The sequence below is a fragment of the Balaenoptera acutorostrata genome, chromosome 12, assembly GCF_949987535.1.
Source record: "Balaenoptera acutorostrata chromosome 12, mBalAcu1.1, whole genome shotgun sequence".
Classification (NCBI taxonomy): Eukaryota; Metazoa; Chordata; class Mammalia; order Artiodactyla; family Balaenopteridae; genus Balaenoptera; species Balaenoptera acutorostrata.
This window is the reverse complement of record NC_080075.1, coordinates 5,756,109-5,827,005: the sequence shown is the minus strand read 5'-3', so window position 1 is coordinate 5,827,005 and position 70,897 is coordinate 5,756,109. Positions and strand designations below refer to the sequence as shown.

Here is a 70,897-nt window from a genome sequence, read left to right as displayed (position 1 = left end):
GTTGGGTAATCGTGGTGTGCAATCAGAGGTGAGAACGGCGAGGTTCCCTCCGAGCTTTTGGGTAGCACCGGGACGGAGGGGGCACCTTTGCAGCCTGTGAATGGGAGGACAGGACGGAGGCAGGAGATGGGTGTGCGGGGCCCCCTTCCTTTCTGTAGCTTGCTTTATCCCCCCAACCCTGCAGCGACAACGTGGCTTTTAGAACAGTAACACCTTTCCCTTTCCCTCACCTTTCTGCTCTAGATATCTGAGCAGTTTGCATCTGCAGGGTGGACCCCATTGCCCAGGATAGCTTTCTGGCACCTAACTAGGGTGAGAAGGTAGGGACATAGATTTCCGGTGCTCAAACCCATTTCTCAGATTCTCTCTCCCCAGCGAGGGCTGTAAGCCCATGGGAGCCTCACTCCCCATCACCTCCTCCTCTGTGTGGGTGGAGGGTGGGTGGTAGGGATGTTTCTGGAGCAGGAGTCCTTGACCTGGAAACTTGAGGTCGGGGAAGGAGATTGCTATGTCCCCCACCCCCAGCATTACAGTTTTACTTTAATGAATATACGAATATTTATAAGGACTATATTTGGTTCCTTCCGACGTAAATCCCATAAACTGATCTTTTCATAAGCCACGACAGTCTCCAAGAACTGCTCAAAGGTTTACTGTACACAAGAGAGCATGTGTGTAGATGCACACTCGCCTCATACACACTCACACAGCCTCATAAGGTAACACAAAGCAGACAGCTGCCGAGAGGTAAGGCCTCCCATGATTTACTCACCCTGCCCGTTGCCAGGCCTAGTGGCCTTTTTAACCAGGAAAGAGCTGAGGTTTGCAAGGAAAGGGGAATTTGGAAGATGATCCCAACGCCCTTCCCACAGACTCCACCAGCCACTTACTTCCTCTCGTAAGTGGAGCTGCTGCGGGGCTGGCGGCGGGTGGAGATGGGAGGCGGGCCAGGTCTTGGTTCTGCAGGATTTTGCCCCATTGGGCAGGGTAACCCTAACCCTAACCCAAACCCTGCCCCCGCTGTCCCACCTGCAACGGATTAGACATTTGAGACCCCTCTGCCCCCGGGCTTGTAGAGTAAGAGGATTTGCAGCTGAAAACTCCTCGTTCTACATGTTACTCTAACTGTGGTCTGGGGACTGTCATAAGCACTTTTATCAGTTGTCACCACAACCTTATGAAGTTGGGTCTATTATGATTCCATTTTACAAAGGAGGGAAGTAAGGGACAGAGAGGTTCAGTGATTTGCCCAAGGTCACACAGCTAGCACGTGGCAGAGGGGGACCCCCAAATCAGGGAGTTTGGCTTCTAACCACCGTGCCATGTTGTCCTTCTGGGTTTCTTTGTGATTTACAATTTATTACCACCAGCCACTGATCGAAAGAAAAGAAGGTTAGACTTCTTCCTTACTCCACATGCAAAAAAGAAACTCCAGATAAGTTAAATGCTAAATGTAAAAATAAGTAAATCAAAAGTCATGAAAGAGAATTTAAGCAATTATGTTTTACCCTTAGGATGGAGGAGAATTTTTAAGTCAAGACAATAAACCTGGAAGGTGTATTAGAAAAGACAGATGTGTTTGATTATATAAAATTTCCCTAGTGACAAATTATAAGTTAATTCAACAGGGTAATGATAAAATCGTGTGTGGGGGGTGGGGGGATGTGTGTGGAAATTTTCAATATACACTGAAAGATCGCTTTTAAAAAAAGCTTTTAAATTTATGAAAAAATTAGCAAACAAGTAGAAAGATGGGAAAGATATGTGAATAGGCAATTCAAAGGAAAGCAAGTCAAAAGACTCATAAATATATAGAAAGATGTAGGACTTCATTAGTAATTAGTTAAATGCAAATTAGAATAATGTGATTATCAAAAATTAAGAAGAGCGACACCCATTATTGACAAGAATTAAGGGAAAGATCTCAGATACTAGTGGTGGAAAAGTGAATTGTGTAGGCTTTTGGGAAAGCAATCTAGCAATAACTACGAAAATAAAAAATATGACATACACTTCTCAGTGATCTTACCCTTGGGACTCTACCTTATGGAAATAAATGCACCAACATGTAAGGATTTATGTAAATAAATTGTGTGCCAAACACTGGACACAAGATCATGCCCATGGGTTGGAGAATGCTTGAATAAACTTTGTGTATTCAGATAAAGAAGTATTGTGCAGCCATTGAAAACATGAGTTAGATCTGTACTAGTCACTAGGAAAGATTGTCATGATGTATTCTTTTTTATTTTTCCATTTCTCTTTGGAAATAATCACAGACCTTTTGGAAAGTTGCAAAAGTAATACAAAGAATTCCTGTATTCCCCTTCACTCAGATTCCCCAGTTGTTAACTTTTTACCACATTTACTCTCTCTCTCTTTCTATGGGTAGATATGGATAATTTTTCATGATTTTTTCTTTTTGCCTAAATATTTCAGTATGTGTTTCTTAAAAATGAGGACATTCTCTTATGTAATCACAGTGCAAGTAGCAAAGTCAGCAAGGGAACATTGGTATAATACTATTACTTATTCTGCAGCCCTTTGTACCACTGCTGTTCTTTATCATAACAACAATAAAAAATTCAGTGTCTAGAATACAATCCAGGATCAACATGAATCAGGATCCACATTGCATGTACTTGTCATGTCTCTTTAATCTTCAACCTGGGACACTTCCTCAGCCTTTCACTGTCTCTCTTGACTTTGACATTTTTGAAGAGTACAGGCCAGTAGAATGCCCTCAGTTTGACTCGTCTGATGTTTTCTCATGATTAGATGTGGGTCATGCATCTTTGGCAGGAGTATCATAAACAAGATGTTAACCTTTCTGAATGCCATGATATATTAATTTCATATTTTTAAGTAGATTCACAAAGCTGTACAACCATTGTTACTACCTAATTTGAAAACATTTTCATCAAATGTTTCCTAGTAAGAAACCCCATACTCTTTAGCTTTCACCCCCAAATCACCCACGCCTCCAGCTCCGGGCAACCGCTAATCTACTTTCTGTCACTATATATTTGCTTATCCTGGACATTTCATGTAAACAAAATCATGCATGTGGTCCTTTGTGTGTCTGGCTTCTTTCACTTAGCATAATATTTTCAAGAATCATCCATGTTGTCACGTGTGTCAATACTTTCTTCCTTTTTTTTTGAATAATATTTCGTTATATGGCCATGTCACATCTTATTTATCCATTCATCTACTGATGGACATTTATTTCCACCTTTTGGCTAATATCAGTAATACTGCTATGAAAGTTTGTACAAGTTTTTGTGTAGGCATATGTTTTCATTTATCTTGGGTGTATACCTAAAAGTGGAATTGCTCTATCATATGGAAAGTCTATGTTTAAAAAGATTGTATTAGTCAGGATTCTCCAGAGAAGCAGAACCAATAGGATGGGCATATACAGAGAAAAAGATTTATTATAAGGAGTTGGCTCATGTGATTATGGAGACCAGCATATCTAAATCTGCAATGTGGGCCAGTGATAGAAGGCTGGATACCCAGGAGAGCCAGTGATGCAGGTGAAGTCTGAAGGCATCACCTGGAGGATTCTCTCCTGCTTGGGTAGGCTGGTCTTTTTGTTCCGTGAAGTTGTCTGTCTCTTTTTGTTCCTCTCTTTCATGTTGGGCACTTTCCTGAGATGTCTGATGATTCATCATTATCCATTCATGTTTAAGAAGGAGGCGTGAGATGGCAATTAGAAGTCTCGTGTCTTATGCAGGCCTCATGGGCTGGGGTTTCGTTAGGGTGACTAGATTGTTGGCTGGACTTTCCACAGGAGGATACTGAAATCTGGAGGTGTTTTCTCTGGCGATTCGAGATGTGCTGAATTTCTCACAAACCCTCTGACTTCTGGTGGTGGAGGTGGTATAGACTTGGCTAAGGGAATTCTGGAGATAGAATTTTGTCTGGCTCAGATTAAGATTTATTTCTCTTGCCTTTGGCTTGTCACATAGTTGGATCTGGGAATTGGGAAGCTGCCTCTGCCCCCACTGCAACTTTTTACTGCTCTTAGTTTCCCAGAGTCTGGTACCTCCATGGTTCAATTTGCTCAGTGAATATACCTGTTTCTATGATGGGCTGGGTTGAGGGTGGGGCTAGGAGTGTGGAGGTAGAGGAGTGACTTTGCTGCTTGGGATGGAGGAGGGACCTGCCATTCTTGGTTGGTGGCACTCAATTCAGCCCTTTCATGTCCTGCCATGGGATCCTCTCCAGTACTTTTAGTCTGTCTTCTCTCCTCAATGAGTATAATTCAGTCAAAGGGTTTATTGGGAATATTCCAGGTATCAAACATTAGGTCAAGTGCTGGGAGAGACCAAAAAGAAAAGACAAAGTCTCTGTTTTCAAGGAGCTTAGCATCTTAAGAGAAGAACTGCATGCAAATAGCTACAACGGCAGGGGTATATCCTACCTGCTATGAGAGAGAAAGCAATGTGAAGCTGTAGGAATCACAGAGGAGAGAGTGCGTCCAGCATGTCACCGGGCAAGGTTTCCTGGAGGAGGTAAGACCTGGCTGAGTTTTGAAGGGTGAGTAGGATTTCAATAGGCAGGGATGGGCATGGGGCAGGGAGTGAGGAGTGAAGGGAGAGGAGGCCCACCCGTCTCTTTCCATGTATTTCTCCACCTGGGTTAGCAGCTCCTTTCTTTGTTGCCATGGCGTCAGCTCAGTCATTGGCACAGGCTGGGCGCCTACAGTAGAAGGACTGGAGCAAGCTCCGGGGGAGGCCTCCAGCTCTGACTGCCAGAACAACTCTGCAGAACTGGCCTGCCAGGGGAGCTGCTGCCTCTGCCATGGTCAGGCAGGTGGGAAATCAGGAGACCAGCCCTGGAACCCTTGAGTTGATGGCTTGTCACATCGTTTGATCTGGGAATTAGGCAGCTGCCCCTGCCCCCAGTGCAATTAGCTCTCAATGTCCATAAAGCTGGTGAGTGGCCCCTGGAATGCTTTTCAGAAAAACCCAACGTCTCTATGGTCATGCTTGCCAGAAGCAATAGCAGAGCTACAGGACAATGGCTACACCACTCTTAGGCCTCCAGAACCACGAGGAAATGCATCTAATTGACGGCACCTAGTTTGCCTCTAGAACCCTAGCAGCAAAGGCTTTTAGATTTGCAGTACAGGAAGGCAAGAGTGGCTACCAAATGCTGTCCAGCCATATCTTTCACATATCTCGAAAATAATGTGATTGGTCCTGGGCCTCTGCGAGTCCGTTAACAGTGTTTCTTGCAATACCCACTTCAGCTTCTAAAGCATGTTTATGATGATAAACCAGATGATGATGGTTATTCATCTTGGTTGATCCCTAAGCAGGATGCCAAGGCTCTCCTCTTACCTCTTTGGTACTGAAGGGGACTTGAACAACGGATTATTCTGTTCTTTGTAGAGAGTAAAAATCTTGTCTGAAAGTTTTGCTCAAGGACAGGGAGGTGGTGCCTCTGGAATTTGTGGCAACTGTATTGGGGGCCAACTCTGGGGTGGGAGGGTCACACGTGCTGGTGTTTAGTCAGCGTATAGCTTTGGGGGCACTTGTTCAGGACAGTGAACCAACTATATGTCAGAGTTTCCTCCAACATGTCACGCTACTCCTTCTGCCTAGACCAGCAGCCCTCTCCTCTTTGCACCTAACACCTCTTTAAAACTCAACTTCCCTGGAAGGACCTAGCATCCCCTCAGAGAGGCAAACCAAACAGGAGTTGGGGTTTGCTCGGTGCAGCGACCCCTTGCTATTTTCCTCCTTTGCCCACCTTGAAGGGCTAGAGATCAGTATTACCAGGGGCAATGGTGGGTGCCCATCGAGGGGGTTGTTCTTCCGGACATGGTGACCAGTTGGCTCAGCCACTGGGGAAAGGACGGGGGGCCGGGGGGGAAACTGGGGTGATGAGGTTGGCCCTTCTGCCGTCAGTCCAGCCCAGGCCGGAGGTTGCTTGAGAGTTGGCTTCCTTGAGGCAGGCAGGCCAGCAGGGTGGCGGGGCCTCCTGGGATCTTGGAGAAATGGAGAGCCATCTTCAAGGTCATCTCAGAGGTGATCTCTCCCATGCCCTTCACTTGACAGAGGGAGAATCTGAGGCACAGAGAGGCTGCGACTTATGTCCAAAGGTGATTACTGAGTTCCGCAGAGCAAGAGCTAGGATCCAAGGCTTCTGATTCTCCGTACTTCCCCTACAAAGCCAGAACTAGCAGCATCTTGCTTGTAGCTGATGAGGTTGTAAGGGAGATGCCTTTCTTTTTTGAGCCCGTTTGTAAAAGTGGATGCTGTGGTCTTGGGCTTTGTATGCCTCGGGGTAGAACGGATTCACCCAGACACTCCCGAGGGTGCTGGCACCTTGACAGCTATAGGGAGGCAGGAGTTGCTGGCTGTGCCTTTTGGAGGTGAGAAGGCGAGAACCCAGGGAGGCTAAGTGATTCGCCCAAGGACAGACAGTAAATCAGGACGCCTCCTCACCACGGTCAGGGTCACGGTGTCTGCCCATTCATCCTCGGAACACACAGCTTCCCGAAAGACAGCTAATGCTTTCTTTGGAAACCCCCCACCCCCCGGCCATGGCCCTATGTCTCAGTGTCCTGGGCGGCCTGTGAGCTGACCTTAGAGGCTACGGAATTTAGGGGCCTCTGGGCCAACGCTCATGCAACGGCTTGTCCTAAAGCAACATTTCCCAGGACCCATCCTGTAGCCTCTTCCCTGGAGCTGGGAACTAATGGTGGCCACCTGGGCTCTGGCTGTTGAATTTCATAATGTGCTTCTGTTTTGCACAGAGTAAACCGCATGCTGTTTCTCAACCGGGCAGAGAAGTTCTGGGTTCGCTTCTTTGTAAGTGATGCTGTTAGGCAAGCCCTGTGTTGAAACACAGCACAGCTTCTAAAGCTGTTTTGGCTTTTGGCTTTTGTCCAGAAGCCTCAACCCTTCGCCTGCAGTCAGCACAGACCAGCCCCATCCCGAAGGCCCAGAGATGTCGAGGAGAGAGAACTGATAGGCCAGGCTGCTTCCTGGTGGTGGCTCTGTCAAGTCACCACACACCCTCTGAGTCTCAGTCTCCACATCTTTAAAATGGGACTCAAAGCACGCTCCCCAGTGAATGCTAGAAAATGAACTGAATCATGTCTTTGGTGTACTTCACTCTGCCAGCTCCCTTTCCAACTTCCCTCCCCCAAGCAACTGAGTCCCCAGGTCCCTGCCCAGGGACCCCCTGAGAGGTTGAGGAGAGTCACTCCAAGGTGTCTGGTGCTGGGTGGCGGGTAGGGAGGATGCATCACACAGAGCAAAGGAGGAGAAGCGTTCATGCTGCCGCTTCCCTTCCTGCTGTGAACAGCTGTAGAATGAAGGCATCCACCTGGGCAGTGAGATGCCAACGGCTGGGTCTGGGAAGCAGAGGCGGGGCTTATTTCCGGTCAGGGAGCATGGCCAGGCCCCTGGTGTCAGCCAGCATCCCAGGGGAGGCAGATCTACCCCTGGTGTTTCTACAGGAGAGTTGTTGTTCAGCGTGTGGCCAGGGCTGGGGAGCCATGGGGGTGCTGGGGCAGCCAGAGCTGCTAACCCACCCTGCGGGGGGCAAGGAGAGGGAAGCAGGGCAGGGAGCAGGGATTTGCCCAGTCTCCTCTCACCTTCCCGTCTCCCGCCGGGCCCCCTGAGGGATGGAGAGAAAGCCTGCACACGTGGAGGGCGGGCTCAGCCCCCGAGCCAGAGCCATGCGTGTGTGTGTGTGTGTGTGTGTGTGTGTGCGCGCGCGCGCGCATATGCGCGTGCGGGACGGAAACACCCAGTTCATCCTTGAACCGCTCTGAGCCCCACGCGTAAAACTGGGCCCACAATCCCTGCCCCGCCTGCCTCTAGGGGTGGTCCTGTCAGCAAACTCCTCAAACCTGTGGGCGAAGGCACCTCTGCCAGGGGCGGGGTGCGGAGGGGGAGGGCAGAGGGGCGCCCTGAGGACGAAGCCGAGCTGTAACTTTTTCTCCCCTGTTCGCTTAGAAATCAGCGTGACATTTTTGAGTCCAACTGCATCATATTCTCCCCACTTGTTTTCATTACAGAGAAGATTTTAAATTACTTACCAGTGGAGTCCTTTTGACTCTGGGAAAACAAAGCAGGTTTAGCTTGTGGCTTTGTGTCCCCCTCGACGCCCCCCCCCACCCTAGGGCTTCTCCGGGAGCAGCAGCCCCGCCCAGAAGGAGCCACGGTCCGAAAGTCCTCATGCCAGTTCTCTCCCAGGAGGCAACTACTTGCCCTGCTGGGTCACACAGGCCAGCACGAGCAAGGCTGTCTCCTCTTCCGTGGTCAAGGTGAGAAGGCGGGCAGCAGCTCTCAGGGGCCCTGCAGGCGTCAACTTCAAGTGCTTCCTTCCCAGAGGCGTGAAACAGGGAAGGGGCAATGGCTGGACTAAATCCCTGGTGGGTGGGTGGTGGTCCAGGTTTTGGGGGGAAGATGGAGGTGAGGCTAGTTGGACCTACTGGGGAAATCGAATTGAAAACAAAAGCTCCCAACCCAGAAAATCTCTCCACAAAGGAAGGAGAGAAAGAAAAGAAGTTTATCATCAAATAAGCATTAACCAGAATGTGATGCGCGTCACCGGCCGTCTGCTGAGAGATGGCAGAGGCGGGAAGGAACCTCACCGCTCCTGCAGCTGAACGGCTACAGCCATCGCATCCTTGTTCTCAAGGTAAACGACACCTAGTCCTCGTGTCAAGGGGACTCATCAGCACCTCCTTCCACAGAGCTCACCTTAAATTCACCTGGTGATTAGACTCACCATCTGGGTTAGTTCATTGATTTTATGCCCAGGAAAGGTAAACGTCTGTCTTTCTGCTAGGAAGGAGTTTTGCAGCTTGGAGCCTGGCACCTGCTGAAGGGCACCTCCTGCCCACCCACAGAAACTGGGAGGCAGGCCTGTTTCCCTCTATGTTTCCATCTCAAAGATCTGGCTCCCAGGTCCTCGAGAAAGACACACCTAGACCTGGCAAGAGGCTTACTTAGGTTCTAAGAAAGATGGACATACATTTCAGAGAGACAGAGAAAGAACGTACACGTTTTCTAAAGTAAATCATGCTCTTAGAAAAGGGAGACAGAAAAGTCTCTTCCCTTGTTTTCAATAAGGAAGTCAGCCTCTTGCTTTTAATTTGTAATTACCCTTCCAGCCCCTGCGCGGGAAACGAACAGCAAGTTCCAAGGTGAGGGTCACCCCATCCGGCTAGCTGGGTCTCCCCTCACAGGCTGGGGGGATGTGGGGTGTGGTTCAGGCGGGGCGTGGGCACCCTGCGCGAGGGCTGTGCAGAGGGGGCCGGCGGGGTGGGCGCAGGTCTCCCTGGGTCTCTGCGCAGGTGAAGTCGAGGCTCAGGAGGTGTGGGGCTAGGACAAAACCAGACAGCCAACCGGGTTTCTGAAAACTCGGTGTCAACGTTCCTCCCAGCAGAGAACTCACGTCGTGGAGCTCAGACAACCCTTGCTCCCTGCCGTGTCCACATGTCAGGAAACCCCTTAGCAGGAGGGGTCTGGGCAAAGCTGAGGACTGACCTGGTGCCCAGTGGGTAATATTCTCGGATCCGCTGGGCAGCCGGGGAATCTGGCTCCCACCAGCCTGAGCCTTTCACGGAAAGAGAGACGCCAGCACACCCTGGCCTGGCCCTGGCCCAGCTCAGCAGGCTCAGGCCGAGCGTGGCAGGTGCCGAGGGCCCGGCTGGAAGCTGGGAGGGGCCGGAGGAAGGTTCTCTAACCCCCTCTTCCCTGTTGTTTTCTCTTCCTCTGCCCTCAGGTGACACCTCTGCTTACTCCTAGAAAAGACACACTTACCATTTAGATTGTTTTCGCAGCTCCTTTCACATGGGTTTCTGTGTTCCTTCTCCTCCTAGATGAGAGAGACAGAGAGGGACACACGCACGCACACACGCACGCACACGCACACGCACGCACAGAATGGGAGGGTGACAGAGCGAGATAGACTCATCTGATGGTTTGCCTGGGGATCCAGGACAGTCTTATACTTTCTTCTCACATATGGTCCAAGATCTACTTCAGACTCAAGTGGGCAGATTACAAATGCAGATTCTTGGGCCGTGTGCACGTCCAGCACTGGACACTGGGAGCGGTCCTGGAATCTGCATTCCTATCCAGCCTCCCCTGTGCTCCTCACCCTGGCAGGAGCTTGGCAAAGGGGTTCCTCCAGACATGGCCTGCCTGGGGAAGGGGTTCTGTCCTCTGAATCTGCCACTTTCTGCGCAGGTGCCCTTGGGCAAACCACCTAACCTCCCTCTGTCAAAGAGAGAGAACCCTGCACAGCAGTTTGGGGAGGGGTTACATGAGAAAACGTATTCACAAACGTCATAAAACTGCAGAGGGCCAAGGAGAGAAGTATAGTACTGTTGCTACCTGGGAATCTTCCGGGCCTTTAAGCATCCTGATGTTTGGAAGATACTGAGTCCCCTAAAGCATCAAGCTCTCTTGTCCTACTGGCTGGGTCCACTGCTTTGAAAGATGTTCAGAGGAGACTCCAAAGGGAACTCCAGAACCAACCTGCTCCGTTTGGGGAAGTGCACGAAGCCCCTCTTCCCAAGTCTGCGCATGCTCGCACCAGGGACCAGTGACGTCATCTACATCTTGTCCAGGTAGGAGGAAGCCGCGTCCGCCTGCTCCACTAGGGGCGCCATCGAGGTCGCAGTGCCCCGGCTCCTCCTGCAGGACCCATGTTCCTCCGGGTCTCATTTGAGGCCCAAATGAGCGCCTTACACGACGTGCGGAAGTAAAATATACGACCGGTACCCATGGGTCCTGCCTTCAAGGGTGTGCTGATCCCCGCAGTGGGATTACAGTCTTGTTGAGGCCAGTGGGCTGCGTTGAATATTTGCATTTCTATATAATCTTGGCACAATGCTAATCTGACAGTCAATAGATTCTTGTGGAATTGAAGACTTTTTGGCGCCCTGGTTTTCTCAGATCTGGCCCTATGGGAATCTAATAAAAAATAAAAAAATAAAATAATAATAATAAAGAACTTCCTGTAACTCAGACACCAGAGCTAACTGGGTTATCTATGAATTATCTCCTTTAACCCTCCCAACAATTTATAAGCAGGTACTGTCACCTGTTAACCTACTGATGAGGAAATGGACGCTCATAGCAGTTAAATCAAGGGCCCAAAGTCATACAACTGCAGGTAATGGGGCTGGAACCAAACCCGTTGTTAGTTCCTTCCTGGATTCTTTTTCCCCTGAATTAATAAATAGCCCTTTATAAAAATGCAGACGCTGTAGTAATGGCTGCTGCCCTCACGCCCAAGCTCACCCAGAAGAATTATGGTAAGAAGGAAAATGGTATTTCATAAGTAATAGTGTCTTCTAGTGTATGACTTAGGTTTCATTTATTTATTTATTCATGTGTTTTGGGGGTGATTTTTTTAAACCATTTCGAAGGACATTCACAAACTCCATGCTATTTGATCCTCACATCAGCCTGGTGAGCCAGCTGGTCAGGGAAGGTATTGCTGTGTTTTCTTTGAGGAAGGAGACTCAGAGAGGCTGTGATTTGCTCAAGGACCACGCACGGGGAAGTGACAGGGTTTTGCCTGAAACAGCAGACTGGTCACTCCCATCCCAGAAAAGCCCAGGGGGCACTTGCAGGGCTGGGGGGTCTCCAGATCTTGGGTTCAGGGCTCAAAGGCTGCGAGTAGCTTTAAGTCAGTCAAAAAAGCTTCAGTGTCCTACTTGATAAGAGTCATGGTGTTTGGACCATTTGTTAATTGAGAAAATATACGCATATCGATACAAAAAGCTCCGATGGATTCACCAATGCTCTCAATGAATTTTTTAATTTTATGGGTCAATAACAGAATCTCTATATCCTTGGTAAGTGGTAAATTATGCACGTGAGAATATAATGAATTTACTCTCCTGATAAGTCCCCGGGGGTGGAGGCATGGGGGAGGGAAAGGATTTCAGGACCTCTTGCAATTCCTGTTTTCTCCATTCTCCATCCTTGCCCACCTCTGCCCCTGCCCCTCACCACCACCCCAGGTTTGTAAGAAAAGCTGCAGAGGATGATTCGTTTCAGGGCCACCTGCCAAAGTGTTGGAAATGAGGGTCTTCTGGGGTCTAAGGAGAGAGGTGGACCACCCTGAAGAAAGGCCTCTTGGAATAGAGTCTCCGTTGCTGGCTATCTGACCCAAGGGGCAAGGTCAGCAATGGGACTGGCATTAGACAGCTGCAGCGGTGACCCAGAGTGGGATTGGGATGGGGTTTGGATAGGTGGTCTTGTGATGAGTTGCCAGGAGGGAAGGCTCAGACAGTGGGATTCTGCATAGGGTGCAGGTAGGTTTTCGAGGCACTGAGGTATTCAGATGCTTTTTATTTTTATGGGTATGCTATTTTATTGACATTTAAATTTCACCAACAATGAGCTCAAATGTATGCTGGCCATACGTTCAGAGTTTTGAAATCAAGATAAATGCACAGACAGCTCTAAGGGTGCGGTGTATTTAACACTGCACGATATATGCGACAATTAGACAATCTAAGGGGTGGTAGAACTATACACTTAGGAACACTTAGGAGCACAGGTATAGGGACAAGCCCTGGAATTGGAGGAAAAAAACCCGCCATTCGGGATGGAACAGAGCTCCTTGGTTGCTGACAGAAGCTCCCCTTAACTTCAGGCTCGAGACAAACCGAGGGAGTCTGTCAGTATACAAAAACCACTGAATTCAGGACAAACAGCCACAGGACAGATTGGCCAGAGCCAGTTCGGTTTGTGGGGACCTGTCTGAAGCGAGCAGCGTTGGCTGGAGGCTGGAAATGTTGCAGCTGAAGTCCAGGATCTGTAGATTCGAGCAACCGTCTGCTAAAAACTGCTTGTTTCCGAACAGGTTCCCAAGATGCTTTTCCCAAACAGGGCAGGTGCTTCTTACAGGAGTGTCGTGTCAGCTCTGCTGCAGCACTCAGAGGCTAGGAAGGGGTGGGGACTCAATGCTGACCACCTGTGTCCTTGCACTCTTCCTGGGGGGCAGGAAGATGGGTGAAGTATAGCTCTCTTATTCTTGCCTCTGTAGAGAATGAACAAGGTAAGTTTTCTCTTCTCTCTAGTACGTGTTGGCAGGCTGAGCCTTTGGATTTTGATTTCTGGCCTCTCTTGTTATAGGGGGTAAACAAGTACTTTATATGCTGTTGGACAGAGTATGCCCTTGTGAAAATAAATGAAAACTACCCATGTGAGAAAAGCAAAGACTATTTATGCAGAGCTGGTGAGAGCGAGGGAGTCAACCATCATCGTTTGTGTTTTGACAGAGACTCAAAGGCAGGCGGAGGAGTGGGAAAGCTTGATAGTGGAAGAGGGAAGGTTTCAGGGGTGCCCTGATTGGAGGTGGTTGACACGAGGAAGCTGGGGGGCAGCTCACTAGAAGCCGGGTGTCATATGAGATAGGCTAGGGGTGTGTATTTGGCTTTCTCTGGCTGGTCCTAAGTTAGAAGTGCTCAGGAGATGGGGACAAATATTAAGGCAGCTGTCGGTTACTAACCAAGTCCTGGCTATTTGGGGCCAATTGTTACAGGGATTATCGTTTGGCTTTCCTGGTTGCCGGGCAGGCTAGAGCAATACTCTAATTTCCTGGGCTGGTTACTATAGAAAATGGGTGGGCTTCCTGGCCTGGTTGCTGCAGATTGTGGGTCAGAATTCTGTTTGTGTATATGGTCTGGCCATCGTCTGTCTGTCTATTCAGCCTCTCAGCCCTTCCCCCTCCAGCAGATCTGAGCCCATTAAGCGGATTCGCCTGGGTTGACCCAGGTGAGGGAGGAATGGGAAAGCAAGGGTGGAGTTTGGTGAGATTTGGTTGAATAAAAACAAGTTGTGATTCAATGGAAAACTATGCATCATCTATAGTACACCCTTTGGGGTTGGGTTATCAGAGTCTAGCTCTGTTCATTACCTGGAGCTATTCTGCAACTCATTGTAAGTTGTAAGAAACTGAGAGGCATGGAAATTGGGTCCTGTCCTGTAGAGATTTGACTGGCTTCCCCCTACCCTCTTGGAAAAAAACAGTTTTGTCTCCATTTGTAATTCATCCCAACATTGCTTTTTCCACACAAATTGTGCTGTTTTGGCTTTTCCTTTGATCCCATTATAACATCTGCATGTATCCCTCATGCCTTTTAAATACATTTATTTGTATATTTGTATGAGAGTCATGGTTTTACCTTTTTCTCCAAAGTATCTTTTAATGCTGTGTGTGTGTGTGTGTGTGTGTGTGTGTGTGTGTGTCGATGGATGGCCGCAGGTGTCCCTGGGTACCAGGTATGAAGCAGCGTGACCTTGAGAGTGATGAAGGGCTTTGGGGCTGGGCTCGTCTGTCTGGAGAGGGTTTTTCGTGTGGCCCCTGGGCAGAGGGAAGATATTGGTGGTGAGGTCCTTCCTGTGGATTCTCATATGACCCTGGACTTGACTGAGATTAAATTTCTCACCAGCTTTGACTAAGGTATGTGTGTCTGTGTTTGGAAAGGGGCAGGCTCAGGGCCAGATTTAATTTGGTTTGGAAAAATTAAGAAGTTTGATGTTTTCTGCATCTAAGATGGATGGGGCCAGTGTCTTGGCTGCTGGATCTTGGAGGTTGGTCTGGGCTTGCTAAGAACTTTTGTGTAGCCATGTGTCTGCATAACAGACTCACTACAACTCCGGTGGGTTTGGAGACAAGGCAGGGTTTGGAGACGTGGTGTGCAGATGACTGGTACGGAGGTTCCTTAGAAAGCAAAAATAGAGCTACCGTATGATCCTGCAATCCTACTCCTGGGCATATAGCCAGAGAAAAACATGGTCCAAAAGGATACATGCACGCCAATGTTCATTGCAGCACTGTTTACAATAGCCAAGACATGGGAGCAATCTAAGTGTCCATCAACAGAGGAATGGATAAGGAAGATGTGGTACACATATACAGTGGAATATTACTCAGCCATAAAAAAGAATGAAATAATGCCATTTGCAGCAACATGGATGGACCTAGAGATTATCATACTAAGTGAAGTAAGTCATACAAAGATAAATATCATATGATATTGCTTATATGTAGAATCTAAAAAAATGATACAAATGAACTTATTTACAAAACAGAAACAGACTCATAGACTTAGAGAATGAATTTATGGTTACCGGGATGGGGGAAGGGTTGGGGGGAGGGATAGATTAGGAATTTGGGATTGACATGTACACATTGCTATATTTAAAATAGATAACCCACAAGGAGTTACTGTATAGCACAGGGAACTCTGCTCAATATTCTGTCACAACCTAAATGGGAAAAGAATTTGAAAAAAGAATGGATACATGTATGTGTATAACTGAATCGCTTTGCTGTACACCTGAAACTAACACAACATTGTTAATCACTTATACTCCAATATAAAATAAAAAGTTAAATTCAAAAGTTATAAAAGATAAACAATGAAAAATTAAAAAAAAAAAAAACGGAAAGGGAGGGGCCTGGAAGGTGAGTGTGAAGATTGCGTTTCATACTCTGAATGACTGAAAGCAGCAGCCGTGACCATCACAACACAGAAACCTTCCCTAATAAGACAGAATCGAGCTCTGCATACCTGAAACACTTCCTGGAGAAAGCGTGCAGGGCACTGTCATGAGCGAGCATGTGGTCATCCTTCCTGCCCAAGCCTGGGCCTGACTCCCGAGACCTGGGCCCACGTGGTGGGCAGGGAGTGGCCAGCTGGGCTGACACTGATGAGAAAGGTGAGCTACCAGGAAGTGAGGGCGTTTTGGGGGGGAGGACATGCCACCTTGGGGACCAGGCCTGGAACCTTGGCTCGATGGCTCCGCTGAGATGCTGGGGCAATGGCAGCTCTCGGAGGCCGAGAAATCATGTTGCTGAGCAAACGCCTGGGGCTCCCCGGGCTCATGCTCCAGTGTCTCTGGCTGGGGGACCTATCTGTGGGCACCTTTCAGGGACCTGTTTGTTCTAGCTCCTTAAAAACCTTCCAGGTAGGAGTTGAAGTTTGGGATTTGAGATCACTGGGTACTGGCAGAGGTTTTTGGTCTTGGAAATGGAGAGACTGAATACACAAATGGACAACAGCCAGAATATATATAAAACCAGAACTCTGACCCACAATCGGCAGCAACTTGTCCAGGAAGCCAGCCTGTTGTCTGTAAGTTTCCCTTGTCAAAAGTCAGAGTACTGCTCTAGCAGCCAGCCCAGGAAGCCAAACTATAACCCCTGTAACGACTGGTCCCAAATGGCCAGCACTTGATTAATAACTGACAACTGTTCTAGTTTTGGTTTTTTTTTAAGTTTAAAAAAAAATTTTTTTAAATTAATTAATTAATTTATTTTTGGCTGCGTTGGGTCTTCGTTGCTGCGCACGGGCTTTCTCTAGTTGCGGCGAGCGGGGGCTACTCTTCGTTGTGATGCGCGGGCTTCTCATTGCGGTGGCTTCTCTTGTTGCGGAGCATGGGCACTAGGTGTGTGGGCTTCAGTAGTTGTGGCACGCGGGCTCAGTAGTTGTGGCTTGCGGGCTCTAGAGCGCAGGCACAGTAGTTGCGGCGCACGGGCTTAGTTGCTCTGTGGCATGTGGGGTCTTCCCAGACCAGGGCTCGAACCTGTGTCCCCTGCATTGGCAGGCGGATTCTTAACCACTGCACCACCAGGGAAGTCCCAAGTGCCCTAGTTTGTGTCCCTACTTCCAACTTAGGACCAACCAGAGAAAGCCAAACACGCACCCCTGACCAATCACATAGGATGCCCGGCTTCTCGTGAGCTGGCAACAGCCTCCAATCAGAGCACCCCTGGAGCCTTCCGTTTTTTCCATCATAGAGCTTTCCCACCCCTCCGCCTGCCTTTGTGTCTCTGCCGAAACCAAGTGATGGTGGATGACTCCCTCGCTATTGCCAGTTCTGAGTAAAGAGCTGTGGCTGGTTCTCATCTGAGTGGTCTTTGTTTCTGGAAACAAAAGCTTGGATCTGACCCATGGTGAAACCTATAACAAAGTGGGCAGGGCCAGCTCAGAGGGCTCCTGACTCAGAGCTCCTCCCAGTTCCTGGAGTTGGAGCGAGATTGGGGTGGGGGGGCGACACAAGGCTTGGGGAACAGTTTCAGTGGGTCCTTACTGGGCCCCGAGGGCAGGGAGACAGGAGGAGTTTTCACAAGAGTGGAGGTCCTGACTGCTGCTTTGGGCTCCTGGGCACTTCAGAGATCTGGGAGCCCCTGAAGGCCGGCTGCTGAGTCAAGGGGTCCCCAGAACCCAGCACGGGCCTTCATGGCTGCCTGCAGTGGGATGGCCCCCGGTATGTGCAGAGGGTCCGGGACTGCAGGAGGAGAGCCAGGCCCATGAGCAGGTGAGAAAACCAGTCAGGTATGGACAGGGTTACAGGTGTTAAGTTTTAACTTAAAAAATTATTTGACATAATTTTACATTTAGAGAAAAGTTGCAAGAATAGTAAAAAGAATTCCCACATCATTCACCTAGTTTGCCAAATGTTAACATTTTAGTGTTTATTTTGTTCTCCTCCACTGCCTCCCCTACCCTGTGCGTGTGTGTGTGTGTGTGTGTGTGTGTGTGTGTGTTTATTTTTTCCTGAACCATTTAAGAGTAAGTTGTAGGCGTATCTTTTTATTCCTAAATACTTTAGGGTGTATTTCCTGAAAGCAAGGAATTCTGTTATATAACTGCAGCACAGTAATCAAAATCAGGTCCTTTGCATGATATTCTTATCCATTTACAGACCTTATACCAATTCTCCCGTTTGTCCCAATGATGCCCATTAGAGCCGAAGGTCATTCGTAGCATCTGGTTGTCCTCTCTCTTCAGCCGCCTTCCTCGGGACCAGGTCACTGTCTTTTCTGTGTTTCACAATGTTGACCCTTTAGAAGAGCGTGGGTGAGGCACTCTGTGGAAGGTCCCTGCTCTCTGTCCGGTGTTTGCTTGTGGTTAGATTCAGGTTTGCACTTTTGCTGGGAACCCTGGGGTCACGCCGACCTCCTCTCATGCCTCAGGTAACTGACTTTGAAACCACGTGGACGTCTGGAACTCCCTGTGTGGTTCTGAGATGGAGCTGTGCCCCAGGGGCTGCAAGAATTCCGGTCAGGACACCCCAGGCCAAAGGTCAGCTGGCCTTCTGGTAAAAAGCCCCTACCCCAGAGAAGGCTTCCTGCAATCTCTGTGGCAATCAACAACCAACAGAATGTCAGGATGGATTTTCCTGGCCGATAACAGTGACCTATTGATGTGTGTGATGTGATCGAGTCCCGCGCCCTCCTTGCTGAGATGAAAGGCCCATGTTGTAGGGAACGTTCTCCACTCCTGTGTGAACAGGACGTCAGGACTCTCCACAGGGACGATGCCCCACTCATCCTGAATCCAGCCCAGCTCACAGGTGGGTTCCAGCCTCCTGATGCCGGCTTGGCTTTGGCTTGAATGGATATTCCATGCCAGGTGTGGCCTGAGCACACCGGCACTTTCTTGAGCCTACCTAATAGGATGTGCGAACATCTTTCATCCTTGCTGGCTAATAAACGAGTTTAGTGCAACAGCGCCTGTGTGTGTATGAGGCAAAAGTTGGTCTTGGACTTGCTTTCATTGTAACCTGGTGGCCGGCTGTGGTGGGAGCTGCCGGCGTCACCGGCATCCTGGGAGTCGTCCCTGGCTGACGTCACCTTCCAGGAAGTTCCGTCAGTCCTGCCACAGAACGGCCTTCGTATACATCAGCTCCTTTCCCATGTCTCCTTTCACGGGAACCAGGGTGTGCAGTGGAGCGGACCGCAGGTCATCAGGGTCCGGGATCTGTGGGGATGGGCTGCTTCCTCAGGGCCCCGTCCCCAAGGCCGGGCCAGGCACCAGGGTCACTCTGGCAGGTGCGGGAGGTTATCTGTGGCAGGGCCCATGGGGCTCGTTGCACCAGCTCTGACTTACCCCCGTCCCTCACCCTGCGCCCCGTCTTCCGCAGAGGCCACTGCCTTCCAAGCACCTGGACCCGTTTCCTGGCCTCTGGCCTCTTTCCCCCCGCAGATGCCTGTGCACGGCCAGGAAGCAGGGCCTGCAGGTCCCCGCCTGACCTGGGAGAGGGGTCTGGAAGGAAGAAGGTCAGAGGCCTGGCAAGGCTGACTCGACACTGAGCCAGGCACCCAGGGCTCCCTAAATTCCCTCCGACTGCAGGAGGCAGGTCCCAGCCCCTGGGGTGGGGCTGTACACGTCTGTGAGGCCAGGAGCCCTGGCAGCCAAGGCTGGGAGCGGGCAGGCCATTCCTCGACCCCCAGACACACACAGCGCTGTTTCCAGGGGGATTTCACCTCCCACCAGCTGTCTCTCTCGGTGCCTTGAGCCACTGCACTTCAGGCTGGTTCCTCGTGCCCAGGGCGTTAATGAGTTGGGCTTAGTTTTGCTGTAGTTGCCAGCATTTACTGGTGCTTTACTTGTGCCCAGCGCTTTGCTGCACGCTGGTTTAGTCCTACAACAACCCTGGATAGATATTGTTATTGTCCTGATATGCAGAGGAGGAAACAGGTCCAGAGAGATGAGGAATTGTGCCCAGGCCACTAATGAGCAGAGAATCGTGGTCACCTTTGTCTCAGCTCCTTGAACTCTTAGTAAATGTGCGTTAGACTCGGTGGGGTTAGTGACTGACACTGCTCCAGGCTTCCCCATCCTTGAGCATCCTCGCCTTTATCTCTAATGCTGTTGAGGGTCAGGGTGCAGACTCTACCCCCGGGGCAGGGCGGGGGCTGAGCTTCTGTCTGGCACCCGCCACTGTGCTGTGCTGAGCCTGGGGCCCGGCGTCGACCCTGGAGGGGGACCAGGCGTGAGGGAGTGGGTTTGGAGAGGGCCTCTCACCTACCCGTCCTCGGAAGACATTTTGCCTTTGGCCTCATTCCCCTTTGGCAAGAGTAACAAAGCAGTTCGCTTCTTGATGGAATGTGATAGGCTCAACCATCCGTGTGAAATACGGGTTAGCAAAAGAAGACGGTAAACAAACCCGTCCCATTTCTGCAGGGACATGACATTCTGGAGCGAAGGGTTCTGTTGCTACATGCTGGGAAGTTAGAGGATGGTTTCAGTCTTGTTGGAGATGTTTGCCGTCTTTCTTGGTGTATTTTAATCTTCTGAGGATGTGGATGGCCGTCGGATCCACGTTGCCAATCCCCTCTCGGTGGAGTGCTCAGCTACCACCTCCACCCCCAGGCACGAGGGTCATGCCGTGTCCCTCCTGGTGCTGAAGTGGCAGCTGCCCTCCCAGCCTCCCTGGGCGGTGGGGACGGGATCATGGGCTCCGGAACCACAGGGCCCAAGGTGGAGGCTCCTCTCCAACATGAGCTACTACTCTCAGCTGGTTTAGAGTGACAGCAATGAACGGTGTCACAGTTCTGGCGGCTGGAAGTCGCAGGTCAGGGTGTCCACAGGCTCAAGCTCCCTCTGGTGACTCCAGGGGAGCATGCTTCTTTGCCTCTTCCGGCTTCTGGTGTCACCAGCCATCCTTGGCGTCCCTCAGCTTGTAGGTGCGTCATTGCACTCACACAGCTGTCTCCTACTTGTGTGTCTTCACATTGCCGTCCCTCTTGTGTGTCCATCTCTGTGTCCAAATTTCTCCTTTTTATAAGGACGCCAATCATATTGGATTAGGGCCCACCCTAATGACCTCGTTTTAACTTGGTTGCCTTGGTAAAGATGCAGTTTTCGGCTAAGGTCACATTCTGAGGTGTTGGGGGAGGGAGTTGGGACTCCAACATGTCTTTTTGGAAAAAGAGAATTCAACCCCTAACCTGTGCTCTTTTGACAAGTTACTTGACGTCTGTATACCTCAGTTTCTTTATCTGCAGAACAGGGCGGCTAATACATCATAATACTTACCTCATAGGACTGTTGGGATGATTAAATAAGTGAATATGTAAATAAAGTGCTTGGAATAGTCAGGCGCTTAGTAGGTGCTCTGGGAGAGAGAGCGGCTCTTATCATGACCCACTCCTCACAGTTGCAGAAATGCAGGAGGTGTAGACGCTTACCAAGGGTGTGGTAAGTTGGATTAGGAAGCAAAGTCGGTCTGGACCCAGAGATGGCTCTGGGGGAGGCCAGTGGGGAGACCAGCATCACCCTGTGTGGCTGATTGCACCCGGAGACCACAGAGCCTGGTCTGGAAAATGACTTTCTCCTTCTGCTTTTTCAAAGAATTGTTGTCTAAGCCGGCGAGGCTTGGATACTCATCGGGGAGCAGGGGAGGGCTTCAGCCCTTAGTCTTTAACCTGGTGAAATCCCACCACCAGGGCTTCCTCATCTACAAAGGGAGGGGGTGCCCTGGGGGGGCCCGAACCTCTTCCCACTCCAACAACCTGTGGGTCCATGGATACCCAAGAACAAGGACAAAACCCACGGTGTTCTGACCAAACAAGCCCCAATGCATAGTTTGCTTAGTTCCACTAGAATTTGGCCCAAGATGGCCCCAAAGCTTGGGCAGCTCCTCGGGCCTTGTTCGAATGGTCCAGCTGCCTCCTGTCTTTCAGGGTCTGGAGGAGCCAGAACTTGGGGCTGTGGAGCCCCTGGGGTTCTAAGATTCCCAGAGGATGAATAGTGGATTGATTGAATCCTACAGAACCCGGCGGATTCCTCTCCCCCCTCACCCGGGGCTATCATAAAGTCTGGAGGTGGAATTCCTCTGCACCCCTTCCTGGGCTGACTCCTCTGGGTATAGGCCCAGGAGGGTAGGTCAGGGGGGCATGTCTGCCTGTGTGTGATCCTAACATTGTCTTCTTAGTCACTGGGAGAGTGGTCAGGAGGACTGTGGGTCATCAGCCTCTTGAGCCGTTGGTGGGGTGAGGGGTGCATCCTTGGAGCATTTGGGAAGGGGGTCTTGCTTCTCCATCCAGACGCTGGAAAGAAAGGCATGAACCCGTGATTCAGGTAGGAGACCATTTACTGCCCTATTTGATTCTCAGTCATTGTTTTGAGAAGGAGATGAGCTTGAAGTTGTGGGAGAAGGCATGTATTTAAAGCCGTTGGAAGTCTGTCAAGTACACTCTGGAAATGGCTCCAGGCTAACAGAGTGTTCTGAATAGAGAAATAATTATGCTTTGTTATCTATGCGTCATCGCTTTATGGTACGTGACTATTTTTCCTAAGTTAATAACATGTATTTGCTGTAATTGTGTTTGTTTTTTACTTAGCAAGCCTTTTGGATACAGATGGAATCAGAACAAACTTCACCCTAGTCCTGTTTCAATTGCCAGCACTATTGACGCCCCTACTTTTACTGCGTTAATGTAGCCAGATCAAGCCTGAGACATCCCAAGGTGAGGTGCTGCAGACTCTGTGGGTGGGAACAGATAAATGCCGACTGCCAGACTGAATCCAGTAAGAATTGACCTTTGACTCTACCTCGTGGAGGGAATTCTCCTGTGCAGAAGACCTTAGCATCGGTTATTGGTTACCCAGCATCTCGCTTGTTGTAAATTGACACTCCTTTGTTTACTTCTTTATTTTTGTCATTTTCCTCCACTGGAATGTGAGTTCTTGGGGCAGGTTTTCAAAAATATATTAGAGAAATGAATATGAATGAATGGGGTGCCGACCCAGACCTTGGTCTTTTCTGAGCTTGGTTGCTGTGAGCTGAAATCACTTCCCCTGGTTGACCTGAGTAGATGCTGGCCATTAGATCTGGAAGCTCAGTTGTCTGCGAGTCCCCTTTGATGAAGCCTGGCAACCCCGGGCTTCACCTGTGTCTTCCTTAGGACCTGTCCTCTGTGAGTGAGCCTTGGAATTTTCTTACTTGTTTGTGTTTTCTCCCTGCGGCAGCCAAAGACATGGCCCTGGAGGAGGTGAGCGGCCCAAGGCCTCAGGCAGCGGCTCTCAATGCTGGCAGGCGGCCCAGAGACCACAGGGGAACTTGAGAGTATTGCCTGAGCCAGCCCCATTGCTCCCACCTGTACTCCCCAGGTCTCACTGGTGAGAGAGTGGCCTGGCGTGGGTATTTGTCAGACGCCTCTCATGGGCCCTCAGAGGTGAGAACCACTGGGATAGCTCTTCTCACGTTTTGTCCACATCAGAATCATCTGGGGCTGGGGGGCTTCTCAGACCCCAGTTGTTTGGCTCCTCCTCTAGTTTCTGACTCAGTGCTCTGAGGTGGGAGCTTAGAATCTGCATTTCTTCTTTTGGGGGGGGGGGAGAAGTGCCGCGCAGGATCTTAGTTCCCCGACCAGGGATTGAACCCGGGCCCCCTGCACTGGAAGCTCAGAGTCCTAACCACTGGACCGCCAGGGAAGTCCCAGAATCTGCATTTCTAACGAGCTGCCAGGAAGCGCTGCTGTCGTCCGGGCCACACTTTGAGAACTGCTGCCCCAGGGCGCTGTCACAGCCACCCTGATTCTCGCTGACCCAGGGCGGCTGTCACAGCCACCCTGATTCTCGCTGACCCAGGGCTTTCTGCTTCCTGCCCCTGCTGCCCCGCCTCCCCTGTTTCTCCAGCTGGGGGGCTCTTGCTTTGCCCTCTTGACTGGTCTGCCCTTTGCTGAGCTCTGGGTTCGCCCCGACAGGATGTAGAAAAAATTGTTTTTATCCGCTTTTCTCAACCCAAAGGAGATGGGAATGCTTCTGAGGGCGTTCTAACTGGGGGGGAAATGGACCCCCCAAATGGGGAACTGTACGCATGGAAGTGGACACAGTTGAGGGCGGCTGGGGTGTGGGCTCCAGGCTGGTTGGTTTGTATTTGAGAGGCACACTTAGGGGTGAGTCGTTTGGTATCTCGGGAATTGGCTAGTCCTTGGAGGGGTCAGCGAGGCCCCAGACGTCAAAGCTAGAACCCAGACGTGCTTAATAAAAGACTTGGTTAATCCAGGGCGGTTTGCGGAGTAAAGGGGAGGTCTTGGCTCTGAACTTCAGATCCATCTTAAAGTGTCTTTCCTATAAGCACTGTCCAGTCCATAAACTATGCATTGGTGTGTCACTGCCCCTTGTCCTCCAGGTTCAGCCGGTCTCTCCCATGCCACCTTAGGGGTGACCGTCCCCTTCCTTTTCCTCTCGGTGGGGGGGTCCCTTGCTCACGGTTCATGAACTGAGGCCAGCTACAGCCGTGTGAGGTCACTGATCCCACACAGGCCCCCTGGGGCAAGTGTAGTAGCTCCGGGAGTGCTGGGTGAGGTGGGCTGACCGGGAACCGCACGGAATGGCATCTCCTGTGAAAGTTGGAGCGCCAGACCCTGAAGGGACATTGAGGAACCTGGATCTTCTTTGTGATTCACTTCACCCCAGGCCCTCAGCCCAGCTGCCAAATCCTGTGGAGCCCGCCCGTGACCGCCTGCCCTGGGGGCCTGGAGTGTTTTGAAGATGACAAATCAGAGGCAGCTCAGCCTGAAGTCTGCATGCCTGTCGGGAGAGCTGGCAGGTGCCCGAGCCCAGGTGGGGTTTTTTACATTACATGACACACGGATGAGAAGGCCATGGGTGCATCTGGGGCCTGGCGGGGTGATTCAGGGACCATCACTGCTTCCCAGAAGCATGGCGCTTGGGGGTCAGCTGAGCAAATGTTCTGTGTGTCACTGAGATTATTAGAAAGCAGAGAACCATCCCGTGACTCAGTGGAAGCTGGGGGCAGGGGCTCTATAGAAGCTGGAGGGGTGTCAGGGCCGGAGGAGGTGGGAGGTGTGGAGAGGGCGGCCAGATCTGGAAACTCCCCTCTCCGTCTGGATAGACGGGAAGCCGCGGGGACTGTTGGTGGGCATGTCTTCCTGCACACCCTCGATGAGTGGACACGCGGCTGGTTCTCAGCAGCAGAGTAATATCGGGGTGAATAATCCTTGCGTTGCTTCTTATAGAAATCAGATCTCTAGGACAAGGAATTGTTGCTCTTTCTGGTTCTAAAGGAATGGAATGTCTCTACACCCCTCCCACCCATGGAGAGCATGGCCCCACCTCCACGAGCGGCCTGGCAGTGCCCTGGGAGGTCGGCTTCTAGGTTTGTTCTTATGGACGGGCCACGTCCCCAGCGCCGGCCCCATGTCCCCGGCCCAGAGGTGGAGGGTAAGGCAGAGGGAAGCAGGGGCACAGAGAGGGACAGTGGACCTCGAATCAGAGCAGCCTGCTGGAGTCTCCGGAGCCCACGGCAGAGGGAGGGCTTGGTTTGTGGATGCAGGATGCAATGGTGTGTGTGTGTGGGGGGGGGAATGGGGAGCTCTGCGGCCTTCGGTGGGGAGGCAGTCGGGCCTGGGTGCCCTGGGGAGGGGCTGTAGGCATGACACGGGCCCAGCGTCCAGCTGGCCTCTGTCCACGCTCCGGGCCCCGTGGGCAGGATTGGGGGAGAGTGGGCAGTGGCCGTTGGAGTTCTCATCCCTTCGGGTGTCTCTCACTGGAACCAAGGTTAGGAGGAGGAAGCCAGGGAGGTGCTGGAAAGAACTGAATACGAAGCAAAATGTCTCCTGCACCCTTGAATGCTCTGTACGTGCTCTCTACGCCATGCCGTCTAGACAGCCTTGGCCTTTAGGTGTGATGGGCACTGCTCTCTTCCAGGCCACACTTATGCAGACCCATTCCCTACACTCTGTAACATCGTCAGGCACAGACTCTGAGAACGGGAAAGGAATCTTCGAGCTTGTCCAGGCTGAATGATCATCCCCTAAGCACACCAAACTCCTCCCTGGAACCTATGGTTTTGGTACCTTATACGGCAAAAGGGATTTTACAGGCGTGATTAAGTTGTGGATTTTCAGGTGGGAAGATTATCCTGGATTATTCAGGTGGGCCCCACATAGAGTCACAAGAGTCCTCCTAGGAGGGAGGCAAGAAGGTCAAAGAAAAAAGGCCACGTGCTGATGGAAGCGGGTGGGAGGGGGGGAAAGGGCAGTGTGCTGGGGGCCGCAGTCAAGGAATTGAGGACAACCTCTAGGACGTGGAAGAGGTAAGAGAAGGATTGTCCCCTGGAGCCTTCAGCAGGACCTCAGCACTGCCAACACCTTGACTGTAGCCCCTTGAGACCATGTCAGACTTCTGACCTCCAGAACTGTAAGAGGATCAAGTGGTATTGTTTTAAGCCGTTGTTGGTGGTAATTTGTTACAGCAGCAAAAGGAAACTAATACAGAACTCATTGACCTCAGCCCTCTCTTTTTACAGCTGAGGAGACTGAAGCCCATTTGCGGTAGATATTTTCCTTTTTAGTTTGCTAATTTGTAAGTTATTTATGAGAAGGGAATGATTTTTCTCCTGCCTCCGTGAATAAGACCAAGTTTTTTTCTGTAATTGTCCTGTTGACGAGAGCAGGCTTTAGAATTTTCAGTTTTATGGGGTCTGATTGCTAAATTGATCCTATAGGTTCGATGACCATATTTTCTTGAATCAAAATGAAAGAACTCTGATCTGATAAGTATGAGTGGGCTTATGGGGATAATAAGACAGAGGCTATTCCATAAAACGAGGGACAAATAGCCCACGCTGTAATACATGGCGTAGTGGCCAACCCATGCCGTCCTGGCCGCCAACTCCCGTCTCACCTCCCACACCCTCTGCCTCCACAGCACAAGGAAGGAAAGGGGGTGGAAATCTTGCCACAGGGTTTTCAGAGGATGCTGCTGATTTCTGAACCAGAACAGACTTTGAAAAGTCCTCCTGAGTCTAAAAAACGAAGACTCATTGCTTCAACCCTTGCAATAGACATCCTGAGTGACCTTCACCTCAAACCTCAGAGGATTTCGAGATACCACAGAACATTCTGTGCCTTGTTTATTTCCCATCAGTTGGTGGAGAAATTGAACCAATTGGTGGCACTGGTGACAGTGGGAACAGGTCAGTGTAGGCCCTGGAGGAGAAGGAGGATGCAGAAAATGTAGCCCTGGAGATACTGCAGGATCGGTTCCAGACCACCACAATAATGCGAATATCGCAATAAAATGAGTCACGTGGATTTTTTGGTTTCCCCGTGTATATAAAAGTTATGTTTGGGGCTTCCCTGGTGGCGCAGTGGTTGAGAATCTGCCTGCCAATGCAGGGGGCATGGGTTCAAGCCCTGGTCTGGGAAGATCCCGCATGCCGCGGAGCAACTAGGCCCATGAGCCACGATTACTGAGCCTGCGCGTCTGGAGCCTGTGCTCCGCAACAAGAGAGGCCGCGGTACTGAGAGGCCTGCGCACCGTGATGAAGAGTGGCCCCACTTGCCACAACTAGAGAAAGCCCTCGCACAGAAACGAAGACCCAACACAGCCATAAATAAATAAATTAAAAACAAAAGTTATGTTTACCCTCTACTGTAACCTATTAAGCATGCAATAGCATTATGTGTAAAAAAGTACATACCTTAATTAAAAAATACTTTATTGCTAAAAAATGCTAACCATCATCTGAGCCTTCAGTGTGTCATAACCTTTTTGCAATCATGTCAAAGATCACAGATCATCGTCACAAATATAGTAATAATGAAAATGTTTGAAGTATTTGGAGCATTACCAAAATGTGAAACAGATACGAAGTGAGCAAACGCTATTGGAAAAGTGACGCCAATAAGCTTGCAAAGAGCAAGGTTGCCACAAACCTTCAATGTGTAATAAATGCAGTATCTGCGAAGTGCAATAAAGCAAAGCCCAGTAAACCGAGGTCAGCCTGCACTGCTGCAGGCCGGGGGACGTGTTCTCGGGTGGCTGTGAGTCTGAGGCATTAGTTTTTGAAAGGACGATTCAAACAATTCTTGTGGCTTGAGGATCAAAGTTTCCCACAGAAAAAGCTGAGGTTCTGTAAATTACTCTTTACGGATCACAAGATCAGCAGTTACCCTTCAGCATGGCCAAAGGCACATTGCACGATTTCACTTCCTTTCTTTGGCTCTATTAACGTGGGCTGTCCTATGCTATTTAGCGACTAGGATCTCAACCAAGGCGGGTCAGCTGGATTAATGTGTTTGGCGGACTACAGAGACGATGTGGAGAGGACTCACTTATTGACATGCCCTTCATCCTGGGATGACGATGGTATCTGGTGAGATTTACCTGCTTGGGTGAATTCACACCCTTGAAACTTCCTTGGCTTGACCCCAAATGTATAGCTCACTTCAATTTTACCATGTCAAAATTATGGAACAGAAACAAATATTCCCCCTTCAACTGGTCCTTGGAAAAAGAATAAACACAGATACAAGGTAACATTTACTCTTTGCCCAATAAACTCCTTTTGGGGGTATTTCCAGCTTCCATAAGAACCCCATCATGAAGTTATACACACACTCAATTAATCCAGTGAACTCACCTGTGGTCCCCCTATGTGCCTGGACCTCAATTTTATCTCCTTTAAACTGGAGAATGGTTTGACCATCTCTAAGTTTCCATCTTGCTCCAACATTGTTTTTCTCAGACATTATTTATCCACCTGAGCTGTGACCCCTGAGAGTTACCTTCCTTGTTAGCAAAGGATAAAACTAATGCCGGTGTTGACTGTGAGCCATTTGCTCTGGGTAGGAAATTCCTAAGATTTCTCTAAAAGGGTTTCTGTATCTGCCTTTTCACCTGTAAGAGCCTCAGTATCTGAATAAATCAGACAGAAGATGTCATTAAGGTTAGTAACAGAGATTTTTAAGGACATTTGGAAAAGTCCTTCCTTTCCATCCAACAGCAGGGGTCCAGGCTCACCCCCGGGGCTCCGTCCTCTCTAGCTCCACGGGGAGCTCCCTGAGGGGAGAGGCACATTCATTATCACCTTTGGGGCTGCTGGGCGGTTGGGAGACACTGGTTTTGTACAGACATGAATTTCCATCTCTAAACTATTCAGTTAGCCAAATCCCACACACTATAATAAATACTTAGAGAATCACCCCCTTCCTTTGCTAACAACTAAACATCACGTAAGACTGTCAGTGGGGCTCTCCTAACCCTAGAAGGACTTCATGGGGGAAACAGCACATACCTCGCTGGTTAAAGCCCCAGAGTCCTCCTTTTGTCTTTAATGGGGCCGTGGTTGGGCAAAATACACATCACTTTAAAACCACCTTGCAGCTGGAAGTACGTAACTTTTAGCGAGTCACAAAAAATAGGGAAACTTACACAGAGTTTCCTTGGCCACTTCCGCATCTGAGTGATCATGCACCCGCGCTACAGCCGGGACGGCGCTCCCAGTGAGGAGGGAAAAGGTGTGTTCACAGCCACCCAGTTGGAGGAGTGACACAAGCCCGATTAGGAAATCCCTGGACAATGAGAATATAAATTCCTGCCAGACCGCTGAGCTCCCACTGAAGGTGAGAAGCCTGGCAGCCATCCCAGGAGACAAGCACCAGGCAAACGATGCAGAGCTGCAGGTAAGAGGGGAGAAGGGAAGGGAGGGCGACTGACCTGGGAGTCAGGACATCTGGTCTCCATCACTTCTGGAGGGCACCTCAGGAGGCTTTCCTGATGTCTCCAGACCCCAGGTGCCTCCTGCATGTGACTTTCCTCATCTCTGTGACCTTCTTCACCTGTGTGAAAGTGACCTTGACCTTTTGGGGCTTCAGTTTCTCTATCTGTCAAAAAAGGGGCTGGATTGGAGGATTTCTATGGACCTTCTATGATTGGAAGTGACCGGCAAAACTGCTGTGGAATCAGTAAGAGGAAAGGAATTGCTGAGAGGGTTTGTGTCCAACTCAGGGGAGGCTGTGCCTCTGAGACTTACACTGAGTTTAGAGGCTTTCCTCTTTGGAAGGATCATGGGATGCTTTCTAAAGTATGAGTAACGTTTCTAATGCCTGAGCTCTCCGTGTTGGCCGATCACCAGCCCTCACGGCCGTCTTGGAGGAGTAGCAGGCAGAGTGTCGCTAAGTGTGAGTCCCAGAGGCTAAAGCGTCCGGGTTCAAGTCCAGCTGTGCCTGTTACTGGCTGTGTGATGTCACGCATCTGTTCCTATAGTAACTGTCTTTTAAAAATCCTGTTCTCCAGTGAACAATTATCACTGAATAGAGATGGTCCACCCAGTGGCCAGCAGCTCACCAGTAATCAATAGCCAGGATGTGTTAAGCTTATCTTTATCCCTTGCTTCATTCCTGTGAAGTAATAATAAAACTGGGTGCGATTCTTTAAAAAACTCATGTTTACCCTCGATTGTAACTAAGTAACCCACGCAGTTTATTTTCACCCTCCCGGCGCCTCGGTCTCCCCATCTGTAAATCGTGATGCTGATGGTGAGGATCACAGGTGGAGGGAAGGGTATATGAATCTGAATCACGTGGAGCTTTAGCACGGTGCTGGGCACAAGGGGGGTGCTACCTAAACGGTCCAGTGGTTAAGACTCTGCGCTTCCAACGCAGGGGGTGTGGGTTCGATCCCTGGTCGGGGAACTAAGATCCCACATGCCGCGCGGTACGACCGAAAAAAAAAAGCTTGCTCTCTGTATTAGACGTCCTCCCTCTCGAATCCCACTCCCCTTTGGAGGCCTTTCCTCTTCCTGGCGCCCAGCTCCCTCGGGAGCCCCTGGTCCCACTCTGCCTCTAATGCCGTGTGATGCTAGTCGGGGCTTGTCATCCTTCTGAATTTCCTCCTGTAAACTGAGGCAGTTGAGTGACTTGACCTTCTGCGTCCCTCTGGCAGCTCGATGTCAGCGGTGGGACGCTGGGACATCCCTCCCGGCAGCCCATCCTGTACCCCCCAGCTCACCCTTCCCTGGGCTCCACCTCCCCAAGAGAGCGGGGGTCCCTCTTCACCAGCTCGAAAAGGGGGTCTCCTCCTGCGTGCACGGTAGAAGGGGCACTTCCCCTCAAACCTCATTACAGTCTTGCCCATATTTTAATTGTATGTTCCACGTTTTAGCCTGTCTGGTTATCGTAACAGGCAAGAAAGGGAGCTTGGTCGGGGTCGGGGGGCTGTGAGGATGGTCCCCGCACCATGTGTTCCCAGCTGGCCGGGGACGCCCCCCCCCCACCTTTCCACACCTGCCACAACCCTTCCCCTCAATATCCCCACTCCTACCGCACCCTCAAAGCCCAATTGTTTGACAATCGACACCTGAGTGATGACGCACAGCTCCTAGGATAGCAGAGTCTAGTGACAACACGGCTGAAGTAGCGCAAATATATAGTGTAGTTTCGGGTGGTCTTTTTATGTCACCGTCACCTGCTCTCTATATGGGGACACTTGATCATGACAGTGTCTTCAACCAGTGGTTCTCAAACTTCAGCCTGCTTCAGCGTCACCTGAAGGATTTATTAAAACGCATTGCTGAGCCCACTCGGAATTTTGGATTCAGTAGATGTAGGGCAGGAAGGGGCTGAGGACTTACACTTCTAATGAGTTCCCAGGTGATTATGAGGCTACTGGTCTGGGAGAAACACTTCCTTCGGAGCTGAGAGGAGGTTTCATGTCCAGAAGCAAATCAGCAGGAACAAGTGAGTACCTCAGAGTCTGAAACTAGACCTCAGTTTCCTACAAATTTTGTTCTCCACCCACGAAGGACTGCTGCTTAAGGAAGGAAGGAAGAAGGCAGCAAAAAGGTGAAAGGGACATGGAAGCTTCTGTGATCAGCTGATGAGCCAAACCCAATGGGGTCACAGGAAAAATAGTGATGGGGATGGTGTTGGTCTTCCAGCATCTTAGAATCCCTGCTCCAGTGTTCTTAACCTGGTTGAGCATTAAAATCACCTGGAGAGCTTTAAAAAAAATCTCCGTACCTGGGACCAATTACATCAGGAACTTGGGGGGTTGGGGCCCAGGCAGCAGTAGTTTTTAAAGTTTCCCAGGCAGTTCTGATGTGCAGCTAAGGCTGGGATCCACTGCTCTATTCTACCTCTTAGGCACCTCACTGTTCCACTTGTATAGACTATTTAGGGACTTCTTATTTCTCCCTTCAGAGCCTGTGTTCTAAACTTGTCATGTATCTGATGATTCTCATTAGATAAATGGGCATTTGACTTATCAGTAGCGTGAGAATCTGTATGAAACTCCATCTAAACGTTTCTGGAGCATACGTTAGTTAAGAACCTCTGTTTCATTTTAGGCATAAATAATTCCCTAAACACACGAGGTAAATTATTGTGGCACTTGATTGTGGGCCAAAAGAGGCCAGTTTAAAACCAGGATATTATCTTGCTCTGTGACTTGGATATATAAGTTTGTTTCTGGACATTAGTTTCATTCATCTGATGAAATGGATGGATTAGAGAGCAGGGGTTCTTTGCTATTTTAAATAATTTCTGGAAAAGAATTTCTGAAATGTCAAGAGGAAATTTACAAATGCTTGGGCTTAATTGGGGATTGCTAACCTGACTGTATTCAGGGGCCAGGCAGTAAGTCAAATCCGTGAGGCTGTGAGTGACAGGGCCTATGACCCACTGGAATGAGTTTGTTCCTCGGAAAAGACATTCAATGAAAAATAACACCACCACTCAAGCTGAAAAAAATGCATATCCACAAGTTGAACAGGCCTGTGGCCCCCAGTTTGTGATTCCCAGATTAGCTTTGACTATTTGTAACAATCTGATCACATCACCCCTAGGTTAAAGGGATGAGGGCCAAGTCCTGGCCCCATCACTTCTATTTGTATTTCCTTGGAGGAGTTATTTAACTTCTGTGAGCCTCAGTGTCTTTATCTCTAAAACGAAAATAATAATATCTAGTTTGTAAAGTATTGGGAAAATTAAAAGAAATCCTACATGTCAAGACTTTGCCCAGTGCCTGGCACATGGTGGATGTTCAATCAGTGTTAGTTATCACCACCATCCTCAATATCCTCACCATCATCACCTTCCTCACCATTATCACCAACCTCAGTATCATCACCATCCTCACCATCATCACCAACCTCAGTATCATCACCATCCTCACCATCATCACTAACCTCAGTATCATCACCTTCCTCACCATCATCACCTTCCTCACCATCATCACCATCCTCAGTATCATCACCATCCTCACCATCATCACCGTCCTCAGTATCATCACCATCCTCACCATCATCACCAACCTCAGTATCATCACCTTCCTCACCATCATCACCTTCCTCAGTATCATCACCTTCCTCACCATCATCACCAACCTCAGTATCATCACCTTCCTCACCATCATCACCATCCTCAGTATCATCACCTTCCTCACCATCATCACCATCCTCAGTATCATCACCTTCCTCACCATCATCACCATCCTCACCATCATCACCATCCTCACCATCATCACCATCCTCAGTATCATCACCATCCTCACCATCATCACCATCCTCAGTATCATCACCTTCCTCACCATCATCACCATCCTCAGTATCATCACCTTCCTCACCATCATCACCATCCTCAGTATCATCACCTTCCTCACCATCATCACCAACCTCAGTATCATCACTATCCTCACCATCATCATCATCATCATCAGATTATGAGGTTCTGACCTCAGAATTTCAGAGACCACTCTGAGAGGGCTGGGGTGACCCGGGTACAGGGATTTAATATTGTCTCTGCTCTTAATCCATGTGGGTGTCTGCCTACTTCATTTAAGGATGAGCCAGTCCTTATGATCAATGCCTTTCAAATCACCAGGGAGTCTTGTTAAAAGGCAGATGATTCTGATTCCCTAGTTCTGGGGTGGGGCCTGAGATTTTGCATTTCTCACAAGTGATGTCCATGATGCTGGTCCAGGGACCACACTTTGAGTAGGAAGGCTTTAGAATATTCGAGACGAAGTTTTCTTATTTGGGAGCAAGGAAGTCAATGTATGGCTTTGGATGTGTCCTAAATTTTCTAGAGCTAGTATTCATCAGCATGTTTTCTTAACTGTCTGTGGTTGGCAGAATTCTAAGGTGCCCCCCACTGAGCATGCCTTGTGCAGCCCCCTCCCCTTGAATGAGGGTGGGTTATATAAACATGATGGGATGGCATTCCCATGATTAGGTTACCTTATACAGCAAAGGCGAGGGAATTTTGCAGATGTATCTTAGGTCCCCGGTCAGTTGATGTGAAGTTAATCAAAAGGAAGACCATCCTGGGTGTTCCTGGCACAACCAGCCGGGCTCTTTAAAAGAGGGTCCAGGGGTCAGAGTCAAGAGGTCAGAGAGATGTGAAGTAGGTGGTCCACTGGCCCTGAGGAAACAAACTGTCCCGTTTTATGGAGGGGGCCCCGGGGCAGTAAATGGTTGTGGCCTCTAGTTGCTGAGAGTGGCCTTGGCTGACAGCCAGCAAGAAAGTGGGCACCTCAGTTGTATAATCCCGAAGAGCTGAATTCTACCGTAGCCCCAGGGACATGGGACAGGACCCCAAGCTTTGATGTCCACCCGTGGGACCCTGAGCAGAGTTCATCCAAGCAGAGGCTGACCTTGGACCCACAGTGATGTGAGCTAATGACGGGGCTTGGTTTCAAGTCACTGAGTTTGCGGTCCTTTGCTCCAGGGCAATAGAAAATGAACACAGTGTCCTTATTCTTCTCTTTGAGTGCTGTGCATACCCTCCGGGTTACACTGCAATGATAACCTACAACATCTCAGTAGCTTAATCCATCACCTTGCTCACGTCACGTCACTGTCTCGGGGCAGCTGTGTCAGACCGTGACGGCCCCTCACAGCTACCTGAGGCCATTTTCAAAAGAGAATTTTGTAGACTACCTGTCTGCCTCAGATTGTTTTGACACAAGTGCTGGTGTGGAAAATCTGTGTTTCTCCTATTTAACAGAAGGAAAAACAGATGTTCAGAAACAAGGGAGTGGCTTCATGGATGGAAGTAAACCTCAGTCTCCTATCAGGGTGGCCACCGGCCATCAACAGAAGCACCATCCTTGAACAAGGGTGGCAGAAGAGAGGGTTGGAGGGTGGGGTACCGGAAATGAAACACCTGGAGGTGACCTATGTCCTTCCCGTGTCCTTCCCACGATAACCAGTCATGTGGCCGTGCCTAATTCAAGGGTGCAGAGAAGTGAAATCCTTTGTGCACCCCAAAGTATCACAGGTCCAGATGTTGGGAACCTGAGCCTATCATATCATGTTGCTGGGGAGGAAGCAGGATTTCAGATCGGCCAGCTTCAGGATGCTCTCCTTGCACCAGGGATGAAGCTGGCTGCCCCGGCATCCTCCTGGGAGAAGCCGGAGGGAACACGTGTGAGAGGGAAATGTTCCCCCCCCCCAGCTCCAGAGAAGAGCAAAGCGTTTCTTAATGGGACTTTCTGGGTCTGTGGAAAACCCAGTCCATCTGGGATGTCTTCAGGCTGATGACTGGGGTTGCTTGTGCCCAGGGATTTCCCCACACCCTATGGCTCAAAATCGCTTGGGTTTCCTATCGTGGTTGGCTTTCTTGGCTTGTTTTTTTATCTGCTCTTGTGGCCATGCTGGGCCCAGGGCTGGGGAAAATTGTGCCTTCTGTGACCCTCAGAGGACAAGCCATTCTAGGTGGACGTATTTTCCAGGGAGTGAAAGGTGATCTTTCAAAGCATAAAAAGAAAATCTCATCTGTTCTGACAACTTAATTTTGGGAGGAAATATTTCTAAAATATATGTATTGTGGTGCACATTTGTAGTCACTGCAAGTCGATGTCACAAAAATGTGCCTTTAATAACTTTTCTAATAAGAATCTCATTTGGCTCCTGAGGCCTCTTTCTCAGAGGAAAGGGGAATTTAAGCTGCCAGCCTAGCCTGGTCCAACTCTGCCTCTCTTGGATTTATTTGGTCTCTTTTGGCTAGATGCTCAGTCGCTTAGAGTTTCTGACTTTGCCACCTACTTCTAACCAGGAGTCTGAGAACTGGGGAAGCCATGTCCCCAGGGCATGGTGGGGAGGGCGGCTGGTCCACACTTGCTGACCTGGGGGGTCTTCACTGGTTTCCATGGAGATGTTCCTGGACCTGGCTGGTCACGCAGTGTCCTGCTACATCTGCTGCTGAGGTTCATGGCTGGGAAAGCCGGGGTCTGGTCTTTCAGGGGAGGCAGAGCCAGTGCAATGGCGGACGTGACCCCACTGTGCCCCTTGCTGGCTCCACGGTCCTCTGCGTCCCTTGGCCGTGGCCTCACTTCTCCCCTGGCTTAGACTGGCCACCTGCGCAGGTGGTAGCCCAAATATTTACCAACCCGCAGGGCGGGAGTACCAACCAGTCAGAACAGGTGCTGCCCTATGTTGCGTTACCATGAGGATCTCAGGGGATCCCCTGGAAAGGTAGAGGGTGGAGAGTTCAGGGCTTAAGCGGGTGGTTATTTACCAACTGGTAAAGACATGTTTCCACAGTTGGCCACACTGCTCCTTAGGGACTGAATGTCCTGCAGCCTCTAGGTCACCTGTCCATCACGGCAGCCCCATATCAGCTCAGATCTCAGTTTAGCCCCCCATTCTCCACTGGAAGCACAGGGGAGATCTGAATCTCCTCCCCGTCGGCAAAGAACTGAGGCCAGCAGGGAGCTAACCCTAGCATCCCTCTGCCTAAGTAGGCCATGCCATTACCTCCATCCTTCCCTGGAGCCCCCATCTTGGTAATGGCTCCTTACTTGACCCCGGTGGGATTCCTCTAGGGACCCAGTTTGAAAGCAGAGGAAAAGCCCCTCAGCTTTCAGCTTCCCCCTCTCTTCTGCCCTCTGTCTCCTTGCACTCAGGTTTTGAGCCCGGAAGTGGGGGCAGAACCCGCTTTCCCTACTTAGACATCCCCTATATCCACTTCCTTCTCTCCTTTCCAAGGAGGGCTTTGCTCTTCCCCTTTCTTGGGGCCATAGTGGCTGAAGACTCAGAGGTAACGAGCAGGGAAATACGCTGGAAGGTAATTAGCATGTTATCCTCATCACATACGTTATTCACTGTCGCATCCTCGAGGAAGAAGGTCCTGTGTAAAATTTAAACTGTTCTTCATGATTCAGGGAAATCATTATGGACATCAACTGTTTTGTGCTGGAACACCTGGATACCCTCAGTAGGACACAGAGAGGTGGAGGGGACCGTTTGTGCCTGCTCGTAAAGGCCTCTGATTGCTGTGCTCTTTGGTTCTTGCATCTGTCTCAGTAGTTTTTCTTCTCTCCTCTGTTATTGGGTAACTGGCTGCCACGTCTTTGTGGGTGCGTATTCCCACGTCAGCTCTCTCCCTCTTTCTGATTTGCTACCTCTTCTCTGCTTCTGATAGAACATTCTGGTCACCTATCACTGCATAACAAACTGCCCCGGAATTGAGTGGCTTGCGACAAACATTTTATTGTAACTCACATACTCCATAGGTCATGAATTTGAGAGGGGCTTAGCTAGGCTGTTCTTTTGCTCCATGTGTTTCACTTGAGATCAATCAGTGGTACTCAGCTGGTGAGTGGACTCGTCTGGGGAGCCTAAGATGCTTCACTCACATGGCTGGGGCTGGGCTGGGACGGTCGGCCTGACCCCCTACATGTAGCCTCCCTGCAAGCAGGTCTCAGGGCAGTTGGACAATTTACACGGTGACTGGCGTCCCCCAGAGCCAGCATCCCAAGGAAGCCAGGTGGAAGCTGCATGGCCTTTTCTGACTTAGCTTCAGTGTTCACTCAACAGCATTCTGTTGGTTAGACTTGAGTCACAGTTGGCCCACATTCAAGGGACCCCTTGACAAGTTGGACTCCACCTTTTTAAAAAATACTTATTTATTTATTTTGGCTGTGTCAGGTCTTAGTTGTGGCACGTGGGATCTTCATTGCGGTGCACAGGCTCTTCCTTGCAGCGCACGGGCTTCTCTCTAGTTGTGGCACGCAGGCTCAGTAGTTGCAGTGCGTGGGCTCTCTAGCTGTGGCACGTGGGCGCCAGAGCACGTGGGCTTAGTTGCCCCACGGTATGTGGGATCCAGTTCCCGACCAGGGATTGAACCCGTGTCCCCTGCATTGGTAGGCGGATTCGTAACTACTGCACCACCAGGGAAGTCCCTGGACTCCACTTTTGATGGCAGAGTAGCCTGGTCACATAACAGAAGACAATAGGGAGATATTGTTGTGGCCATCTTTACAAAATATGATCTGCCCCTCTGAGAAGCAATAGCCACATTCATACGAATAAAGAGACAGGTTCTGAAAGAGAGTTTCACATTTCTTCTGTGAGTCAAATAGACATGACTTGGTGCCAGGATCCTATTGACTGTCTTTCAGCCGTTCAAGTTTTTTTGTCCTGGTTTCTTTTATCTGTGTTATATTTTAGATGGTCATGTTTTCTGGATAACTGATAATTCTGATATCTGCGACATTTATTACTCTCAGATTACAAGGGTTGAAAGCAACATTCATTTCAAAGGGTGTGCATCTGCCCATAACCAGTCTCCTGTCCCATGCCAGCACAGGGCGTCCAGATACTAGTTCACGTTACCCAATGAGTAGCCCCACAGAGCTGAAACTCCAGTACCCAGGACAACTCAGGAGTCTTGAGTCCTGGTTTTGCCAGTTGCTAGCTATGGGACCTTAAGCTAGTGAGTTGATCCAATTCAGTGGTTATCTGACTGAGCCCCTGACTTGGTGCCGGGGGCTCTGAATGACTTGGGCTCACTGGGAATGCAAGGTGTGAATGGAGGACCTGATGGAGAGGGAGGAAGAGCTGGGCTGATGTGCTGAATCTCTTGGTTAATGGTTCCTGGGGCAGAAGTTGGTCAAGTTCAAAAGGTTTGACAGCGAAAGGGTGATTTTATTTATTTTTTATTTTATTTTTATTTAAAAAAATTAAAAAAAATATTGTTGACGTATAGTTGATTTACAATGTTGTGTTAGTTTCAGGTGTAAAGCAAAGTGAATCAGTTATACGTATACATATATCCACTCTTTTTTAGATTTTGTTCCCTGAGAGGTCATTACAGAGTATTGAGCAGAGGTCCCTGTGCTATACAGTAGGTCCTTATTAGTTATCTATTTATAGATAGTAGTGTGTATATGTCAATCCCAATCTCCCCAATTTATCCCTCTCGTCTCCTTACCCCCTGGTAACCATAAGTTTGTCTTCTACATCTATAACTCTATTTCTGTTTTGTAGATAAGTTCATTGGGAAAGGGTGATTTTTTTTTTAACATCTTCATTGGAGTATAATTGCTTTACAGTGGTGTTTTAGTTTCTGCTTTATAACAAAGTGAATCAGCTATACATATACATATATCCCCATATCCCCTCCCTCTTGCGTCTCCCTCTCCTCCTGCCTATCCCACCCCTCTAGGTGGTCACAAAGCACGGAGCTGACCTCCCTGTGCTATGCGGCTGCTTCCCACTAGCTATCTATTTTACATTTGGTAGTGTATATATGTCCATGCCGCTCTCTCTCTTCGTCCCAGCTTACCCTTCTTACTCCCTGTGTCCTCAAGTCCATTCTCTACATCTGCGTCTTTATTCCTGTCCTGCCCCTAGGTTCATCAGATCCATTTTTTTTTTAGATTCCATATATATGTGTTAGCATACGGTATTTGTTTTTCTCTTTCTGACTTACTTCACTCTGTATGACAGACTCTAGGTCCATCCACCTCACTACAAATACCTCAGTTTCGTTCCTTTTTATGGCTGAGTAATATTCCACTGTATATATGTGCCACATCTTCTTTACCCATTCATCTGTCGATGGACACTTAGGTTGCTTCCATGTCCTGGCTATTGTAAATAGAGCTGCAATGAACATTGGGGTACATGTATCTTTTTGAATTATGGTTTTCTCAGGATATATGCCCAGTAGTGGGATTGCTGGGTCATATGGTAGTTCTATTTTTAGTTTTTTAGGGAACCTCCATACTGTTCTCCATAGTGGCTGTATCAATTTACATTCCCACCAACAGTGCAAGAGGGTTCCCTTTTCTCCACACCTTCTCCAACATTTATTGTTTGTAGATTTGGAAAGGATGATTTTAAAGAGAAAGATACTTGTTGGCAGAAAGTAAAATAGAGAGTGCGTAGCCCTTGGTGGAGCCAAGTCTGAACCTTACCAGGTTCTCCCTGGTAAGACATTCAGCCCAAGTGGCCCAGTGCCTGGTTCTGCTAAAGATGGGTCTTCCTGTGCCATGGGTTCCAGTAAGCGACTCTGTCCCCAACCCCCCCAACCCCCCCCCCCCCCCGCCCCATCAGGGTCAAGGACATGCAGGTGCTGTCGTTATGACACAGCCGTGCAGACCAGAAACAGTCCCACTGTGCTGCTCCTAATTCCCTTAATTCTGGGGGGAAAGCACTAGCTTCTCTCTTTTCTATAGAACAAAAATAGTTTGTGGACTTCTCTCAAGGGTTCTGCTTTTGCTTTGAGCCAGTACATTTTTCAACAAAATCTGCCTCAAACCTGGTCATGTATTTCCCTGTATCTGAAGCTAGAGGATCTTCCCTACCCCTCAAATGCCTAACATCCTGTGCTTCCCAGAGACTTAGTTCCAAATACTTTTTATTTTGCTTCAGCTTTGAATTAAAAAAAATATCCAAGCTTAATTTTGATGTAAATATTTATTTCCCCATAGGTTTCAGAATGTTTTATACCACATGACTGAAACAACATGTTCAGTTTTTTAGGAATCTATTTTGCAAACTGAATGTGACTCAGCAGTAGGTATAAGCCTGGAGAGTTATTTGTCTTCCTTAAAAGTCAAGATCTGTCACCTTGTTTTTGTGTTTTGGATGACTGTACTCCCTGACTCAGAGATGGACAGTTGCCTGGAACCTTCTGGGAACAAGGTGAAGATAGAAATAAAGAAAAGTTTCATCTTCTGGGTGAATGAAGAGAGAGACTCAAATATACTAGAGAATCAAATTTTTACTCCTTTTAAATGCCTGAAGATTTATCTCTGGAGCTATCGTCTACTTACTTATTTACTCTCAATAAACTTTCAGGTGTTCAGGGGAAAATGTGTTTGTGTGTGTGTGTGTGTGTGTGTGTGTGTGTGTGTGTGTGTGTGTGTGTGTGTTTGGGGCCCAGGTGGGGCTAGGGGGCCCAGGTGGGGCTGGGATCCAGGCAGGGGGTTGGGAGGCCCAAGCCCCACTTCTTGAACCTATGGGGAAATTAATATTTACATCAAACTTAAGCTTGGAAATTTTTTAAAATTCAAAGCTGAAGCAAAATAAAAAGCATTTGGAACTAAGTTTCTGGGAAGCACAGGGATGGGGGATAATGAGGGGGTCGGGGGCCCAGAGAGAGAGAGAGAAACAGACAGACAGAAAGAAAGAAAGAGAGAGAGAAAATGAGAATAAAGCAAAATGTTAAAAATTGGTGAACCGAGGTAAGACACATACTCGTGTTATTATACTATTCTTGCAACCTTTTAGTCTGTTGGAATTGTTCAGAATGAAACTAAAAGGTGAAGTAAACACCTACACACCCTTAGGCTCCATGTGCCACCCTTGAGCAGGAGGCAGACCCAGGGCCACAGGCAGGTACTGTCACCTGGGCCTTAGCAAGGGCCGAGGGGGATGCTGCTCAGGCGCCCTCCCCCTCCCACTCCCCCTCCCCTCCCCTCCCCTCCCCCCTCCTCCCCTTCCCCTCCCCTCCCCTCCCCTGCCCCTCCCCTCCCCTCCCCCCTCCTCCCCCTCCCCTCCCCTCCCCTCCCCCTCCCCCTCCCCTCCTCCCTCCCCCCTCCCCCCTCCCCCCTGCCACTGGCAACCCTGGCTCAGGCTGGGCCATCAGCATTTTCCACCTTACTGCATTATTTTTCTTTTCTTCAACTCTTCAACCATTTTTTTGGTCATTTTCTTATGCCTGGCCCTGCTTTGCCTCCTATTCTTCTGTGCCCTTACACTGAGTACTGGGAAACGGGGTTATTTGACAAAGGAAAAAATGAAGCCAGAATTGTAACTCAAATACTTGGAACGAGCTGCCTTTAAAACTTCTTTCTTCCAGTAAGAAGGTCACCTCAGATTCAAGCAGAAATGTCAAATTGCCTGTCATTTAAAGACACATTTAAAGAAAATAGGGCAGGAAAATAGCATTTTGCTTGCAAACTTCTGCAAAACAAACTTTTCCCTCTGGGCCTGCAAAGACCGACTGTCTCCCTCACTACAGCAGTTCTGGGTCCAGCCCACTGCTGAGGTTTCAGTTACTGAAAACGATCACTGACATGTGCTTGTGGTTTAATCCTCTGAAGCCACTTCCTGAAGAGGTCACAGTAAAGCAGCTATTGTGCCAAAGTCCACAGAGAAGAACGGAGAAAACTGCCTTGGCCGGGGGTCCGGCGGGGGGGGGTTGGGAAGCCCAGGCGGGACTTGGGGGTCCAGGCGGGGGGTTGGGAAGCCCAGGTGGGACTTGAGGGTCCACGCGGGGGGGTTGGGAAGCCCAGGTGGGACTTGGGGGTCCAGGCGGGGGGTTGGGAAGCCCAGGCGGGGCTGGGGGTCCAGGCGGGGGGGTTGAGAAGCCCAGGTGGGACTTGGGGGTCCAGGCGGGGGGGTTGGGAAGCCCAGGCAGGGCTGGGGGTCCAGGTGGGACTTGGGGGTCCAGGTGGGACTTGTGGGTCCAGGCGGGGGGATTGGGAAGCCCAGGCGGGGCTGGGAATCCAGGTGGGACTTGGGGGTCCAGGCCGGGGGGTTGGGAAGCCCAGGCGGGGCTGGGGCCCAGGTGGGGCTCGGGGGTGGATGGGGAGGGGCTGGTCCTGGAGGAGAACAACAGTGTAGGATTTCGTTCCACTGGAACAGGATCCTTGTTGAATCATCAGGGTCCTTACCCCAACCAGATGTGTGATTTTGAGGAGAGGATTAATTAAAGTCCATCTCCCGTTCATCACCTGAAAGGAAAGGGATGGGATGAGATTCCTCGGAGCCCCTCCCAGCTCCCTGGCTTTGTGACAGTTCAGCGAGCAGCCGCCCCGGAGTGGACACAGCCTGACTCTCTGGTGTCAGAGTGATTTTAAACGTGGTTTCAAACCTTCACACAATCAGAGGCTAAGCCTGAGCCTTGGGGGCTGCTTTCACCCGAGGAGAGTTGAGATGCCTTCTCAGGGTCAATGGGCAGAAACGGTTTATTTGAAAGAGTTGAGCGTCAGAAAGAGGAGCAGTGGGAACACCACACGTGACAGAACCCGGCCGGGCTCCTTCCCTGGGGTCCTTGAGATTAGGGATTCGGGGTGAGGATGACAGGAAGCCTGAACATATAAAAGGAGGCATTCGGGGTGGGGGAGAGTAGCTCCACAAAGCCACTGAGGACCAGGCTCCTCTGGTCACCCCACCACTTAAGCACGTGGTCTGCATGTGGCTCAATCCACCCACCATATCCACACTGAGCCGGCAGCAAGGCCGACTTTGAAGTGGAGACTTTTAAGTTTTTTGAGGAGACTTTTAGGTTGACACCTTGGGAGGGTCATACATTTCCACTGACATTTCATTGGCCCAAATCTTGTCACGTGGCCACTCCTAGTTGCAAGGGAGGATGGGAAATGTAGTCTTTGTGTGGATGGGGCGGTGCCCAGGTAAGAGTCGGGGGTTCTGTTACCGGGGAAGCCGACTTTGGAGGAGGAAATTAGCACCATCTGTCACAGAAACTATATTTTTGAAGAGTAAGGGCTTTGCAATCACCAATCCTGGGTTTAAACGTCAACCCCCGCGTACTAGCTGTGAGATATTGGCCAAGCTACTTCACCTCTTTATTCAATTGCATCATCCGTAGATTTGGAGAGATATTCACATCATGGGGGCAAAATGAAGGAACAAACGCTCAGTATTTAGCACAGCAGCGGTAACCGTTCCACTGGTCCCTGGGTCAACGTCTTTGACTTCATTCATTTACTTGGATGCGTGGTATTGATTGCACGTGGTGTGTTTAACTCCTGTTTCTTTCATGTCCTTACTAGAGAACTCGTGAGTCTGGCTGGGACCAGTATGGTTGGGACGTGATAAGCTAGTCCCTGCCCAAAGAGGACAAAGCAACGTGGTCAATGTTGGTGTGACCTTTAGGCTAAGCAAGTGGCCTGGTGAACCTTGGGTGGGGTTAAAGTTACAGGAAATGTCTGCGTTTCAGGAACACGTGAAGGATAGGACCCTGTAGAAGCAGGAAGAGCTTAGGGGAGACAGCCCGGGGCAGACACCCAACTAAGGGGAAAGTCTCAGGTCCTCCACATCACCCCCCGCGCCTCATCACCAGTGGGGGAGCTCAGGACGCAGCTCTGAGCCCCTGCCTCCTGATGGTTCCCCACTGATGGGGAGGGGGGTTACTAGAGTGCAAGGGTTACTTCCTCCTTCTGCCAACCCTGCCCTGGCCAGTTAAGAGCCATCTGGTTTTACTAGAGACATTCAGGACTGTATCTGTGCCAGGAACAGGGAAAAAGTCAGACTCCTTCAAGGATATGGGGAGGAGGTACCGGTAAGGATGTTTTTCTGGATTCACTCATCACTCCCAACTCCCTGGTAGACTTTCAATCGTACACATTCCCTGGTAACTTCTGGAACTGGGCACTGTGTAGTCCACGAAAGCTGTGAATAAGACCCAGCCTCTGTCCTCAAGGCCGTCCCCACCCGTGGGAGCCAGACAAGTCACAGTGTGGTGGATGGCCTGATTGCTCCCACTTCATTCCCCTCCTGGTGTAACTTTGCAGCTCCTCCCACTACAGGTGGGGGTATTTCCTGGTCCCACAGATGGCAGTTTGGCCACATGTCTTGCTTTGGCCAACGGAATGTGGGACAAAAAGAGTGAGCTAGTTCTGAGCAAGCAAGGCCTTGAGTGCTTTTGCCCACATTGTTTGAGTTTTGCCATCCCATGAGAAGATCACCTCCCAGGAAGTCACTGGTCCAAGGAGGGTGAGACACCCATGGAGCTGACTTGGGTCCCACCTGAAGCTTGGAGCCGAGACTAACCCAGCCTAATCTAGGTCAGCCAAGCTCCATCTGACACACAGACCTGTGAGCAAGAACAAACGACTGGTGTCGTATGGCATTCAGTTTGGGGCTGACTTGTTAGCAGTGTTGTGGCAGCAGCTAGCGATACAACAGGCAACTGCGATAAGGCGTGGGAGGGACCACAGGGAGATGCAGAGGGACCACGGGGAGATGCAGAGACATCTGATACTCCAGCCTTGGGGGGGTTGGTAGGGAGGAATGCTTCGTGAGCTTGTATAAATTATTCACTTTTTGGCCCTCATTTTGCTTTGTCCTCGGGGATGCTCTACATCAGAGGGTATGCTGAATCCCTCAGCATATGTCAGAGTTGTATGTAAAATAGGAGTTAATCCATAAAGACTATAGGAAGAGTTCTCTGACCAGTAAAATATAAGGAACTTTCGACTTCTGGTGATTCATTCACTCATCCCTTCATTCAACAAATAGGAGTTAGGGAAACAGCTGTGAATAAAATAAAGTAGGGTCCTGAGCACATGCAGCTTACATGCTGGAGAGAAGAGACATGGTCAATGATAAACGCCGTAGAGAGCAACAGAGCAGGAAAGGAAATATGCAGCACTGGGGCCGAAGGTGGTGCAACTTTACGGGAAGGTCAGGGAAGACCTCGCCAAGAGTGATGCCTGAGCCCAGACCCTAGCAGTGGCCTTAGGTGAGGAAAGAGCCTATCAGGCCGAGGGGTGGGGAGTGCTAAGGCACGCTTCAGGAGAGAGAAACACTTAAGAGACAGAACTCCTATTCCAGTGAAAATTGCTATAGAGGAATAAATTCAAAAATGTGAGTTTTCTTGTTAAAAAATCCAGGCAAAAGGGTTTTGGTCATCAGGGGAAACCTCGAGAACCCACCCCTGGGACCATCCTCAAGGGGTTCTCTCTTTGGGCGTCAGTGGTTCTTGGTGACCCCTCCTCCGTGTCCTCCCCTAGGCTGTGGGGTGCTGGACCTGCGGTCTCCACTTCCTGTGTCCTCCAGAAGTTGCCGGGAGTGATGTTCATCTGGTCCATGTTGATGATGTGTGTCTCTGTCTTCACCATCCAGCCTGAGGAACACATGGGTAAGAAGTGACTTTCAGCTGGAGGGGACGTGCCTGCAGCTTCTCTGGGGAAAGGAGTTGCTTCTCTAGGGAGGTTCTGTTGTCCTCAAAAAGCAAGGTGTTGGTAGGTGACGGAGTCTTCCTCTTGGCCGTCTCCTCTGGTGCATGAGCTTGCTCTGGGCATCGGTCATTCCTGCCAAAGGAGCAAACCAAAGAGACCCTGCTTTTGCCCTTGACGAAAGGTGCTTTTGGATTTGAACTGTACGACCTGCTGCAACTAAGCTGAACTCAATCAAGATCAACTCTGAATGATAAGGCATCAACAACTCAAAAATAAGGCCAAACTTTTTTTTGTCATCATGTGAACCTGACTTAACTTTTCCCACAAAATGTTGATGGGACTTGATAGTAGCCCTAACCTTGTTATTTGAGAGTTTTGAGATCTTTGTGAGAGGAGGGGTTCATGGGGCCCCCACGTTGTCAGGGGCACGTGGCTTCCTTGGATGGACACAAAGCCTGACTGTGGGTTCTTTGTCCTTCAGTGGCTGCAGGAAGCTGCCAATTTCATGGCAGGCATCCCAAAACCAGGTTCAAGGTAGAAGGGGAGCCTGTGGCCATGAGGTGCCCCCAGGTACCATACTGGGACTCTGCTAGCACCCACGTCAATGTGACATGGCGTAGAAACGACTCCACCACGACGGTCCCAGGGGAGGAAGAGATGCGAGTGTGGGTCCAGGACGGTGGCCTCTGGATTGTGCCAGCCTCGCGGGGGGACTCTGGCACCTACATCTGCACTGTCAGGTCAGCCCCTCTGGGATGAGGGTGGGAAGGGGGGGCCCTTGCGGAATGGATGCTTGCATGGCGTTTCCATGACAACCTGGATTTCAAAACCCAGCGCACAGGTGGGAACCCACCTTATGTCCGCGTCACTGTCACTGAAATACCTCCTACCTGAGAGCGTGTCCACAGATGTCCTCATGGCGCCCTCTCTCCCTTCACTGAAGTCTCTGCTCAAGTGTCACCTCTATGGAGAGGACGTCCCTGGCCACTTTATCTAAAGCAGGACTCCTGTCACTCTCCCCTTACCCTGTGCTTAGTTTTCCTCATCTGTCACACATATATGTGTTTTATGTATTTAAGGTTTGTCTACCCTGTTAGAACATAAACTCCAGAGGACAGGGACTTGGCTTGTTTTGTTCACTGCTGAATCCACAAGGACCCGAGAAATAGGTGTAGAACACTGAGTAGAACTGGAGACCCAGGTGAGACTTTAGGAAGAGGTTAATCCAACTGCTTATTGCACACCTGGGGGAACCGAGCTCACTTATAAAGTTCTCCCAGGTGGTGGGTGTGGAGGTGAGGCTGGAACCCACAGCTCCTGACATGGGGTATAGTCTCCTTCCTCTTTGTCCTGTTGCTTTTTTCCCCTTTAATTGTGGTAACATAAGCATAACATAAAATTTACCATTTTAACCCTTTTCAAGTGTACCATTCAGTTGGGTTAAGTACATTCACATGGTTTGTGTGACCATCACCACCATCCAGCTCCAGAACTCTTTTCATCTTCCCAAGCTGAAACTCTGTCCACACTGAACAACAGCTCTTCACTTTCCCCTCCCCACCAGCTCCTGGCAACCCCCATTCTACCTTTATTCTGTCTCGATGAATTTGACTATTCCAAGTACCTCATATTCCAAGTACCACGGTATTTGTTCTTCCGTGACTGGCTTATTTCACTCAGCACAATGTCTTCAAGGTTCATCCATGTTGTAGCAGGTGTCAAAATTCCCTTCCTTTTTAAGGCTGACTAATATTCCATTATATTTACAGTTGACCCTTGAACAACATGGGGGTGAGGGGCACCAACCCCTAAAGTCAACAATCTGCGTATAACTTATAGTCAGCCTTAGTATCCACGGTTCCTCAGTATCCTCAGTTTTGCCTCTGTGGATCCAATCAACATGGATTGTGTAATACTATAGTATTTACTATTGAAAAAAATTTGTGTACAAATAGACCCACACAGTTCAAACCTGTGTTGTTCAAGGGTCAACTGTACATACCATATTTTATTTATCCATTTATCCATCAAGGGACACTTAGGCTGTTTCTGCCTTTTGGTTGTCGTGAATAATGCTGTTTGTACATGGCTGTACAAAAATTTGCGTCCCCGATTTCAATTCTTTTGAGTATATAGCCAGAAATGGAATTGGTGCATCGTATGGTAATTCTATATTTAATTTTGAGGAACTTATGTTGTTTTCCACAGTGGCCAGACCATTTTACATTCCCTCCAGCAATGTACAAGGGTTCCAATTTCTCAACATCCTTACCAACACTTATTATTTTCTGTTTTTTAATAGCCATTCTAATGGGGGTGAAGTGGTATATCACTGTGATTTTTTTTAACATCTTTATTGGAGTATAATTGCTTTACAATGTTGTGTTAGTTTTTGCTGTCTAACAAAGTGAATCAGCTATATGTATATATATATCCCCATATCCCCTTCCTCTAGGTGGTCACAAAGCACCGAGCTGATCTCCCTGTGCTATGCAGCTGCTTCCCACTAGCTATCTATTTTACATTTGGTAGTATCACTGTGATTTTGATTTGCATTTCCCTAATGATTAGTGATCTTGAGCATCTTTCCATGTGCTCTACTGGCCATCTGTGTATCTTCTTTGGAGAAATGTCTATTCAAGTCGTTTGCCCACTTTAAAATCAAGTTGCTTGTTTATTTGTTTTTGAGTTGTAGGAATTCCTTATGTATTCTGGATATCAATGCCTTACCAGATATATGACGTGCAAATATTTTCTTCCATTTCATGGGTTGCCTTTTCACTCTGCTGATAATGTCCTTTGATGGACAAAAGTTTTAAATTTTGATGAAGTTCAATTTATCTAATTTTTCTTTGGTTGCCTGTGCTTTTCATGTCATAGCCAAGAAATCATGTCTAATGCCATGAAGCTTTCCTTCTGTGTTTTCTTCTAAACATTTTTATAGTTTTGGCTCTTATGTTTTGGTCTTTGATCCATTTTGGGTTAAATTTTGCATATGGGTAAGTTCATGGGCCAACTTCATTCTTTTGCATGTGGCTGACCAGTTTTCCTAAGATCTTTTATTGAAAAGACTGTCCTTTCCCCATTGAATGGTCTAGGCATAACTTGATGCTTCTTGAAGGAGAAAGTTGTAGGCCTAGTGTTGGCAACCTTAAACATTTCCTGAGTTAGTTCTTCTGAAAGAATTAGGACAGACCATTGGCGTGACTGGGAAATACTCTTCTTGGCCTTGTTTCTTCAGCTGCTGCCTCTCTTCCACCCCAAGGCTCTAATCATCCTCACCAGCCAGCTTCAGAGTCTCCCCAGATTTCATAAACTCATTTGACTTAAGGAGAAACTGTGCCCACGAGTATTTACATTTAGAAAGACAACCAAAGAAAGTGACATTCTCAGCACAAAGAAATTACTGGTGAATGGGAGAATTTCAGACAATATCAACCCCAGTCCTAGATGGGGTGTGAGTGTGTGTGTGTGTGTGTGTGTGTGTGTGTGTGTATGTGTGTGATTTCAGTCCTGTCAATGGAAGCAGGCAGACAATCTCATATTTTCATATCAGAGAAATGTGGATATCTGATTTTTTAAAAAATATATTTTATTAAATTTGATTTCATCTGTATTTTTCACTTTTTATTTTTTATTATTAAAAAAATTAATCAGTATATTTATTTTTAGTTTTGGCTCTGTTGGGTCTTCATTGCTGCGCACGGGCTTTCCCTAGTTGCGGTGAGCAGGGGCTACTCTTCGTTGTGGCGTGCGGGCTTCTCATTGTGATGGCTTCTCTTGCTGCAGAGCACGAGCTCTAGGCGCACGGGCTTCAGTAGTTGTGGCATGTGGGCTCTGTAGTTGCGGCTCGTGGGCTCTAGAGTGTAGGCTCAGTAGTTGTGGTGCATGGGCTTAGTTGCTCTGCGGCATGTGGGAATCTTCCTGGACCAGGGCTTGAACCTGTGTCCCCCGCATTGGCAGGCGGACTTTTAACCACTGCACCACTAGGGAAGTCCCTGGATATCTGATTTTACAATAGCTATAAATGCATAGTTTTTCTTTCCTTTTTAGTGTCAAAAATTCTAACGTTTTTCTAAGGAACACTATGAGGAAAACTTAATAGCGTGGTAGAAATAGAATGGAATTTGGAGTCAAAATGATGTGGATGTGAATCTTAGTCCTCATTTGCTACCTGGTAGGACCTTGGTCTTATTATTTGATATTTATGGGCCTCAGTTTTCTCCTTTGTAAAGAGGTTTGTTGGGAGGGTTCTGTGAAATCACAGCATATGAAGCATAGACTATGGGGAGCACCATTGTAGGTGTCAATATGCACATGGAAATGGCCTTTCTTTCCCCAATAGCAAGACTTATTTACTACTGAAGTGATAATATGCAAAAATTAGGGAGATGTGAGCTGAGTCATATTTGCCTTAAAGTTTGTTTTTATACTTGATTAGAAAATGTGTGCTTAATACCTTATTTTGTTTTCTATTCTTGTAGAAAAAAGAGATCTGAGATTGAGAGGCCGGGGGAAACCTGATGTGGGTGAATCTTTCTTAGCTCGTGGGAGAGTTCCCCTGGCTGACCTCTAAAACTCTCTTCCAGCTTCAGGATTGGGGTCTAACAGAGAGAGAATCACCAGCAGCTGCCATAATGCCCTTTGGCATTTACAGTCACAGGGCATAAAACGGCCCTGCTCCTGTGCTGGTTTATAATTTTGTGACCTAGAACCCACAGAGCTGTTCTGTCCATCAGGATGGGCAAAGTGATACTGCTGGGCCATGCGGCCCCCAGGTCTCAGTGCCAGGACGTGTAACCCCACCGTCTGCTCTGGATGGGGGACAGGACATATCTGGTGGATGGCACAAATGACAACCACCTCTTCACTGTGGGGCTGCCACACTACGTGGGGAATACGAGCGGTGATCAAATGATTTCCCCACCCATCTTTCTTTTGAGTTATTTCCACGGGGGTTCTGTTGCCCAAGGGGGATGTGGGATCAGTAATGTGAACAGGTTTGTAACTGTCAATATGTCTCGTAAGCTTGGTGTCTGGATGTAATGCCCTGATTTACAGGTTTTCCCACAGCCCTACTGGCTTCTAACCTTGGTTTGGCCTCTTAGAGGCTCTATAGCCTTAGGAATTTACTTATTTTCTGCATACTTAATTTTCCTCATCTAAAAGTGATACAGTAGTATCACAGGGTTGGAGAATAAATGAAATGATGTATTGCAGAGCACAGAGCCTGGCATGCTCTCCTCCCCAGGAGCTGCTGGGAGGGCTATTTTCAGGTGCGCTCTGTTCTTCAGACTTGCCCTCATTTGCCTTTCTTGATTTGCAGTGAGATTATGCATTCTTCAAGGTGATAGCTGTCTGCATTTCTTCGTGCATAAAATGTTTTTCATCTTTTTCCTTTCTTCAACCAGATATGAAGTAGAATATAGATATTGGCGTTATATATTTGAATTAATTTCTTTTTGCTTTCGGGTAGTAAGCATTTATCACTTATTACTTTCACATATAATTTTCACATTTTGTTCCTTCTTTGGGTATAGATTTTTTTACATTTTGCTGTACCCCTCCCTCCCAACCCCATAAAACACACATGCTCATTTTCTGTGTTGATGTCCAGTGTTTCTTAGGTAGGTCGCCAGCAGCTTAGCTGAGCTAATTATATCTTTATGTTTTTCTACTTAAAAAAATAGTTTGAACTAGTATTCTCTGTCCTTCCTTCCACATCGTCTGTGTTTCTGTCAATGTTTTGCCTCTGCCCCTTCCCCAGTTCTAGGGTCTTGATAGAATGATGATATTGAGATTATAGTTAGACCCACCAAAAAAATAAATAAAAACCAAACAAACAAATTTACCAAGTTAATTTCCCCTGGGCAGTATTGCAAAAATCATTTCTAGATCTTATACAAAGTGCTCCGCAGTTTTCTGAAATTTGACTTCAGTTGATAAATGATTTCCAAGAGAAGTAAAGAGGATTTTCTTTATAAGGAAACAGCGGCTCTTAGGAAACAATCTCTCCATCTAGATAAGGTTGCCTGGACCAGGAATTTGGAGCATACTAGGGCTGTGATCAAGAACCTCCCCCGGAACCTGGAAGGGTTTAGGGCCCTTTGAAGAGGACTTGAGGGTTTTTTACTGGCCCTCAATGGTCTTGAAATCAGGCTTGTGGAGGGTCCTTTTTGGAAACATGCAGAATATATCACCATTTCTATATGACAATTATGATGTGTTTTTTTGTGTGTGTGTGTGTGCTCCAAAGATTCAAAAGGACCAGGGACAAAAGTATTGCAATACAAATGAGGAAAATACAGAATGCAGAATTTAATGAGATTGGGGAATTATTCTTAATTTCATTTAGTTTTATTTTCATTTTGCCTTGCCATTTATTATTCCTTTTTTTCCCTTTTAAATCAGAAATGCCTCTTACTGTGATGAGATGTCCGTTGAGCTCAGGGTTTTTGAGAAGACAGAAGCTTCCCTGCCTCTCATCTCCTACCCGCAAATTATAACCTTGTCAGCCTCTGGGTTATTAGTTTGTCCTGATCTGAGTGAATTCATCGGGAACAAAACTGACGTGAAGATTCGATGGTACAAGGTATGTCTTTAAGAATTGCCCTTTAATGAAAAGGTGTTTCATGAGCCATAGGAAAGATATAAAATACTCATTTGAAGACAATATGTTCACTTTTATATTTCTATTTTTTTAAACCAGTGATTTTAAAAAGGGCCATGATTAATATACTCTACTAGTCTTTATAGGGCTTGGGTAAGGGTCCTCAGATGGTGATTTGAAAAGACAGAGTGTGAAATGAATGCAGAATAAATAACAGCTGAAGAAAATAGCTTTTTACTCTGTTGTTTGTCTATAGAAATTTTTAGAAAGAACTATTTAACAACTTGATACACATGTTAATAGAGTTTTTTGAAAGTACATAAAAATCAGCCTTTGAGTTAAAGGAGTAAATATAAACACAATTTTGTGTCTTGACTGGCTGAATAAATATCTACTATCATTGGCTCCCTTGTTTAGACCAGGTGTGGGCAAATGACAGCCAGGGCCAAAAATTGAGCTGCCACCCGTTTTTGTATGTTCACCAGCTAAGGATAGTTTTCACTTGTTTAAATGGTTAAAAAAAAAGACTAATATTTCATGACCCGTGAAAATGATATAAAACTCAAATCTCAGTGTCTATAAGTAATGTTTTACTGGGACACGCTCATTTATTTCTGTGTTTTCGTGGGGCAACGGCAGAGTTGAGTAGTTGAACAGAGGCCATGTGGACCGTAGGCCTAAAATATTTACTCTCTGGCCATTTACAGAAAAAGTTGCCGACTCCTGATATACACCATAGATTGATACTGAAAAGTACAGTTATTTGTTTAAAAATGGATAGAAACTAACCCTTTAATCAAAAAATAGGTTGACCAGTTGACTGGTATTCTAACTACAAGATATCTATAGGATGTCAATTTAATATTGGAAACTTTTAAATGATTTTCGGAGAAAGTAAGAAGCCAGCTCCTATGAGTTAGCCTGCCCAATTATGGAGCTCTTGGTTTTGTAAGAGCATAAAAAGGTCAAGTGAGGGGTTTTACCGTAGAGGAAAGAGCACAGGTTCTGGGGTTGACCAGTCTGGATTGGAAATCCTGCTTCTTCACTCACCTTTTGTATAGCCTTGGTCAGTTATTTTAGCTCTTAAACCTGTTCCCTCTGCAAGACGGCAGTTCGTCACTCCCACTGCCTGAGATTGTTTTGAGATTAAATGGAGCACAGTGTGTGAAGCACCTCGTGCAGTGCTTGACTTGTAAATGGTCCTCAATAAATTTGGGTGGACAAGGGTATCATGGTGGCGCTTAATAATAATATTTGTTCCCGTCCTAAGAATGCTAATCATTACTGAGCACGTTCTGTGTACAAGTCTGTTCTAAACTCCCTGACATGAACCCAGTGCAGTAGGGGTTGTTAATATCTCCATTTTACAGATTAGGAAACAGAGACCGGAAATGTAAGGAACGTGCTGAAGGTCATGCAGCTGGTAGAGGGTGAAGCCAAACCTCTGACCCCAGAGGCCAGAACCCACACATCCCTGCCACACGGGGGAGACCTGGGGGCTCGTAGGCCCAGGAATAATGGTGCTGCTGGGCCCTGTTTGGCTTTTTTTATATTTGATCACTCATGTTGGGAACAATGAAATATCTTTCTTTAATTAAATACATTGTACAATTAGACTTCATGAGCTATGTGGTTGACAAACTATTCCAGTTATGCCTGTGTTCTCATTCAGAAGAAGTCTCTGAAATGACTCAAGGTTATATATGACTATTGCAATCATCATTGTTTTTAAAGGCATTTCTTTTTTAAAAAATTAATTTATTTATTCATTTTTGACTGTGTTGGGTCCTCATTGCTGCACACGGGCTTTCTCTAGTTGTGGCGAGCAGGGGCTACTCTTCATTGCAGTGCGTGGGCTTCTCATTGCGGTGGCTTCTCTTGTTGTGGAGCATGGGCTCTAGGTGCACAAGCCTCAGTAGTTGTGGCACACAGGCTCAGTAGTTGTGGCACACAGGCCCAGCTGCTCCACGGCATGTGGGATCTTCCCGGACCAGGGATCGAACCCGTGTCCCCTGCATTGGCAGGTGGACTCTCAATCACTGTGCCATTAGGGAAGCCCCACAATCATCATGGTTTTGAAAGAGATGTTCCTGAGAACATTTTGTGCTCATGAGGGTGTGTTCTCTGTTATTGGAGACCTCCCTCTTGAGGGTCTGCTCTGTAGAACGCACAGTACCTTTTGTCTATACGGGAAGTGTGGTCTCATGTCTCACATTTATTTTTTTTATTATTATTTTTTAAAATAAATTTATTTATGTGTTTTTGGCTACGTTGGTTCTTTGTTGCTATGCTCAGGCTTTCTCTAGTTGTGGCGAGCAGGGGCTACTCTTCATTGTGGTGTGCGGGCTTCTCATTGTGGTGGCTTCTCTTGTTGTGGAGCATGGGCTCTAGGCGCGTGGGCTTCAGTAGTTGCGGCATGTGGGCTCAGTAGTTGTGGCTCGTGGTCTCTAGAGCGCAGGCTCAGTAGTTGTGGCGCACGGGGTTAGTTGCTCCATGGCATGTGGGATCTTCCCGGACCAGGGCTTGAACCCGTGTCCTATGCATTGGCAAGCGTATTCCTAACCACTGTGCCACCAGGGAAGCCCCACATTTACTTTTGTCTTACAAATTTTTCTGTCTCTACTGACTCCTAAAATTGAGATGATTTTTAAAGTGATTACTGCAACATCAACTCTTCTGAGCATTGTTCTGCAAGTTGCCATGACTACGTCATAGCACTCCTTTCTGGATGTTTCCCAAGATCTATAGGCAGCTGTTAGGCCATAAATATATTTATAGTTTAATCACCTACTTTGTCAAAGAAGATAGTTTCTTTTTTTCCCATTGTGCCAAAGCAAATGTGCTTTAAACATTCTGGTTAAACAAACCCAGCCATTCTGTGTTATATGCTAACAAACTCCCCCTCCTAAAAATACAGTTAAAAGCATGTCCCAAAGGACAATATTTGCAAAGTAAATATCAGAGCGATTCTTGGATTGTAAATTCAACAGTGATGGATAATACCAATGCTGTTCATAGTTTTTGAGATGTCAATTAAGATATAGCGTAACTCTGAAAAACATTTTCTCTTAAGGATTCTCTCCCTTTGGATCAAGACAGTGAGAAATTTCTAAGTGTGAGGGGAGCTCGCTTAGTGGTGAACAATGTGTCGCTGGAGGATGCGGGCTATTATCGGTGTGCTATGACGTTTGCCCACAGAGGCAGGCAATACAACATCACCAGGAATATCAAACTCCGTGTCAAGAGTGAGTACTTGCCATCAAGGTACCTCTGCACCCTGGTTCAGCAACAAGCATGCAAAGAAAAAGTTAGGGTTCCCGTAGAATTCTTTGAATGTCTTTGGCATGAAAGGAAAACAGATATGGCAACTCTCTAAGCATCAGGCTTCTAAGATGTGTAGGACACTTGGAAAGATAGGAAGCAGGGTGTTTTTATGAGGAATGGTGAATCCCTGGGTAGTTGACAGGGTTCCGAGTCTGAGGCTAAAACATGTACCACTAGAGGGGGCCAAACAGTGGTTCTCTTGGAAGGTCTCTTTGGAAGCCTTGCACCTCCAGGGCCAGCTATCAGGACACGGTTGCCATAACTTTGTGTATAATTCTAGGATACTGGGATTTTATTGGATTTTTCAGTGAGAAGGCTATGCATTGGCATATGTGGTGAAAATTGCCCTTTTCTGGTCTTTCCCAAGCAGGTCTAGTTACCCTTGAAACCAGGATTTTAAATAGTGAAGGGTCTCATTGGTTTCAATGAGTTCTACCTGAAAGTAACGTTGTGAACAGTACTGATTAGCATGTCAACTTTATCCACTGTTTCCTCCATGCCTGCTACGTGTGGGACATCAAGCTTGGCGCAAAAGGCACACAAGTGATGCAGTTCTGGCCCCTGCCCTGGAAAGTATGGCGCTTTTCTTTGTTTTACACACTGAGTAACTACACAACTGGAGTCTTTTAAGGGCATTTCAGAGAGCTTTGGAACTATATTAAGGTTACGTAATTGGTCTGTGAGGGGAAAGATTTTTTTTCTCCCAGAGAATCCAGAGATTCAGTTTTACTGCAGGGAAAGTCGTGTCTCCCATGAATGGAAATCTCTAGATTATTTTCTTTTAACGTCTTGTGAAGATTCATTCACGTCAACCCCTTGCCCCCCGCACAGCGGGGATCCGTGAGAATCCCGTGACTTTGAAGGGGCCCCGAATTATCCTGTTCATGTGATACTGCACAGGAACACTAGGGGGCGCCAACCTACATATAATCCTGTGTCCGGACCACACTGTGTCTCAGCCGTTCTCAAAGGGTGGTCCTCGGCCAGCGGCAGCGGTGGCGGCATCACCTGGTTACTCATCAGACCTGCAAAATCTCAGGCCCCATCCCAGACCTACAGAATTAGAAACGATTAGCAGTCTGTGTTTAACACTCCCACCACCCCCCGTGCGGGTAATGCTGATGCAACCTGGAATTTGGACCCATGGATGTGTTAATGTCTCGTCCTTGGGGCGTTCTTCTCCCCTCTCTGCTCCCCAGCCCCTGTGCAGCAGCCCTGTGACCGTGAGGGGAGGGACAAGCTCCCGGTCCTGGTGGAGAAGCCGGCTGCATCCTGGGCTCTCCTGGGATGCTGTGTAATGCTTCCTCCTGGTAGGGTTTCAAATGCTCTTTAGCGGAAGAAGTGAGGATGGAGCAATGGTGGCCGCGGGCAGCTCTTCGTCCACCTCCATAAACTGTCCTTTCTGCTCCAGTTCAGATGCCCAGTTTCTTCCAGCTGCTGGGAGACCTGCCTCTCAGGGAGCTGGGTTCCAATTCCCCCCCAAAGAGTCAATCACCTCAACTAAAAAGCTCTGGTGGCCAAACTGGGTTACTCTGTCTATCACTCAGTATGGGGTTAGCACCACGAACAGGTGGTTCTGGAGCCCCTGTGCCTTTTTTATTTTTTATTTCTTTGGTAAGCGACTCCAGGATTCTGTGGCAGGCGCATGGGGTGGTAGGGAGGGAGTGGGGAGAGCTACTTTAGGGCGAGGAGCCTTTGGGGTAAGACCTATCCTGTGGACATCGTGAACGTTCCTGTTAAGGGTTCATTCAGGAAGCCGGAGAGTGGAATGGTTAATTGTTACCACAGAGCAGAGAACATCTGTTAGTGGAATGTGTGTTTAACCGTGGCTTCTTCCAGTAATCTCTCTTCTGGGAAAGGCATTGGCCAAAGAGGCTCAATTTCATGGAGAGCCGGTTTCCTTTGCCAGACAAAAGCCAAGTCTCACAATGGCTGGCCCTACTGTAAAGGATAATTTAGTTAATTAGCTAAACAATAGACCCTGACCCTCAGCTTGCAATGAGGGCTTTCCTGACTGAATCTCTTTTCCTCATATCTTTCTCAGAAAGAGAAGAGGAGACGATTCCGGTGATCATCTCCCCCCACCAGACCATCTCAGCTTCGCTGGGTAAGGACCGTGTAACCCACCTAGATGCCTGCAGTCCCAAAGCTGGGGCCCCAGGCCCCCTGTGTCACCGACTGCACCTGCCGTGGGGTTTGCAGGTCCCCCTACCCCAGCGGGAAATAGCAAATGAGAGGGAACATTTCCCTTTACCAAATACTGTCAGTAATGGCATTATCTGAAAACGTGTACACTTTGCTTCTTGAAAACCCTGCCTACAAAAATCTCAGTGCAAAAATCAGAACATTCTAGTAGCTGTTGTTAACTGCATGAAAGGATTAAGGCACGATGCCCCAGAAAGTCAGCACCTGTAGTGTATTTAAAATAATTCACTTTACCAGTACTTGGCTGACGCTCAGCATTTTCCCAAGACTCCGACTCTGCCCTTGCTGGTCCCCACAGAGACAGTTTCTTATCACCAAAATAGCTGGTCAGCAGGTCAAGGGAGTTAATGAAAATGCATGACAGAGGTTTTCACCATTTGTCACCATCCTGGCCAGCACACACTTTCTTATTGAGCACTGCTAAGTCTGATAAGATGCCATTCAATGCCAACATCAACCCCGTGGGGAGGTCTTATTTCTCCCAGTTTCCAGAAGGAAAAGCTGCCCAGGGGGTCACTGGCTCAGTATCTGTCGAAAAGCCATAGTCGGGTCTGGCTGGGGTTCAGACTGAGGCCTGTGTGTCTGTGAGGCCTGTACCTTTTCTGTGTGACTGTTTTTATATAGTGGTTTTGTAGGTCTTATGCTCATTTATTAAACCCTGGCTGCAGAGTCCTGTCTATCTACATATCATCTATCTATCTATCTATCTATTATCTATTTATCTATCTATCATCTATCTATTATCTATCTAATCATCCATCTATCCATCTATCATCTATTATCTATCTGTCATCTATCTATCTATTATCTATCTGTTATCTATCTACCTCCCTCCCTCCCTCCCTCCCTCCCTCCCTCCCTCCCTCCCTCTTTTGTGTGGTGTTTGGGCTTACATTTTAAACTTTAATTGGTGGTCATGGAGAAGGAGGGCTCTTGCACAGACGCCGGGATTGCTGCCTGACACCTGAGTTGCAGCTCCCGACAGCTGCCTTGGCTCTCAGAAGAGCCTCCTGGAAGCTTGGGGAAGTGGGGACCCGGGTTAGTGCTGACTAGAGCCCCAGCACCCCTGCTCCTCTGTGTTCCCCAGTCCAGTGGAGCTGAGTCTCCCGCCCTGTTGCTTTGCATGCACTGATGTACCTGGCAGAGTCACATGAGGCCAGAACGAACAGGCTGCTTTTGGCTGAGAAATCTTTAAGGTCATAAGCGATGTGAAGGAGGAAGAAAAGTGGGCTTTCTGAGCCTGAAGTGGCCAGGTGCATTAAAGCACACACCCCAGGGAGGCACATTACCCACGAGGAAGAAACACATGGGAAGGATTTTTTCATTTATTCCCCCTCCTCCCCTTTGGTGACTAAAAAAAAAAAAACAACATAGTGATTGAGGCAGGGGACCTAGGACCATCATATTGCACAACTGTAGAAGGCATCATTCATGTAAAACACAGTGGCTTTTGAAAGGATTAATCCTAAATGAACATGACCAGGGATGGAGAGCTCCTAGGGGAAACAAGAGAGCAGAGACCAGCAACGGGCAAAGAGACAGAATCCTCTGGATTTTGGATCTGGATTTTTGGAGGCAAGAAGGATAAACTGTGGAAGAAGGCAGCTCCGGAATTCAGAATGCTCTGTAGGAGCCGAGGGGCCTTGGGGAAGCCATTTGCCTCTGGGTTTCCATCTGCCCTGAGGACCAGTGGAAGGGGCTGGAGACCCTTGGTAAGTACTGATGCTCTAGGTGAATGGAATCGCTTGGGGGAACTAAGTTTCCTTCTAAGAAAAGAATTGGTGAGGGTGTGTGAAAAGAGGGGGAAAGATCCACCGCTCAGATCTGCTGATGTGACCCTGTCCCCTGGCTGGGTTCTGACGTTTGATGTGCTGCGTCTTGCTGTCACAGGGTCGAGACTGACAATCCCGTGTAAGGTGTTTCTGGGAGCTGGCATACACGCGACCACCTTGCTGTGGTGGACTGCCAACAACACACACGTAGCGGATGCCTACCAGGGGGGCCGCGTGACCGAGGGGCAGCGCCAGTAAGTGGGGGAAGATCTTCCTCATCTCCTGGGCAGAGCTGTTGTGAACCCCCTGTAGACTCCACTTCCTTGTAGCGACAATGTCCTAGCCAACCCATCAATGTGACACACACACCGCATTACAAATATATATATATATATTTTTTATTCTACTCCGTTGGATTTTTAGAATCTTAAACATTGGGTTTTGCTAAGAATCACCAACTGTTCTTGAGAATCGAGCCTTCTCTCTAAATCTATGAGCTGCAGCCTACTACTTGACATTGGTGTTGCCTCTTCTAGCTGTTTAATTAGATATTTCTTCCTTGAGCATTGCAGAGTCAAACATTCACAGCCCTTAAAATGACTCTGAAACTTAGCCACGGGATCCGAGAGCCGCCTCTGCTTCTTTCCAGCCTCTAAGGAAGGTTACTCTGAAAGAAAGCGAGGAGTCTGTCCTCATAAGCCTTCATCTCCGGGAAATATCTTCTCACTCTGAAAGTAGAACAATCAGGCCTTGTAAATGGAAAGCATTTGCGTGTGAGGAAGGCAGACCCTTCAATGTTCCAAATTATAAAGTGTTTTTAAAATTATAGTCTCAATACTCTGAATTTGCCTGAACTTTTGCTGGCCCAATTTTTGTCTTTTTGGAAAGGCCTATCAAAAAAGGTCTTTCTGGATGCAATTTAGTGGATAGAAATTATGTGTGGTTAGTGCAACTGTTTGCTTGCAAATCCTCGTTGTGAAAAGCTTGGGCAGAACTCACATGCCACGTGTCAGCTTACTCATACTATCTGTTTCCTTAAAGGAGCCTATTTCCCCCCAATAGATTAAAAAAAAAAAAATAGTCCTAGTGGATCCACATCCATGATATTTTTATTCATACTAACAGATCGTAGTGAAGCATCTTCGGATTCCTGCAGCATTGCAAATGGCAGTGCTGTTGATTAGAGACCCCTCCACTGCGGCCCATCTGCAGCCCTCGGCTCTGAACTTGAGTTTCCAGAGTGAGGGTTGGCAGTGAGTGGGGATGAGAGTAGACACCGTGGAGGACGGGATTCCTGGAAACTCCCTGCCCTCCCATATGCAAATGATTTCTTGGTGATACAGTCCAATTTCCCAAAACTAGACATTTCTATTCCTACTACTGGTTCTTTGTTCATCAAGGGCCTTAAAAAGTGATTTCTCCCCCCTTATCCAAACTAAACTGGCCCCTGCAAGTGCTCCTTGTCACAAGTATTCTATCACAGTGACCAGCATCTTCAGGGTCACCCTTACCTTCAGGAACAGGCTTAGAAATTCTCCCAAATAAGTAACAAATACAATGGCAAGTGCCTCTAACTTGGTAATTCGTGACATCAATTTAAGCACAGTGGGGCCTTGAGAATGTGTAGGTGTCTATGTTGAAAAGACACTTTATGTTTAACCAAGTGTTTTCTCACTTAGGGAATACTCAGAAAATAATGAGAATTACATTGAAGTACCACTGATTTTTGATCCAGTCGTAAGAGAGGATTTGCACACGGATTTCAAATGTGTTGTCCGTAATACAATGAGTTTCCAGATGCTTCGTACCACAGTCAAAGAAGGTATGGATTTTGGGGACATCAAAGGGAAAAACTATGTGTTGGATGCTCTGCGGGTGCTAAATAAAGCTCCTGATGCGCCGGGTGATTACCTAGGGGGGCCCGTGAGTTTCCCGCTAGTGGAGCAGAGAAAGCAAATCTCTCATTTTTTATGACTTTTTTCGTGGGGCGGAGGCTGGCTTTCGGAGATTATACTCAAAGAAAAATTTAAAGAGGAAGCTGATTTTTTTTGGAAAAAAGATAAAATGGTTCTGCGATAGATTTTTAAACAACGCTGTGTCCTCTAGTGGTTCCGCCTGGGTCAGCAGGACCGGCTCTGCTTTCATGACCCCTCAAGGAGGGTGGGATGCCTTTCATCCCGAGGTTGGGAGATTTCATCCTCCAAGAGCTGGGAACCGGAAGGTACGCAGGGCTCAGGCAGCTTTAGGGTTAAAGCCATCAGTCACCAGGACATAAAGTATAAGGCTGTAGCCAAACCAGCCCAAGCGCTCACGGAAGGACATTTACAAAAGAGAAGAAAAACCTGACTTACCGTTTTGACAAATCGATTTCTTCTCGGTGTTCGAGTGCTGAGCAGGAAAGGGAGACGTGGGTGGTGTAGTCTGTCGACAGCCCGAAGGATGAGAAGGGAAGAGACAAAGCGATCCCTACCGGGAAACTTACCCTGCCTGCTGGGGCAGCCTGCACAATCAATAAACACAAACTGCCCCACGTTTTCCGTATTTGCAGGGGAGGCAGCTGCAGAGAAGCTTTTAATTGGAAAGCTGAGAATTTGTGTAAGCCTCAGGGCAGGAGTGACAGCACAATATAACTTCTCTCCAACTGTGGTCCGTGCATACCAGCATCCCCGGCTTGAGCCACTAGTTGAAAATGCAGATTCCTAGGCTCACCCCCAGATCTACCCGGTCAGATTCTCTGGGGTGAGGCCAAAGACTGCAATTTAGCAAGCTCCTTTCATGTTAAAGTTTGAGAACCGTTGCCCTAGGACACACGCATAGGCTGACGTCCCAGATCATTTCCATGAGCGGGTTGGTGGTGGTACAAACCTGGAAATGGAGGATTCCACAGAAAGTGGGATCCACCGCTGGGCTTCAGAATAGTGATCCAAAGGAAGCCGTGGTTTGTCTTGTCCTGATGCTGGGAACCTGCAAACATTTCTAAGACGTGAGCCCTGACCCTGCATGTCCTTCGCTGGCTTGGCCGTGACCGATCACAGAGGGCACAGCTGAAAGCCTTTCACCAGGGCTGAGAGGTGCCTCTATATGGCTGCTCCGAAAATTAAAGCTTCACTCGTTTCTAAGCCTTGAGGGATTTTAAAGTGTAAGAATCATCTGGAGAAATTGTCTGAGATTGTGTCGATTCCTGAACGCCTGCACAGACTAAGATAGATAGTAGCTTAAAAATGTAGAATTCTAGCCTCACCATCCATGCGCTTGTTAACTTTTTTTTAAATTTAATTTTTATTATATATTAGAGTGTAGTTGATTTACAATGTTCTGTTAGTTTCAGGTGTACAGCAAAGTGAATCAGTTATACATATACATATATCTGCTCTTTTTCAGATTCTTTTCCCATATAGGTCATTACAGAGTACTGGGTAGAGTTCCCTGTGCTCTACAGTAGGTCCTTGTTGGTTACCTGTTTTATATATAGTAGTGTGTATATGTCAATCCCAAACTCCTAATTTATCCCTGCTTCGCACCGCTTGTTAACTTTTTATCCATACTTCCTATATTTTCTAAAATAAATTAATTTTTAAATTTATCTTATTTTTGGCTGGGTTAGGTCTCTTTGTTGCTGCGTGCAGGCTTTCTCTAGTTGCAGCGAGCAGGGGCTACTCTTTGTTGCGGTGCGCGGGCTTCTCACTGCGGTGGCTTCTCTTGTTGCGGAGCACGGGCTCTAGGTGCGTGGGCTTCAGTTGTTGTGGCACACGGGCTCAGTTGTTGTGGCTCGCGGGCTCTAGAGCGCAGGCTCAGTAGTTGTGGCGCACGGGCTTTGTTGCTCCGCGGCATGTGGGATCTTCCCGGACCAGGGATCGAACCCGTGTCCCCTGCATTGGCAGGCGGATTCTTAACCACTGCGCCACCAGGGATTGCTTCCTATATTTTCATAACACAGAGATGCCGAGGAGTAGAATATAAAATAGCTGGATCCAAGCGATAATCTTGACACCTAAAGCTCCTTTATTCAAAGTTTTTCTTTTCCTTTGTTACTTTACTGACTCCTCATGACACCCATGCTCATGGAAAAGGGCAAATTATGTGCTGGCCACGTCACAGTCAGCTAGCAGAGACCTAGACAGGCATCTTATTGCACACAGCCCAACGGGTAGAACAAAATTAGACCATCGACACCTGCCCACCTCCCCAACTCTGCATTGCTTCTCTCCAATGGATATTTGTTCTACCTTGCTTGTTTGCCTAATGCCACAGATATCATTCTCAAGTATCCTTGATCTTGGTGTAAGACATACTTTCTGAAAATCAGTGCATATTTATTAGAAGGGACAAACACCACTTCCTTCTCTGTAAAGTGCACGGCAATGTCCTATTTGGTGGTAGGAGCGTGTTCACCCTCACATGTCTGTTCTTCCTACAGCTGCCACGTTCTCCTGGAAGATTACACTGGCCCCCCTTTCCCTAATCTTCTTGGTTTTGGGGGGAATATGGATGCACAGACGGTGTAAACGCAGAACCGGAAAAGCCTATGGTTTGATGGAGTTAAAGACCAGCCATCAGATTCTCAATCCTCTCTGAGTAAAATAAAGGAAATAAAATAGTTCAAATCAAACGATGTCCTTTCTTCCGGAAGCGGCCCTGGGTTTCGAGGGACGCTGTTCTTTTCCTCAGTTGTTTAACAGAGCTGCTGTGTTTATAGTGGGTTTATAGTAAAAGACTGAAGTGGACATGTAAAGTTTATTCTGAAACTGAATCACGGGAGCCAGTGTGCACATGGGTGGGCGTGAGGTGCTCTTTGAATAAGAGGTGAAAACACCTAAATGAGTTTTGGAATTCATTCATTCATTTCACAAAAATGTGTTAAAAGTCTACTTTAGCCATGCTCTATGGCAGGTGTTATAGATACAAAGATAAAGACATGGTTTTCCTTTCGGGAAGGTGGAATTTCATTTTGAAACTGGAAAGGATGGTTTAAAAATACTAAAGAAGAGTCAGCAAGAATTGGTAAATGCTTTTTAAAAGGACGATCCAAAAAATAGTAATTCAAATAGATGGTCAGAAAAATACGTTAGAACATACTAGAGGACTGAGAAATGCATTCGCCTTCATAATGAAACTGCTGAAAATAACGAGAATGGAAGAGTATTGAGATAATTGCATACACATTGAGAAAAAAGTAATCAGAGCCCCTTTTATGTAATATGCCCAAACTAAATTCCAGCTAAATTAATGAGCTAAATTTAAAAAATCAAATTGCAGGAAAATTGTCATGACTCACTCCTTCACCTATTCAAGTCTTTGTCCAAATGTGACCTTGCCAGAGGCCCTTATAAGAGTCCCTTTCCAACCCTCTCTGTTCCCCCCAACTCTGCTTTGTGTCGTTATAGCTCTTATCACCACCAGAACTTCCATTATATATTTACTTGTTTATTTTCTGTTTTCCCCACCAGAATGGGAGCTCCTTCAGGGCAGAGATGTTATTTTGGTCAAGGCCATATCCCCAGTACCTCAAATCAAGCCTGTCATCCACTGGGCATTTAATAATTATTTGTAGAATAGACAAAAACAGGATGAATTCTCTTGTGTTCACTAGCAATAAAAGAATCACCAGAGTAAACATGGACAGCGTTCATTATGTTACAATTTCTGCATAAAAATATAAAATAATAGGGCTTCCCTGGTGGCGCAGTGGTTGAGAATCTGCCTGCCAATGCAGGGAACACGGGTTCAATCCCTGGTCTGGGAAGATCCCACATGCCACGGAGCAACTGGGCCCGTGAGCCACAACTACTGAGCCTGCGCGTCTGGAGCCTGTGCTCCGCAACAAGAGAGGCCGCGATAATGAGAGGCCCGCGCACCGCGATGAAGAGTGGCCCCCACTTGCCACAACTAGAGAAAGCCCTCGCACAGAAACGAAGACCCAACACAGCCATAAATAAATAAATAAATAAATAAATAAATAAATAAAATTAAAAATAAATAAATAAAATAATAAAAGCAAAACATCAAAGAAATTGTGTCAAGCAAGGTCAAGGCATTAATAATTATAACATAGTTATTCAAGGTTTTAAGAAAGGCATCAGAACCAAATAGATGAAAGAACATGGGTAGGGAATTGGGAGAAGAAACACCAAGGAACCCTGGTTTCAGTAATAATCAGAGATATCAATTAAACAACATTGAGATACCTAAGCACTCACACACTATCCAGTGTTAGAAGGTGATACCAAGGTCATTACAAAACAGGCACCCTCACTCCCTATGATCCCATGTATACACTGGCACTGGGAGGTGACAGGCATACATGTGAAGCCAGTGGGGTGCTGGGACCAGCTGGGACCTTCTTAAAGAGCCGAGTGTGGCATCTCTTCCCAACTCTGTTGAGTGATGTCATGCTGTAGCTTCAAATCAGCTGTTGTGGGAGTATTTACACCACAGAAATCGGCAAATGCCACAAGTCTCCCCTTTGCGGTACCCCACTACAAGGGTCATAGCGATGCCCAGCACTGCTACTCCTGGGGATTTAGGACCTGATTCAATAAAAGATGATGATTAGACATGTGAAAGAGTTCAGTGAAACTTATCCCCCTGGTGATGAAAAATTATGATCAGCTGTACATGATAATTATCAAGATTGTGAGACCAGAATATTTGTAATGTTAAGTTTTTTATATACAAAACAACAATTGTTTTATACAATTGTTGGGCTGCACCCCACAGGCCTACAAGCCCTGTAATTGCCCAGCCTCGAGACCCAAGAAATCCCAGAGACAGCGACAGAGACATCGGTGGTTTGTTGAACAGGGGATCTTACACATCAGAAGCAAAGGGTCCTGGAGCGACACCCACCACGGATGGCAGATAGCACACAGGACACGGCAACTATCGTCCTTGCTCCGGGGAGAAAGAAGGAGGCTACAAGTTATAGAGAGAATTGATGTTAGGTGGGCTCGTCAGTTACCAGGGAAACCAGCGTCCGGGGCATGGCCCTCCCAGACCCTCAGGTTAAAGTTGTTTCCCTTTAATAAACTAGCAGGCGGAGCCATTCTGGCCTAAGGATTAGAACCACAGCTAGCTGGAGCAGAGAGCAAGCGTGTTGATGTGAGTCGGGTGTAGGTGAGGCAGCGGCTAGATGAGCAGGGGTGGGGGCACTGCCGGCTGTTGCCTCCGTGATCCTGGGCATGTCCTTTCATCCTGTCGTAGGTCAGTCTTCTCATCTGAAAAATGGGGATAATAACGGGACTGATCCTGGAGTGCCAGCTCTTTAATTATCAAAAACCATGGGAGCGGGAATTCCCTGGCGGTCCAGTGGTTAGGACTCTACTCTCTCACTGCCGTGGGCCCGTGTTCGATCCCTGGTCGGGGAACTAAGATCTTACAAACCGCACAGCACTCCACCCAAGAAAAAAAATAGGAGGACTAGACAGAAATAAATATAGTTGTCTTGTTTAGACCAAAGGTCAACAAACTAGTTTTCTGGCAAAATCCAGCCTGGCCTCTGTTTCTATAAATTAAGTTTTATCAGGACACAGCCAGGCCTGTCTGTTTACACACCGTCCATGGCCGCTCTGGCTCTCGGAGGGCAGAGCTGAGTAGTGGAGCTATGGCTGGAGTATTAACCTTCTGGCCCTTTACAGAGAAGGTTTGCTGACAGCTGGTCTAAACAAGGAAATTATGGGCAGTTTTGACCCTTAATGTTTGTATTCCCTACTATTATCTTCTCTCCTCTTTTTGCCTGTTTTCCAAGCAGATGAGGAGAGAGAGGGAAGTAAGAAGGGGCAGACAGAGGAGGCCTTTTAGCATCAATCAGGAACTTTAATGGGAAGGAATGGAAAGCAACGTTGGAGATGGAGGACAGCTGGGGGCTTTGTGAATAGCCGCTCCAGGTGCTTCTCCCTTGCTGGGTCTTCAGGCTCGGGTGTCACGTGGCGTTCATCGCGCTTCTTTCCCAGAACCCCTCCTCCAGGGCTCTTCGCCCCTCCTTCAGATTTGGGCGGCTTCATCCATGACCTAGAAAAGAAGCTGACTGCGGCCAGAGAAGCCGCCCCTGCCTCCAGACCCCCAACCTGGCTGCTGGCTTACGCATCTCCTCCCCGAGATTTGGAGCGTGGGTCACACCGTCAGAAAAGGTAGGAGACAGTCTGGGAATCTGGGGCACTGATTTGTGATACTATCACAGAATAAGTGTGATACTGGGATGGTTACATTTTGAAAGAAGAGTCTTTATCTTTCTAGGAGACATATAGAGATACTGATGGATAGATTTGAGATTTGCTTCACAATAATCCGGTGCTGGGGGGAAAGTGGGTGAAATAAGATCGGCCGTGTACTAATCATTGTTGCTAACACGGGTCATGGCGCGTGGGGCGTTCCTTACACCAATCTCTCCATTTTTGAGTACGTTTAAAAATTTCCATTATACAAGGTAAAAACCAACACACAGAAACAACCCAAATACCCACTAGACAAGACAATGGGTACATAAATGTCATAGCACAGTGGAAGCTTCTACAACAGTGAAAGTGAATAAACTGCAGCTGCATGAAGTAATGTGGATGAATCTTAGAAATATATTATTGAGTAAATAGCAAGTCCCAGAAACATTGATTTATAGCATGATGCTCTTTTATATAAAGTGAAAAACAACTAAAACTAAACTCTCTAAACACACACATGTACATACATTAACATATACATATTTCAGAACGCATACGTGATAAAACCATATTTTAACTGTATGTGGATGTATGTATCTATAATTAAAGAGCACATATGTGATTTTAAGGGTTTAAAAGCACCTATATTTTAAGAAAGCAGAATGAAAAACCGAAGTTTCAGTACAGTGAATTCATCAGGTGACAGGTGGGACCAGGGTTGAGAAGATTGAGGAAGATGTAAGTTTCCTCAGGTTCTGGATCTCATGTTGGGTGGTGGATTATTATCATTTTTATCAAACATTAAGAAACAGGGCCACTTAACAGTATGTGTATTGAACCAAGGAGTCTGATAAATCTAATTCCGTGCGCCCAAGTCCAAATTAAACAACAAGAAGAAACAAGATGGTTCCTTTCCTTAATGTGGCTGATCTCATCCATTTTATGTTGATTCTATTGGTTTAACTTTCTGAAGGTGAATTTTTTCACCTCCTCCTACAAAATTGAGGGGTGGGTATGGGCAGTAAATAGCATCTTTGTTGCCCGTAGGAAAAACAATCTCGATGTCATCATATACCACCTGCCCAAGAACTGACTGAGGATGACAGTGGACACCAAGAACAGGTACCAACAATAATTTATGCACGAAAAACTAAATTTGATGTCTCAAGTATTTCATACGCGATAGGAACAGATAGGTGCTTCTCGGAGAAGGTGGGCTCGTCTATCTACTGTGAGACCTTTCAGGGCAGGAGCATTCTTGCTCATTGACGCGTCCCCAGCACCTAGAGGTACCTAGGAAGTGCCTGCTGAGGTGATGGAGAAATTGTGTGTTACCTGGGTTTTTGGGGACTTGCCAGCCTGTGTGAACAAACGGGACGCCATTCGTGGGAACTTTCAAGTTTCCCTTTCCTGCCCCTCCTCCCAGACTCTCACTGGTCATTTCCATGACTCCAGCCAGGAGCTCACTCGGACACGACACGGGCCTCGTGCTTTTGTGGTTGCTTTCCTGTTCTTGTCACCCCACCACCCCCATTGGCATCTGCCACCCATGCCATCTCTTCAGGGCTCCTCGTTACAACTGCTGTCACCCTACACCGTGTCCCAGGGTGTCTGGGGGACAAGCAGCCCATCTGCCACCCTGGGCAGGAGCCGCCTTGTACACTCACAGGAACGCCCCTTCTGTGGCCCACGTGGTCAGCCAGGCATCACGGTGGTGATGGTGGTGGACCACCAGCCTCTCTCCCTCGGGCCAGCCCTGGAGCTGCCCTCCTCCTCCCTGGCATGCCTGTGGAAACCACTTCCTCCTTCCTCTGCAGACCGAGCAAAGCAAAGCAAACCCTCCTGCAGAGAAACTCCCAGAGGTGCTGCCCGCTGGTTCTTTAGAAATGGTGCAGCCTACAGCTTCCAGGTCCCGAGGGAGGCCCAGGAGTTGGGCTGTGCGGGGCCGGGAGCTGCTCACACAGCAGCAGGGACTCCGGGAGAGAAAGGGACAGTGTCAGGGCCTGATTTAGGTGCAGTGTCAGTGCCTTAGTTAGGGACAGTGTCAGGACCTTAGTTACGCCTAGCTCCAGAGCCTTTGTTAGGTATCGTGTCAGGGCCTGAGTGTGGGCCTTGAGATGTGGGAGAGAGAGAAAAAAAGCAAGAATGGAGAAGAAGAAACCGACTTTTAAACATCTACAATGTGCAAGATTTTCTATGTTTTACCCAATTTAATCCTCGAAAAGAAATCTACAAGGTGAATATTGTGACCCACATTCGAGAGATGAGGAAACCGAGGCTCACTGAGGGTAAATATTACTTCACAGAGAAGGTGGCTTCCATGTGCAGCCACAGAGGGTTTTCTAACACCGAATCCCGGAACTAAGAGCAGCTGGAGAACAGCTGACCCAAGCTGGGAGCGAGTCCTTTGCGAGAACCCAGGAAGAAGGAGCAGAGCAAATATTTGCTTTCCGGGGGGACAGCCTGGCTACCGAGCTGAGCTACATGTGTCCAGTTCCCCTCCAAACTCATCAGAGAAACACCTGGAATCCGTGAGGGGACAAGAGGGACTAATGGGGGTCCCTCCACACGGAAGGAAGCACCAGAAATGGTACCCAAGTGATCCTGTCACCTGCAGTATTTCCTAGGGTTTGTTCTCTTGGCCTGTGAGACTCCAGCCAGGACACTGCTTGCCCCACTAGGATGGGGGTGAGCAGCCCACCCATACAGTCCCACTCTACCTTTCTGGGGCTGCTCACCCAGGAAATACAGGTGCACTTTCTGGATCTTTCTGAGCCTGCTGTTAGGCAATGTAGATTTAGCCTCCAGGAGGCTCAGAAATGATTAAGGACAGTATGTGAATTAAATTAGCTGCAAAACTATGCTCTACTCAAGGCTGGAAGTTCACCTGGTTTATGTCCTGTCCCAAAGCACCATTTTAAAATGTAGGTTTTATTATTATTCGGGTGTGGTGAGCCCAGCAGATCAGGAGATGACTGTTTACTGGAAAGATGGTGTGTTACATATCCCAAGAGAAGGGGCATGCCATGCCATGTAGGGCCACACAGGGAAGCACCAGGGTGGGTCAGGAGTGAGGGGAAAGCATAGCCTTTATTGTGGTTTCTGTGGAAGGAATGGGAGA

General features: G+C 48.0%; 1 protein-coding gene and 2 long non-coding RNA genes across 4 annotated transcripts; 2 read left to right on the top strand and 1 right to left on the bottom strand.

Moving 5' to 3' along the window:
* The first annotated feature begins 22,159 nt into the window (after nucleotides 1–22,159).
* On the top strand, nucleotides 22,160–24,437 carry LOC130709332 (uncharacterized). The gene is made up of 3 exons (XR_009009849.1): nucleotides 22,160–22,266; nucleotides 22,769–22,974; nucleotides 24,221–24,437. It is a non-coding gene; the product is annotated as an uncharacterized LOC130709332 (long non-coding RNA).
* Nucleotides 24,438–29,117: 4,680 nt separating this feature from the next.
* Nucleotides 29,118–64,226, top strand: IL1R2 (interleukin 1 receptor type 2). Of its 2 annotated transcripts, XM_028162665.2 has the most exons (10): nucleotides 29,118–29,235; nucleotides 45,545–45,672; nucleotides 46,194–46,452; nucleotides 52,124–52,304; nucleotides 55,396–55,567; nucleotides 56,169–56,219; nucleotides 57,691–57,753; nucleotides 59,742–59,877; nucleotides 61,303–61,445; nucleotides 64,041–64,226. In XM_028162665.2, exons 1-10 carry the CDS (start codon nucleotides 29,222–29,224, stop codon nucleotides 64,196–64,198), a joined length of 1,305 nt encoding a protein of 434 aa, XP_028018466.1. In that variant the 5' UTR covers nucleotides 29,118–29,221; the 3' UTR covers nucleotides 64,199–64,226. The 2 variants fall into 2 exon arrangements, with proteins under 2 accessions (XP_028018466.1, XP_007197333.2); XM_007197271.3 differs by lacking the exon at nucleotides 56,169–56,219 and having other exon boundaries at nucleotides 29,120–29,235.
* LOC102999448 (uncharacterized) lies at nucleotides 60,006–62,144 on the bottom strand. The gene is made up of 2 exons (XR_452469.2): nucleotides 61,975–62,144; nucleotides 60,006–60,351 (listed from the first exon to the last, which is right to left on the bottom strand). It is a non-coding gene; the product is annotated as an uncharacterized LOC102999448 (long non-coding RNA).
* Nucleotides 64,227–70,897: the final 6,671 nt, after the last annotated feature.

Excerpts from the sequence above, each read along its gene's own strand:
- IL1R2 (XM_028162665.2), top strand. Across the intron at positions 46,453-52,123 it reads ACCTACATCTGCACTGTCAG|AAATGCCTCTTACTGTGATG; the intron begins GTCAGCCCCTCT and ends CTTTTAAATCAG. Across the intron at positions 61,446-64,040 it reads TCGTACCACAGTCAAAGAAG|CTGCCACGTTCTCCTGGAAG; the intron begins GTATGGATTTTG and ends TTCTTCCTACAG.